Source organism: Hippocampus zosterae, unplaced genomic scaffold, assembly GCF_025434085.1.
Source record: "Hippocampus zosterae strain Florida unplaced genomic scaffold, ASM2543408v3 HiC_scaffold_40, whole genome shotgun sequence".
NCBI lineage: Eukaryota > Metazoa > Chordata > Actinopteri > Syngnathiformes > Syngnathidae > Hippocampus > Hippocampus zosterae.
This window is the reverse complement of record NW_026262932.1, coordinates 556,718-628,806: the sequence shown is the minus strand read 5'-3', so window position 1 is coordinate 628,806 and position 72,089 is coordinate 556,718. Positions and strand designations below refer to the sequence as shown.

At 42.3% G+C, this 72,089-nt stretch overlaps 1 protein-coding gene across 1 annotated transcript; it reads left to right on the top strand.

Moving 5' to 3' along the window:
* Positions 1 to 29,461: 29,461 nt before the first annotated feature.
* On the top strand, positions 29,462 to 34,505 carry LOC127595108 (mucolipin-1-like). Its single transcript, XM_052056801.1, has 4 exons — positions 29,462 to 29,607; positions 30,442 to 30,648; positions 31,858 to 31,988; positions 33,912 to 34,505. The coding sequence occupies exons 2-4, from the start codon at positions 30,457 to 30,459 to the stop codon at positions 33,946 to 33,948; spliced, it is 360 nt and encodes a 119-aa protein (XP_051912761.1). The 5' UTR covers positions 29,462 to 29,607; positions 30,442 to 30,456; the 3' UTR covers positions 33,949 to 34,505.
* The last annotated feature ends 37,584 nt before the right edge of the window (positions 34,506 to 72,089 follow it).

Below are 72,089 nucleotides of genomic sequence, written 5' to 3'. Positions count from 1 at the left end.
GAACATGTAATCCACAAAAGAACCCACTAGTTCACTATTAAGATCATTTTGAGGCTTACTAGTTGACATGTAAGCCGCAAAATGCCCACTAGCTCACTCGTAACATCATTTTGAGGCTTACTAGTTGACATGAAAGCCGCAAAACGCCCACTAGTTCACGATGAAGATCATTTTCACGCTTCCTAGTGAACATGTAAGGCCATAAACGTGCCCACTAGTTCACTGGTAAGATCATTTTGACGCTTACTAGTGAACATGTAAGGCCATAAATGTGCCCACTAGTTCACTAGTAAGATCATTTTGACTCTTAATAGTGAACATGTAAGGCCATAAATGTGCCCACTAGTTCACTAGTAAGATCATTTTGAGGCTTACTAGTTGACATATAAGCCGCAAAACGCCCCTTAGCTCACTCGTAAGATCATTTTACGCTTACTAGTGAACATGTAAGGCCATAAATGTGCCCACTAATTCACTAGTAAGATCATTTTGACTCTTAATAGTGAACATGTAAGGCCATAAATGTGCCCACTAGTTCACTAGTAAGATCATTTTGAGGCTTGCTAGTTGACATGTAAGCCGCAAAGCGCTCACTAGTTCACTAGTAAGGTCATTTTGACGCTTACCCGTGAACATGTAAGCCACAAATTGTCACTAGTTCACTAGTAAGGTCATTTTGACGCTTACTAGTTAACATGTAAGCCACAAAACGCCCACTAGTTCACTAGTAAGATCATTTTGAGGCTTACTTGTTGACATGTAAGCCGCAAAAAAACCCACTAGTTCACTCGTAAGATCATTTTGAGGCTTACTAGTTGACATGCAAGCCGCAAAACGCCCACTAGTTCACTAGTAAGATCATTTTGACGCTTACTAGTGAACATGTAAGGCCATAAATGTGCCCACTAGTTCACTAGTAAGATCATTTTGAGGCTTACTCGTTGACATGTAAGCCACAAAACGCTCACTAATTCACTAGTAAGGTCATTTTGACGCTTACTACTGAACATGTAAGCCACAAATTGTCACTAGTTCACTAGTAAGGTCATTTTGACGCTTACTAGTTAACATGTAAGCCACAAAACGCCCACTAGTTCACTAGTAAGATCATTTTGAGGCTTACTTGTTGACATGTAAGCCGCAAAACACCCACTAGTTCACTCGTAAGATCATTTTGAGGCTTACTAGTTGACATGCAAGCCGCAAAACGCCCACTAGTTCACTAGTAAGATCATTTTGACGCTTACTAGTGAACATGTAAGGCCATAAATGTGCCCACTAGTTCACTAGTAAGATCATTTTGAGGCTTACTCGTTGACATGTAAGCCACAAAACGCTCACTAATTCACTAGTAAGGTCATTTTGACGCTTACTAGTGAACATGTAAGCCACAAAACGCCCACTAGTTTATTAGTAAGATCATTTTGAGGCTTACTTGGTGACATGTAAGCCGCAAAACGGCCACCAGTTCACTAGTAAGATCATTTTGACGCTTACACGTCAACATGTAAGCCACAAAACGCCCACTAGTTCACTGGTAAGATCATTTTGAGGCTTACTGGTGAACATGTAAGGCCATAAATGTGCCCACTAGTTCACTGGTAAGATCATTTTGAGGCTTACTAGTTGACATGTAAGCCACAAAATGCCCACTAGTTCACGAGTAAGATCATTTTGAGGCTTACTAGTTGACATGTAAGCCGCAAAACGCCCACTAGTTCACTAGTAAGATCATTTTGACGCTTACTAGTGAACATGTAAGGCCATAAATGTGCCCATTAGTTCACTAGTAAGATCATTTTGAGGCTTACTAGTTGACATGTAAGCCACAAAATTCCCACTAGTTCTCTAGTAAGATCATTTTGAGGCTTACTAGTGAAGATGTAAGCCGCAAAACGCCCACTAGTTCACTAGTAAGATCATTTTGACGCTTACTAGTGAACATGTAAGGCCATAAATGTGCCCATTAGTTCACTAGTAAGATCATTTTGAGGCTTACTAGTTGACATGTAAGCCACAAAATTCCCACTAGTTCTCTAGTAAGATCATTTTGACGCTTACTAGTGAACATGTAAGGCCATAAATGTGCCCATTAGTTCACTAGTAAGATCATTTTGAGGCTTACTAGTTGACATGTAAGCCACAAAATTCCCACTAGTTCTCTAGTAAGATCATTTTGACGCTTACTAGTGAACATGTAAGGCCATAAATGTGCCCACTAGTACACTAGTAAGATCATTTTGACTCTTAATAGTGAACATGTAAGGCCATAAATGTGCCCACTAGTTCACTAGTAAGATCATTTTGAGGCTTACTAGGTGACATATAAGCCGCAATACGCCCCTTAGCTCACTCGTAAGATCATTTTGAGGCTTGCTAGTTGACATGTAAGCCGCAAAACGCTCACTAGTTCACTAGTAAGGTCATTTTGACGCTTACTCGTGAACTTTTAAGCCACAAATTGTCACTAGTTCACTAGTAAGGTAATTTTGACGCTTACTAGTTAACATGTAAGCCGCAAAACGCCCACTAGTTCACTAGTAAGATCATTTTGAGGCTTACTTGTTGACATGTAAGCCGCAAAACACCCACTAGTTCACTCGTAAGATCATTTTGAGGCTTACTAGTTGACATGCAAGCCGCAAAACGCCCACTAGTTCACTAGTAAGATCATTTTGAGGCTTACTCGTTGACATGTAAGCCACAAAACACTCACTAATTCACTAGTAAGGTCATTTTGACCCTTACTAGTGAACATGTAAGCCACAAAACGCCCACTAGTTCATTAGTAAGATCATTTTGAGGCTTACTTGTTGACATGTAAGCCGCAAAACGGCCACTAGTTCACTAGTAAGATCATTTTGACGCTTACTCGTGAACATGTAAGCCACAAAACGCCCACTAGTTCACTGGTAAGATCATTTTGAGGCTTACTAGTGAACATGTAAGGCCATAAATGTGCCCACTAGTTCACTAGTAAGATCATTTTGACGCTTACTAGTTGACATGTAAGCCACAAAATCCCCACTAGTTCACTAGTAAGATCATTTTGAGGCTTACTAGTTGAAATATAAGCCGCAAAACCCCCACTAGTTCACTGGTAAGATCATTTTGAGGCTTACTAGTGAACATGTAAGCCACAAAACGCCCACTAGTTCACTGGTAAGATCATTTTGAGGCTTACTAGTGAACATGTAAGGCCATAAATGTGCCCACTAGTTCACTAGTAAGATCATTTTGACGCTTACTAGTTGACATATAAGCCACAAAATCCCCACTAGTTCACTAGTAAGATCATTTTGAGGCTTACTAGTTGACATATAAGCCGCAAAACCCCCACTAGTTCACTGGTAAGATCGTTTTGAGGCTTACTAGTGAACATGTAAGCCACAAAACGCCCACTAGTTCACTAGTAAGATCATTTTGAGGCTAACGAGTGAAGATGTAAGCCACAAAACGCCCACTAGTTCACTAGTAAGATCATTTTGAGGCTTACTAGTGAACATGTAAGCCACAAAACGCCCACGAGTTCACTAGTAAGATCATTTTGAGGCTTACTAGTTGACATGTAAGCCACAAAACGCTCACTAATTCACTAGTAAGGTCATTTTGACGCTTACTAGTGAACATGTAAGCCACAAAACGCCCACTAGTTCACTAGTAAGATCATTTTGAGGCTTACTAGTGAACATGTAAGGCCATAAATGTGCCCACTAGTTCACTAGTAAGATCATTTTGACTCTTAATAGTGAACATGTAAGGCCATAAATGTGCCCACTAGTTCACTAGTAAGATCATTTTGAGGCTTACTAGTGAACATGTAAGCCACAAAACACCCACGAGTTCACTAGTAAGATTATTTTGAGGCTTACTAGTGAACATGTAAGCCACAAAACGCCCACTAGTTCACTGGTAAGATCATTTTGAGGCTTACTAGTGAACATGTAAGCCACAAAGCACTCACTAGTTCACCAGTAAGGTCATTTTGACGCTTACTAGTGAACATGTAAGGCCATAAATGTGCCCACTAGTTTACTAGTAAGATCATTTTGACGCTTACTAGTGAACATGTAAGGCCATAAATGTGCCCACTAGTTCACTAGTAAGATCATTTTGAGGCTTACTGGTTGACATGTAAGCCACAAAATGCCCACTAGTTCACTAGTAAGATCATTTTGAGGCTTACTAGTTGACATGTAAGCCGCAAAACGCCCACGAGTTCACTGGTAAGATCATTTTGATGCTTACTAGTGAAGATGTAAGCCACAAAACGCTCACTAGTTCACTAGTAAGGTCATTTTGACGCTTACTAGTGAACATGTAAGCCACAAAACACTCACTAGTTAACTAGTAAGGTCATTTTGAGGCTTACTAGTGAACATGTAAGGCCATAAATGTGCCCACTAGTTCACTAGTAAGATCATTTTGAGGCTTACTCGTTGACATGTAAGCCACAAAATGCCCACTAGTTCACTAGTAAGATCATTTTGACGCTTACTAGTGAACATGTAAGGCCATAAATGTGCCCACTAGTTCACTAGTAAGATCATTTTGAGGCTTACTAGTGAACTTATAAGCCACAAAACAACCACTAGTTCACTAATAAGATCATTTTGACGCTTACTTGTGAACATGTAAGCCACAAAACGCCCACTAGTTCACTAGTAAGATCATTTTGAGGCTTACAAGTGAACATGTAAGGCCATAAATGTGCCCACTAGTTCACTAGTAAGATCATTTTGAGGCTTACGAGTTGACATGTAAGCCACAAAATGCCCACTAGTTCACTAGTAAGATCATTTTGAGGCTTACTAGTGAACATGTAAAGGCCATAAATGTGCCCACTAGTTCACTAGTAAGATCATTTTGAGGCTTACTAGTGAACATGTAAGGCCATAAATGTGCCCACTAGTTCACTAGTAAGATCATTTTGAGGCTTACTAGTGAACATGTAAGCCACAAAACGCTCACTAGTTCACTAGTAAGATCATTTTGACGCCTACTAGTGAACATGTAAGCCACAAAACACTCACTAGTTAACTAGTAAGGTCATTTTGACACTTACGAGTGAACATGTAAGCCACAAAACGCCCACTAGTTCACTAGTAAGATCATTTTGAGGCTTACTAGTTTACATGTAAGCCACAAAACGCCCCTTAGCTCACTCGTAAGATCATTTTGAGGCTTACTAGTGAACATGTAAGCCACAAAACGCCCACGAGTTCACTAGTAAGATCATTTTGAGGCTTACTAGTGAACATGTAAGGCCATAAATGTGCCCACTAGTTCACTAGTAAGATCATTTTGAGGCTTACTAGTTGATATGTAAGCCACAAAATGCCCACTAGTTCACTAGTAAGGTCATTTTGACGCTTACTAGTGAACATGTAAGGCCATAAATGTGCCCACTAGTTTACTAGTAAGATCATTTTGACGCTTACTAGTGAACATGTAAGGCCATAAATGTGCCCACTAGTTCACTAGTAAGATCATTTTGAGGCTTACTAGTTGATATGTAAGCCACAAAATGCCCACTAGTTCACTAGTAAGATCATTTTGAGGCTTACTAGTTGATATGTAAGCCACAAAATGCCCACTAGTTCACTAGTAAGATCATTTTGACGCTTACTAGTGAACATGTAAGGCCATAAATGTGCCCACTAGTTTACTAGTAAGATCATTTTGACGCTTACTAGTGAACATGTAAGGCCATAAATGTGCCCACTAGTTCACTAGTAAGATCATTTTGAGGCTTACTGGTTGACATGTAAGCCACAAAACGCTCACTAATTCACTAGTAAGGTCATTTTGACGCTTACTAGTGAACATGTAAGCCGCAAAACGCCCACTAGTTCACTCGTAAGATCATTTTGAGGCTTACTAGTTGACATGCAAGCCGCAAAACGCCCACTAGTTCACTAGTAAGATCATTTTGACGCTTACTCGTGAACATGTAAGTCACAAAACGCCCACTAGTTCACTAGTAAGATCATTTTGAGGCTTACTAGTGAACATGTAAGGCCATAAATGTGCCCACTAGTTCACTAGTAAGATCATTTTGAGGCTTACTATTGAACATGTAAGCCACAAAACGCTCACTAGTTCACTAGTAATATCATTTTGACGCCTACTAGTGAACATGTAAGCCACAAAACACTCACTAGTTAACTAGTAAGGTCATTTTGACACTTACTAGTGAACATGTAAGCCACAAAACGCCCACTAGTTCACTAGTAAGATCATTTTGAGGCTTACTAGTTGACATGTAAGCCACAAAACGCCCCTTAGCTCACTCGGAAGATAATTTTGAGGCTTACTAGTGAACATGTAAGCCACAAAACGCTCACTAGTTCACTAGTAAGGTTATTTTGATACTTATTCGTGAACATGTAAGCCACAAATTGTCACTAGTTCACTAGTAAGGTCATTTTCACGCTTACTAGTGAACATGTAAGGCCATAAACTTGCCCACTAGTTTACTAGTAAGATCATTTTGACGCTTACTAGTGAACATGTAAGGCCATAAATGTGCCCACTAGTTCACTAGTAAGATCATTTTGAGGCTTACTCGTTGACATGTAAGCCGCAAAACGCCCCTTAGCTTACTCGTAAGATCATTTTGAGGCTTACAAGTGAACATGTAAGGCCATAAATGTGCCCACTAGTTCACTAGTAAGATAATTTTGAGGCTTAGTAGTTGACATGTAAGCCACAAAATGCCCACTAGTTCACTAGTAAGATCATTGTGAGGCTTAGTAGTTGACATGTAAGCCGCAAAACGCCCACTAGTTCACTCGTAAGGTCATTTTGACGCTTACTAGTGAACATGTAAGGCCATAAATGTGCCCACTAGTTTACTAGTAAGATCATTTTGACGCTTACTAGTGAACATGTAAGGCCATAAATGTGACCACTAGTTCACTAGTAAGATCATTTTGAGGCTTACTGGTTGACATGTAAGCCACAAAATGCCCACTAGTTCACTAGTAAGATCATTTTGAGGCTTACTAGTTGACATGTAAGCCGCAAAACGCCCACGAGTTCACTGGTAAGATCATTTTGATGCTTACTAGTGAACATGTACGCCACAAAACGCTCACTAGTTCACTAGTAAGGTCATTTTGACGCTTACTAGTGAACATGTAAGCCACAAAACACTCACTAGTTAACTAGTAAGGTCATTTTGACACTTACTAGTGAACATGTAAGCCACAAAACGCCCACTAGTTCACTAGTAAGATCATTTTGAGGCTTACTTGTTGACATGCAAGCCGCAAAACGCACACTAGTTCACTAGTAAGATCATTTTGACGCTTACTCGTGAACATGTAAGCCACAAAACGCCCACTAGTTCACTAGTAATCATTTTGAGGCTTACTAGTTGACATGTAAGCCACAAAACGCCCACTAGTTCACTAGTAAGATCATTTTGAGGCTTACTAGTTGACATGCAAGCCGCAAAACGCCCACTAGTTCACTAGTAAGATCATTTTGACGCTTACTCGTGAACATGTAAGTCACAAAACGCCCACTAGTTCACTAGTAAGATCATTTTGAGGCTTACTAGTTAACATATAAGGCCATAAATGTGCCCACTAGTTCACTAGTAAGATCATTTTGAGGCTTACTAGTTGACATGTAAGCCACAAAATACCCACTAGTTCACTAGTAAGATCATTTTGAGGCTTACTAGTTGACATGTAAGACGCAAAACGCCCACTAGTTCACTGGTAAGATCATTTTGAGGCTTACTAGTGAACATGTAAGGCCATAAATGTGCCCACTAGTTCACTCGTAAGATCATTTTGAGGCTTACTAGTTGACATGCAAGCCGCAAAACGCCCACTAGTTCACTAGTAAGATCATTTTGACGCTTACTCGTGAACATGTAAGTCACAAAACGCCCACTAGTTCACTAGTAAGATCATTTTGAGGCTTACTAGTGAACATGTAAGGCCATAAATGTGCCCACTAGTTCACTAGTAAGATCATTTTGAGGCTTACTATTGAACATGTAAGCCACAAAACGCTCACTAGTTCACTAGTAATATCATTTTGACGCCTACTAGTGAACATGTAAGCCACAAAACACTCACTAGTTAACTAGTAAGGTCATTTTGACACTTACTAGTGAACATGTAAGCCACAAAACGCCCACTAGTTCACTAGTAAGATCATTTTGAGGCTTACTAGTTGACATGTAAGCCACAAAACGCCCCTTAGCTCACTCGGAAGATAATTTTGAGGCTTACTAGTGAACATGTAAGCCACAAAACGCTCACTAGTTCACTAGTAAGGTTATTTTGATACTTATTCGTGAACATGTAAGCCACAAATTGTCACTAGTTCACTAGTAAGGTCATTTTCACGCTTACTAGTGAACATGTAAGGCCATAAACTTGCCCACTAGTTTACTAGTAAGATCATTTTGACGCTTACTAGTGAACATGTAAGGCCATAAATGTGCCCACTAGTTCACTAGTAAGATCATTTTGAGGCTTACTCGTTGACATGTAAGCCGCAAAACGCCCCTTAGCTTACTCGTAAGATCATTTTGAGGCTTACAAGTGAACATGTAAGGCCATAAATGTGCCCACTAGTTCACTAGTAAGATAATTTTGAGGCTTAGTAGTTGACATGTAAGCCACAAAATGCCCACTAGTTCACTAGTAAGATCATTGTGAGGCTTAGTAGTTGACATGTAAGCCGCAAAACGCCCACTAGTTCACTCGTAAGGTCATTTTGACGCTTACTAGTGAACATGTAAGGCCATAAATGTGCCCACTAGTTTACTAGTAAGATCATTTTGACGCTTACTAGTGAACATGTAAGGCCATAAATGTGACCACTAGTTCACTAGTAAGATCATTTTGAGGCTTACTGGTTGACATGTAAGCCACAAAATGCCCACTAGTTCACTAGTAAGATCATTTTGAGGCTTACTAGTTGACATGTAAGCCGCAAAACGCCCACGAGTTCACTGGTAAGATCATTTTGATGCTTACTAGTGAACATGTACGCCACAAAACGCTCACTAGTTCACTAGTAAGGTCATTTTGACGCTTACTAGTGAACATGTAAGCCACAAAACACTCACTAGTTAACTAGTAAGGTCATTTTGACACTTACTAGTGAACATGTAAGCCACAAAACGCCCACTAGTTCACTAGTAAGATCATTTTGAGGCTTACTTGTTGACATGCAAGCCGCAAAACGCACACTAGTTCACTAGTAAGATCATTTTGACGCTTACTCGTGAACATGTAAGCCACAAAACGCCCACTAGTTCACTAGTAATCATTTTGAGGCTTACTAGTTGACATGTAAGCCACAAAACGCCCACTAGTTCACTAGTAAGATCATTTTGAGGCTTACTAGTTGACATGCAAGCCGCAAAACGCCCACTAGTTCACTAGTAAGATCATTTTGACGCTTACTCGTGAACATGTAAGTCACAAAACGCCCACTAGTTCACTAGTAAGATCATTTTGAGGCTTACTAGTTAACATATAAGGCCATAAATGTGCCCACTAGTTCACTAGTAAGATCATTTTGAGGCTTACTAGTTGACATGTAAGCCACAAAATACCCACTAGTTCACTAGTAAGATCATTTTGAGGCTTACTAGTTGACATGTAAGACGCAAAACGCCCACTAGTTCACTGGTAAGATCATTTTGAGGCTTACTAGTGAACATGTAAGGCCATAAATGTGCCCACTAGTTCACTAGTAAGATCATTTTGAGGCTTACTATTGAACATGTAAGCCACAAAACGCTCACTAGTTCACTAGTAAGATCATTTTGACGCCTACTAGTGAACATGTAAGCCACAAAACACTCACTAGTTAACTAGTAAGGTCATTTTGACACTTACTAGTGAACATGTAAGCCACAAAACGCCCACTAGTTCACTAGTAAGATAATTTTGAGGCTTACTAGTTGACATGTAAGCCACAAAACGCCCCTTAGCTCACTCGCAAGATAATTTTGAGGCTTACTAGTGAACATGTAAGCCACAAAACGCTCACTAGTTCACTAGTAAGGTCATTTTGATACTTACTCGTGAACATGTAAGCCACAAATTGTCACTAGTTCACCAGTAAGGTCATTTTCATGCTTACTAGTGAACATGTAAGGCCATAAACTTGCCCACTAGTTTACTAGTAAGATCATTTTGACGCTTACTAGTGAACATGTAAGGCCATAAATGTGCCCACTAGTTCACTAGTAAGATCATTTTGAGGCTTACTCGTTGACATGTAAGCCGCAAAACGCCCCTTAGGTTACTCGTAAGATCATTTTGAGGCTTACAAGTGAACATGTAAGGCCATAAATGTGCCCACTAGTTCACTAGTAAGATCATTTTGAGGCTTAGTAGTTGACATGTAAGCCACAAAATGCCCACTAGTTCACTAGTAAGATCATTGTGAGGCTTAGTAGTTGACATGTACGCCGCAAAACGCCCAATAGCTCACTCGTAAGATCATTTTGAGGCTTACGAGTTGACATGTAAGCCACAAAACGCCCACTAGTTCACTAGTAAGGTCATTTTGACGCTTACTAGTGAACATGTAAGGCCATAAATGTGCCCACTAGTTTACTAGTAAGATCATTTTGACGCTTACTAGTGAACATGTAAGGCCATAAATGTGACCACTAGTTCACTAGTAAGATCATTTTGAGGCTTACTAGTTGACATGTAAGCCGCAAAACGCCCACGAGTTCACTGGTAAGATCATTTTGATGCTTACTAGTGAACATGTAAGCCACAAAACACTCACTAGTTAACTAATAAGGTCATTTTGACACTTACTAGTGAACATGTAAGCCACAAAACGCCCACTAGTTCACTAGTAAGATCATTTTGAGGCTTACTTGTTGACATGCAAGCCGCAAAATGCACAAGAGTTCACTAGTAAGATCATTTTGACGCTTACTAGTGAACATGTAAGGCCATAAATGTGCCCACTAGTTCACTAGTAAGATCATTTTGAGGCTTACTAGTGAACATGTAAGCCACAAAACGCCCACTAGTTCACTAGTAAGATCATTTTGAGGCTTACTAGTTGACATGTAAGCCACAAAACGCTCACTAGTTCACTAGTAAGGTTATTTTGATACTTATTCGTGAACATGTAAGCCACAAATTGTCACTAGTTCACTAGTAAGGTCATTTTCACGCTTACTAGTGAACATGTAAGGCCATAAACTTGCCCACTAGTTTACTAGTAAGATCATTTTGACGCTTACTAGTGAACATGTAAGGCCATAAATGTGCCCACTAGTTCACTAGTAAGATCATTTTGAGGCTTACTCGTTGACATGTAAGCCGCAAAACGCCCCTTAGCTTACTCGTAAGATCATTTTGAGGCTTACAAGTGAACATGTAAGGCCATAAATGTGCCCACTAGTTCACTAGTAAGATAATTTTGAGGCTTAGTAGTTGACATGTAAGCCACAAAATGCCCACTAGTTCACTAGTAAGATCATTGTGAGGCTTAGTAGTTGACATGTAAGCCGCAAAACGCCCACTAGTTCACTCGTAAGGTCATTTTGACGCTTACTAGTGAACATGTAAGGCCATAAATGTGCCCACTAGTTTACTAGTAAGATCATTTTGACGCTTACTAGTGAACATGTAAGGCCATAAATGTGACCACTAGTTCACTAGTAAGATCATTTTGAGGCTTACTGGTTGACATGTAAGCCACAAAATGCCCACTAGTTCACTAGTAAGATCATTTTGAGGCTTACTAGTTGACATGTAAGCCGCAAAACGCCCACGAGTTCACTGGTAAGATCATTTTGATGCTTACTAGTGAACATGTACGCCACAAAACGCTCACTAGTTCACTAGTAAGGTCATTTTGACGCTTACTAGTGAACATGTAAGCCACAAAACACTCACTAGTTAACTAGTAAGGTCATTTTGACACTTACTAGTGAACATGTAAGCCACAAAACGCCCACTAGTTCACTAGTAAGATCATTTTGAGGCTTACTTGTTGACATGCAAGCCGCAAAACGCACACTAGTTCACTAGTAAGATCATTTTGACGCTTACTCGTGAACATGTAAGCCACAAAACGCCCACTAGTTCACTAGTAATCATTTTGAGGCTTACTAGTTGACATGTAAGCCACAAAACGCCCACTAGTTCACTAGTAAGATCATTTTGAGGCTTACTAGTTGACATGCAAGCCGCAAAACGCCCACTAGTTCACTAGTAAGATCATTTTGACGCTTACTCGTGAACATGTAAGTCACAAAACGCCCACTAGTTCACTAGTAAGATCATTTTGAGGCTTACTAGTTAACATATAAGGCCATAAATGTGCCCACTAGTTCACTAGTAAGATCATTTTGAGGCTTACTAGTTGACATGTAAGCCACAAAATACCCACTAGTTCACTAGTAAGATCATTTTGAGGCTTACTAGTTGACATGTAAGACGCAAAACGCCCACTAGTTCACTGGTAAGATCATTTTGAGGCTTACTAGTGAACATGTAAGGCCATAAATGTGCCCACTAGTTCACTAGTAAGATCATTTTGAGGCTTACTATTGAACATGTAAGCCACAAAACGCTCACTAGTTCACTAGTAAGATCATTTTGACGCCTACTAGTGAACATGTAAGCCACAAAACACTCACTAGTTAACTAGTAAGGTCATTTTGACACTTACTAGTGAACATGTAAGCCACAAAACGCCCACTAGTTCACTAGTAAGATAATTTTGAGGCTTACTAGTTGACATGTAAGCCACAAAACGCCCCTTAGCTCACTCGCAAGATCATTTTGAGGCTTACTAGTGAACATGTAAGCCACAAAACGCTCACTAGTTCACTAGTAAGGTCATTTTGACGCTTACTCGTGACCATGTAAGCCACAAATTGTCACTAGTTCACTAGTAAGGTCATTTTCACGCTTACTAGTGAACATGTAAGGCCATAAACTTGCCCACTAGTTTACTAGTAAGATCATTTTGACGCTTACTAGTGAACATGTAAGGCCATAAATGTGCCCACTAGTTCACTAGTAAGATCATTTTGAGGCTTACTCGTTGACATGTAAGCCGCAAAACGCCCCTTAGCTTACTCGTAAGATCATTTTGAGGCTTACAAGTGAACATGTAAGGCCATAAATGTGCCCACTAGTTCACTAGTAAGATCATTTTGAGGCTTAGTAGTTGACATGTCAGCCACAAAATGCCCACTAGTTCACTAGTAAGATCATTGTGAGGCTTAGTAGTTGACATGTAAGCCGCAAAACGCCCACTAGCTCACTCGTAAGATCATTTTGAGGCTTACGAGTTGACATGTAAGCCACAAAACGCCCACTAGTTCACTAGTAAGGTCATTTTGACGCTTACTAGTGAACATGTAAGGCCATAAATGTGCCCACTAGTTTACTAGTAAGATCATTTTGACGCTTACTAGTGAACATGTAAGGCCATAAATGTGCCCACTAGTTCACTAGTAAGATCATTTTGAGGCTTACTGGTTGACATGTAAGCCACAAAATGCCCACTAGTTCACTAGTAAGATCATTTTGAGGCTTACTAGTTGACATGTAAGCCGCAAAACGCCCACGAGTTCACTGGTAAGATCATTTTGATGCTTACTAGTGAACATGTAAGCCACAAAACGCTCACTAGTTCACTAGTAAGGTCCTTTTGACGCTTACTAGTGAACATGTAAGCCACAAAACACCCACTAGTTCACTAGTAAGATCATTTTGAGGCTTACTTGTTGACATGCAAGCCGCAAAACGCCCACAAGTTCACTAGTAAGATCATTTTGACACTTACTCGTGAACATGTAAGCCACAAAACGCCCACTAGTTCACTAGTAATCATTTTGAGGCTTACTAGTTGACATGTAAGCCGCAAAACGCCCACGAGTTCACTGGTAAGATCATTTTGATGCTTACTAGTGAACATGTAAGCCACAAAACGCTCACTAGTTCACTAGTAAGGTCATTTTGACGCTTACTAGTGAACATGTAAGCCACAAAACACTCACTAGTTAACTAGTAAGGTCATTTTGACACTTACTAGTGAACATGTAAGCCACAAAACGCCCACTAGTTCACTAGTAAGATCATTTTGAGGCTTACTTGTTGACATGCAAGCCGCAAAATGCACAAGAGTTCACTAGTAAGATCATTTTGACGCTTACTAGTGAACATGTAAGCCACAAAACGCTCATTAGTTAACTAGTAAGGTCATTTTGACACTTACTAGTGAACATGTACGCCACAGAACGCCCACTAGTTCACTAGTACGATCATTTTGAGGCTTACTTGTTGACATGCAAGCCGCAAAACGCCCACTAGTTCACTAGTAAGATCATTTTGACGCTTACTCATGAACATGTAAGCCACAAAACGCCCACTAGTTCACTAGTAATCATTTTGAGGCTTACTAGTTGACATGTAAGCCGCAAAACGCCCACGAGTTCACTGGTAAGATCATTTTGATGCTTACTAGTGAACATGTAAGCCACAAAACGCTCACTAGTTCACTAGTAAGGTCATTTTGACGCTTACTAGTGAACATGTAAGCCACAAAACACTCACTAGTTAACTAATAAGGTCATTTTGACACTTACTAGTGAACATGTAAGCCACAAAACGCCCACTAGTTCACTAGTAAGATCATTTTGAGGCTTACTTGTTGACATGCAAGCCGCAAAATGCACAAGAGTTCACTAGTAAGATCATTTTGACGCTTACTAGTGAACATGTAAGGCCATAAATGTGCCCACTAGTTTACTAGTAAGATCATTTTGAGGCTTACTAGTGAACATGTAAGCCACAAAACGCCCACTAGTTCACTAGTAAGATCATTTTGAGGATTACTAGTTGACATGTAAGCCACAAAACGCCCCTTAGCTCACTCGGAAGATCATTTTGAGGCTTACTAGTGAACATGTAAGCCACAAAACGCTCACTAGTTCACTAGTAAGGTCATTTTGACGCTTACGGGTGAACATGTAAGCCACAAATTGTCACTAGTTCACTAGTAAGGTCATTTTCACGCTTACTAGTGAACATGTAAGGCCATAAACTTGCCCACTAGTTTACTAGTAAGATCATTTTGACGCTTACTAGTGAACATGTAAGGCCATAAATGTGCCCACTAGTTCACTAGTAAGATCATTTTGAGGCTTACTCGTTGACATTTAAGCCGCAAAACGCCCCTTAGCTTACTCGTAAGATCATTTTGAGGCTTACAAGTGAACATGTAAGGCCATAAATGTGCCCACTAGTTCACTAGTAAGATCATTTTGAGGCTTAGTAGTTGACATGTCAGCCACAAAATGCCCACTAGTTCACTAGTAAGATCATTGTGAGGCTTCGTAGTTGACATGTAAGCCGCAAAACGCCCACTAGCTCACTCGTAAGATCATTTTGAGGCTTACGAGTTGACATGTAAGCCACAAAACGCCCACTAGTTCACTAGTAAGGTCATTTTGATGCTTACTAGTGAACATGTAAGGCCATAAATGTGCCCACTAGTTTACTAGTAAGATCATTTTGACGCTTACTAGTGAACATGTAAGGCCATAAATGTGCCCACTAGTTCACTAGTAAGATCATTTTGAGGCTTACTGGTTGACATGTAAGCCACAAAATGCCCACTAGTTCACTAGTAAGATCATTTTGAGGCTTACTAGTTGACATGTAAGCCGCAAAACGCCCACGAGTTCACTGGTAAGATCATTTTGATGCTTACTAGTGAACATGTAAGCCACAAAACACTCACTAGTTAACTAGTAAGGTCATTTTGACACTTACTAGTGAACATGTACGCCACAAAACGCCCACTAGTTCACTAGTAAGGTCATTTTGACGCTTACTAGTGAACATGTAAGCCACAAAACACCCACTAGTTCACTAGTAAGATCATTTTGAGGCTTACTTGTTGACATGCAAGCCGCAAAATGCACAAGAGTTCACTAGTAAGATCATTTTGACGCTTACTAGTGAACATGTAAGCCACAAAACGCTCATTAGTTAACTAGTAAGGTCATTTTGACACTTACTAGTGAACATGTACGCCACAGAACGCCCACTAGTTCACTAGTACGATCATTTTGAGGCTTACTTGTTGACATGCAAGCCGCAAAACGCCCACTAGTTCACTAGTAAGATCATTTTGACGCTTACTCATGAACATGTAAGCCACAAAACGCCCACTAGTTCACTAGTAATCATTTTGAGGCTTACTAGTTGACATGTAAGCCGCAAAACGCCCACGAGTTCACTGGTAAGATCATTTTGATGCTTACTAGTGAACATGTAAGCCACAAAACGCTCACTAGTTCACTAGTAAGGTCATTTTGACGCTTACTAGTGAACATGTAAGCCACAAAACACTCACTAGTTAACTAATAAGGTCATTTTGACACTTACTAGTGAACATGTAAGCCACAAAACGCCCACTAGTTCACTAGTAAGATCATTTTGAGGCTTACTTGTTGACATGCAAGCCGCAAAATGCACAAGAGTTCACTAGTAAGATCATTTTGACGCTTACTAGTGAACATGTAAGGCCATAAATGTGCCCACTAGTTCACTAGTAAGATCATTTTGAGGCTTACTAGTGAACATGTAAGCCACAAAACGCCCACTAGTTCACTAGTAAGATCATTTTGAGGATTACTAGTTGACATGTAAGCCACAAAACGCCCCTTAGCTCACTCGGAAGATCATTTTGAGGCTTACTAGTGAACATGTAAGCCACAAAACGCTCACTAGTTCACTAGTAAGGTCATTTTGACGCTTACGGGTGAACATGTAAGCCACAAATTGTCACTAGTTCACTAGTAAGGTCATTTTCACGCTTACTAGTGAACATGTAAGGCCATAAACTTGCCCACTAGTTTACTAGTAAGATCATTTTGACGCTTACTAGTGAACATGTAAGGCCATAAATGTGCCCACTAGTTCACTAGTAAGATCATTTTGAGGCTTACTCGTTGACATTTAAGCCGCAAAACGCCCCTTAGCTTACTCGTAAGATCATTTTGAGGCTTACAAGTGAAGATGTAAGGCCATAAATGTGCCCACTAGTTCACTAGTAAGATCATTTTGAGGCTTAGTAGTTGACATGTCAGCCACAAAATGCCCACTAGTTCACTAGTAAGATCATTGTGAGGCTTCGTAGTTGACATGTAAGCCGCAAAACGCCCACTAGCTCACTCGTAAGATCATTTTGAGGCTTACGAGTTGACATGTAAGCCACAAAACGCCCACTAGTTCACTAGTAAGGTCATTTTGATGCTTACTAGTGAACATGTAAGGCCATAAATGTGCCCACTAGTTTACTAGTAAGATCATTTTGACGCTTACTAGTGAACATGTAAGGCCATAAATGTGCCCACTAGTTCACTAGTAAGATCATTTTGAGGCTTACTGGTTGACATGTAAGCCACAAAATGCCCACTAGTTCACTAGTAAGATCATTTTGAGGCTTACTAGTTGACATGTAAGCCGCAAAACGCCCACGAGTTCACTGGTAAGATCATTTTGATGCTTACTAGTGAACATGTAAGCCACAAAACACTCACTAGTTAACTAGTAAGGTCATTTTGACACTTACTAGTGAACATGTACGCCACAAAACGCCCACTAGTTCACTAGTAAGATCATTTTGAGGCTTACTTGTTGGCATGCAAGCCGCAAAACGCCCACTAGTTCACTAGTAAGATCATTTTGACGCTTACTCGTGAACATGTAAGCCACAAAACGCCCACTAGTTCACTTGTAATCATTTTGAGGCTTACTAGTTGACATGTAAGCCGCAAAACGCCCACGAGTTCACTGGTAAGATCATTTTGATGCTTACTAGTGAACATGTAAGCCACAAAACGCTCACTAGTTCACTAGTAAGGTCATTTTGACGCTTACTAGTGAACATGTAAGCCACAAAACGCCCACTAGTTCACTAGTAAGGTCATTTTGACGCTTACGGGTGAACATGTAAGCCACAAATTGTCACTAGTTCACTAGTAAGGTCATTTTCACGCTTACTAGTGAACATGTAAGGCCATAAACTTGCCCACTAGTTTACTAGTAAGATCATTTTGACGCTTACTAGTGAACATGTAAGGCCATAAATGTGCCCACTAGTTCACTAGTAATCATTTTGAGGCTTACTTGTTGACATGCAAGCCACAAAACGCCCCTTAGCTCACTCGGAAGATCATTTTGAGGCTTACTAGTGAACATGTAAGCCACAAAACGCCCACTAGTTCACTAGTAAGATCATTTTGAGGCTTACTAGTTGACATGTAAGCCACAAAACGCTCACTAATTCACTAGTAAGGTCATTTTGACACTTACTAGTGAACATGTAAGGCCATAAATGTGCCCACTAGTTCACTAGTAAGATCATTTTGACGCTTACTAGTGAACATGTAAGGCCATAAATGTGCCCACTAGTTCACAAGTAAGATCATTTTGACGCATACTAGTGAACATGTAAGGCCATAAATGTGCCCACTAGTTCACTAGTAAGATCATTTTGAGGCTTACTAGTTGAGATGTAAGCCACAAAACGCTCACCAATTCACTAGTAAGGTCATTTTGACGCTTACTATTGAACATGTAAGCCAAAAAACGCCCACTAGTTCATTAGTAAGATCATTTTGAGGCTTACTTGTTGACATGTAAGCCGCAAAACGCCCACTAGTTCACTCGTAAGATCATTTTGAGGCTTACGAGTTGACATGTAAGCCACAAAACGCTCAACAATTCACTAGTAAGGTCATTTTGACGCTTACTAGTGAACATGTAAGCCACAAAACACCCACTAGTTCATTAGTAAGATCATTTTGAGGCTTACTAGTGAACATGTAAGGCAATAAATGTGCCCACTAGTTCACTAGTAAGATCATTTTGAGGCTTACTAGTTGACATGTAAGCCACAAAATGCCCACTAGCTCACTAGTAAGATCATTTTGACGCTTATTAGTGAACATGTAAGGCCATAAATGTGCCCACTAGTTCACTAGTAAGATCATTTTGAGGCTTACTAGTGAACATGTAAGCCACAAAACGCCCACTAATTCACTAGTAAGATCATTTTGAGGCTTACTAGTTGACATGTAAGCCACAAAACGCTCACTAATTCACTATTAAGGTCATTTTGACGCTTACTAGTGAACATGTAAGCCACAAAACACCCACTAGTTCATTAGTAAGATCATTTTGAGGCTTACTTGTTGACATGTAAGCCGCAAAACGCCCACTAGTTCACTCGTAAGATCATTTTGAGGCTTACTAGTTGACATGCAAGCCGCAAAACGCCCACTAGTTCACTAGTAAGATCATTTTGACGCTTACTCGTGAACATGTAAGCCACAAAACGCCCACTAGTTCACAAGTAAGATCATTTTGAGGCTTACTAGTGAACATATAAGGCCATAAATTTGCCCACTAGTTCACTAGTAAGATCATTTTGAGGCTTACTAGTTGACATGTAAGCCACAAAATCCACACTAGTTCACTAGTAAGATCATTTTGAGGCTTACTAGTTGACATGTAAGCCGCAAAACGCCCACTAGTTCACTGGTAAGATCATTTTGAGGCTTACTAGTGAACATGTAAGGCCATAAATGTGCCCACTAGTTCACTAGTAAGATCATTTTGACGCTTACTAGTGAACATGTAAGGCCATAAATGTGCCCACTAGTTCACTAGTAAGATCATTTTGAGGCTTACTATTTGATATGTAAGCCACAAAACGCCCACTAGTTCACTAGTAAGATCATTTGAGGCTTACTAATGAACATGTAAGCCACAAAACGCCCACTAGTTCACTAGTAAGATAATTTTACGCTTACTAGTGAACATGTAAGCCACAAAACGCTCACTAGTTCACAAGTAAGGTCATTGTGATGCTTACTAGTGAACATGTAAGCCACAAAAGAACCCACTAGTTCACTAGTAAGATCATTTTGAGGATTACTAGTGAACATGTAAGGCCATAAATGTGCCCACTAGTTTACTAGTAAGATCATTTTGACACTTACTAGTGAACATGTAAGGCCATAAATGTGCCCACTAGTTCACTAGTAAGATCATTTTGAGGCTTACTGGTTGACATGTAAGCCACAAAATGCCCACTAGTTCATTAGTAAGATCATTTTGAGGCTTACTAGTTGACATGTAAGCCGCAAAACGCCCACCAGTTCACTGGTAAGATCATTTTGACGCTTACTAGTGAACATGTAAGCCACAAAACGCTCACTAGTTCACTAGTAAGGTAATTTTGACGCTTACTAGTGAAAATGTAAGCCACAAAACGCCCACTAGTTCATTAGTAAGATCATTTTGAGGCTTACTTGTTGACATGCAAGCCGCAAAATGCCCACTAGTTCACTAGTAAGATCATTTTGACGCTTACTAGTGAATATGTAAGGCCATAAATGTGCCCACTAGTTCACTAGTAAGATCATTTTGAGGCTTACTAGTTGACATGTCAGCCACAAAACGCTCACTAGTTCACTAGTAAGATCATTTTGACGCCTACTAGTGAACATGTAAGCCACAAAACACACACTAGTTAACTAGGAAGGTCATTTTGACGCTTACTAGTGAACATGTAAGCCACAAAACACCCACTAGTTCATTAGTAAGATCATTTTGAGGCTTACTAGTGAACATGTAAGGCAATAAATGTGCCCACTAGTTCACTAGTAAGATCATTTTGAGGCTTACTAGTTGACATGTAAGCCACAAAATGCCCACTAGCTCACTAGTAAGATCATTTTGACGCTTATTAGTGAACATGTAAGGCCATAAATGTGCCCACTAGTTCACTAGTAAGATCATTTTGAGGCTTACTAGTGAACATGTAAGCCACAAAACGCCCACTACTTCACTAGTAAGATCATTTTGAGGCTTACTAGTTGACATGTAAGCCACAAAACGCTCACTAATTCACTATTAAGGTCATTTTGACGCTTACTAGTGAACATGTAAGCCACAAAACACCCACTAGTTCATTAGTAAGATCATTTTGAGGCTTACTTGTTGACATGTAAGCCGCAAAACGCCCACTAGTTCACTCGTAAGATCATTTTGAGGCTTACTAGTTGACATGCAAGCCGCAAAACGCCCACTAGTTCACTAGTAAGATCATTTTGACGCTTACTCGTGAACATGTAAGCCACAAAACGCCTACTAGTTCACAAGTAAGATCATTTTGAGGCTTACTAGTGAACATATAAGGCCATAAATGTGCCCACTAGTTCACTAGTAAGATCATTTTGAGGCTTACTAGTTGACATGTAAGCCACAAAATCCCCACTAGTTCACTAGTAAGATCATTTTGAGGCTTACTAGTTGACATGTAAGCCACAAAACGCCCACTAGTTCACTGGTAAGATCATTTTGAGGCTTACTAGTGAACATGTAAGGCCATAAATGTGCCCACTAGTTCACTAGTAAGATCATTTTGACGCTTACTAGTGAACATGTAAGGCCATAAATGTGCCCACTAGTTCACTAGTAAGATCATTTTGAGGCTTACTATTTGATATGTAAGCCACAAAACGCCCACTAGTTCACTAGTAAGATAATTTTACGCTTACTAGTGAACATGTAAGCCACAAAACGCTCACTAGTTCACAAGTAAGGTCATTGTGATGCTTACTAGTGAACATGTAAGCCACAAAAGAACCCACTAGTTCACTAGTAAGATCATTTTGAGGCTTACTAGTGAACATGTAAGGCCATAAATGTGCCCACTAGTTTACTAGTAAGATCATTTTGACGCTTACTAGTGAACATTTAAGGCCATAAATGTGCCCACTAGTTCACTAGTAAGATCATTTTGAGGCTTACTGGTTGACATGTCAGCCACAAAATGCCCACTAGTTCATTAGTAAGATCATTTTGAGGCTTACTAGTTGACAGGTAAGCCGCAAAACGCCCACCAGTTCACTGGTAAGATCATTTTGACGCTTACTAGTGAACATGTAAGCCACAAAACGCTCACTAGTTCACTAGTAAGGTAATTTTGACGCTTACTAGTGAAAATGTAAGCCACAAAACGCCCACTAGTTCATTAGTAAGATCATTTTGAGGCTTACTTGTTGACATGCAAGCCGCAAAATGCCCACTAGTTCACTAGTAAGATCATTTTGACGCTTACTAGTGAATATGTAAGGCCATAAATGTGCCCACTAGTTCACTAGTAAGATCATTTTGAGGCTTACTAGTTGACATGTCAGCCACAAAACGCTCACTAGTTCACTAGTAAGATCATTTTGACGCCTACTAGTGAACATGTAAGCCACAAAACACACACTAGTTAACTAGGAAGGTCATTTTGACACTTACTAGTGAACATGTAATCCACAAAACGCCCACTAGTTCACTAGTAAGATCATTTTGAGGCTTACTAGTTGACATGTAAGCCACAAAACGCCCCTTAGCTCACTCGTAAGATCATTTTGAGGCTTACTAGTGAACATGTAAGCCACAAAACGCTCACTAGTTCACTAGTAAGGTCATTTTGACGCTTACTCGTGAACATGTAAGCCACAAATTGTCACTAGTTCACTAGTAAGGTCATTTTCACGCTTACTAGTGAACATGTAAGGCCATAAACTTGCCCACTAGTTTACTAGTAAGATCATTTTGACGCTTACTAGTGAACATGTAAGGCCATAAATGTGCCCACTAGTTCACTAGTAAGATCATTTTGAGGCTTGCTAGTTGACATGTAAGCCGCAAAACGCCCACTAGTTCACTAGTAAGTTCATTTGGAGGCATACTAGTGAAGATGTAAGCCACAAAACGCCCACTAGTTCACTAGTAAGATCATTTTGAGGCTTACTAGTTGACATGTAAGCCACAAAACGCCCCTTAGCTCACTCCTAAGATCATTTTGAGGCTTACTAGTGAACATGTAAGCCACAAAACGCTCACTAGTTCACTAGTAAGGTCAGTTTGACGCTTACTAGTTAACATGTAAGCCACAAAACGCCCACTAGTTCACGAGTAAGATCATTTTGAGGCTTATTTGTTGACATGTAAGCCGCAAAACGCCCACTAGTTAACTCGTAAGATCATTTTGAGGCTTACTAGTTGACATGCAAGCCGCAAAACGCCCACTAGTTCACTAGTAAGATCATTTTGACGCTTACTAGTGAACATGTAAGGCCATAAATGTGCCCACTAGTTCACTAGTAAGATCATTTTGAGGCTTACTAGTGAACATGTAAGCCACAAAACGCCCACTAGTTCACTAGTAAGATCATTTTGAGGCTTACTAGTTGAGATGTAAGCCACAAAACGCTCACTAATTCACTAGTAATGTCATTTTGACACTTAGTAGTGAACATGTAAGCCACAAAACCCCCACTAGTTCATTAGTAAGATCATTTTGAGACTTACTTGTTGACATGCAAGCCGCAAAACGCCCACTAGTTCACTAGTAAGATCATTTTGACGCTTACTAGTGAACATGTAAGGCCATAAATGTGCCCACTAATTCACTAGTAATGTCATTTTGACACTTAGTAGTGAACATGTAAGTCACAAAACCCCCACTAGTTCATTAGTAAGATCATTTTGAGGCTTACTTGTTGACATGTAAGCCGCAAAACGCCCACTAGTTCACTCGTAAGATCATTTTGAGGCTTACTAGTTGACATGTAAGCCACAAAACGCTCAACAATTCACTAGTAAGGTCATTTTGACGCTTACTAGTGAACATGTAAGCCACAAAACGCCCACTAGTTCATTAGTAAGATCATTTTGACACTTACTCGTGAACATGTAATCCACAAAACGCCCACTAGTTCACTAGTAAGATCATTTTGAGGCTTACTAGTGAACATGTAAGGCCATAAATGTGCCCACTACTTCACTAGTAAGATCATTTTGAGGCTTACTAGTTGACATGTAAGCCACAAAATCCCCACTAGTTCACTAGTAAGATCATTTTGACGCTTACTCGTGAACATGTAAGCCAAAAAACGCCCACTACTTCATTAGTAAGATCCTTTTGAGGCTTACTTGTTGACATGTAAGCCACAAAACGCCCAATAGTTCACTAGTAAGATCATTTTGACGCTTATTTATGAACATGTCAGCCACAAAACGCTCACTCGTTCACTAGTAAGATCATTTTGACGCTTACTAGTGAACATGTAAGCCACAAAACGCCCACTAGTTCACTAGTAAGGTCATTTTGACGCTTACTAGTGAACATGTAAGCCACAAAACGCCCACTAGTTCACTAGTAAGATCATTTTGACGCTTACTAGTGAACATGTAAGGCCATAAATGTGCCCACTAGTTCACTAGTAAGTTCATTTTGAGGCTTACTAGTTGACATGTAAGCCACACATCGCCTACTAGTTCACTAGTAAGATCATTTTGAGGCTTACTAGTGAACATGTAAGCCACAAAACGCCCAGAGTGGTGGTGGTTTTGTCTGCGTTGAGTGTGAGTTGGTTCTGTTTTGTCCAGTTGTATATGTCGTGGAGATATTTTTGTACTTGTTGTTGTGCCTGTTGTGGTTTGACATGTGTGGATAGAATGGTGATGTCGTCTGCATATGTAACTGTGTGTACATTTGGAGGTGGTTGTGGTAAGTCTGCCATGTATATGTTGAATAGTGTTGGTGAAAGTACTCCCCCCTGTGGTACCCCCGTTTTCGTGTTTCTGTGTTCTGATGTTTCCCCCCGGTATTGAGTGTATTGTCTGCGTCCCCTTATGTAGTTGAAGATGTATTTGATGATGATGTTTGGGGTGTTAGTGTTGTTGAGTTTGTTTGTGAGTGTGTGTAGGTTTACCGTGTCAAAGGCTTTGGACATGTCTAGGGCTATGGCAACTGTTCGTTGTGGTGGTTTTTGTTGATTGAAACCTGTGGCTATGATGTTGTGTATGTGGTGTAGTGCTGTGGTTGTGGAGTGTTGTTTTCGGAAGCCGTGTTGGTGAGAGGGTAGTTGAGTGTTGTTGGTAATGAAGGGTAGTATTACCTTTTCCATTGTTTTGGCTATTGGGCTGAGTAGTGCTATTGGTCTGTAAGATGGGCCGAGTGCGTGGTTTTTGTTGGGTTTTGGTATTGGGATTATTTTTGCAGTCTTCCATATTGCGGGGATGGTGTTGGTGTTGAGTGATGTGTTGTAAGTGTGTGTGAGTAGTGTTATTGCTTTGGGGCCTAGGTGTTTCAGATGTCTGATGTTTATGTTGTCTGGGCCTGTGGAGTTGTTGCTTTTGGAGCATTGTAGTGCTTGTATGACTTGTTGTTCTGTGATGGTTATGGGCGTGGTGTTGAGTTTTCGTATTTTGCATTGTAGTTGTCTGTATGTTCTGTTGGTTTTGTGTTGTATTATGTTGGTGAATTGTTTGTTGAAAGCTCGTGCTTTCTGTTTGTTGGATATTGCCGTGTGTTGTCCGAACTGTATTGTGGTGTTTTCTGGTGCTTTTTGTTCTTTGTTAGATAGTCTTGTTACTGTGTTCCAGAGTATGTATTGTTTGTGTCTGTGGTTCCATGCATCCGTTAAGTGTTCTTTCCATAGCTCTTGTTTGTGTTTTTGGATTTGTTTGTCTATTTCTTTGTTTAGGTCTGTGATGCGTGGGTCTTGGTGGTTTTGTTGTCTGATGTCGTTTCTTTGGCTGATGAGTGTTCTGATGTGTTGTGGTAGGAGAAGTGATTTGCTTTTTATTTTTCCGTGGGGTATGTGGTGTTTGTCTGCTGTAAGTATGAGGTTTGTGAGCATGGTGTTGGCTGTGTGGATGTTGTCAGGTATGGTTATGTTCTCCAGTGCTGATTCTATTTCAGAGGTGTATCCTTCCCAGTCTGCTTTCCTGTAATTTGTGTAAGTTTGAAGGTGTTGTTGTAGGCGGAAAGGAGCACGCGTGTTGTGTGTGATTTTGATAGGAAGGTGGTCTGAACTGAGTGCGTGTATTGTGGTCCATGTTGTTCTGTTTGTGATGCTGTTGCTGGCTGTTGTGATGTCCGGTGATGTTGGTTGTTGGTTGATGTTTGTAGGTTTTCTGGTAGGTGTGTTTGCGTTTAGAGTGATTTGTTGGGAGTTCTGTAGTATGTCTGCAATGAGGGTGCCTCTGTGGTCGTCGTAGGGAGAGTGCCATTGTGTTGAGTGAGCGTTGATGTCTGCGGTTAGAATGGTGTTGTTCAGCGAGTTTATGTATTGGAAGGTGTTGGTGATGTCTGTGTCTTCTGTGGCGTGGTCTGGTCGGGTGGTATCTCTGGGGGGTATATACATGTTGCATATGTGTAGTCTTTTGTGGTTGGTTATGTGAATCTTTACGGTTTGAATTTCTGTAGTGTTGGTGTTAATGTTGTTGGGGATGTTCATGGGAGTGAATGTGACTGATTTGTGAATGTATGTGAGCAGTCCTCCTCCTCCCTTGTGTTCTCTGTCTTTCCTAATGCTGGTGTAGTTGGTGAGACGAGGTGTGTTGTGTTGTTTTTCTAGTTTGGTTTCTTGTATGGTGATGATGTCTGCGTGCTGTTGTGAGGCGAGTTCTTCTAGTTCTGTTTTCTTGTTTTGGATGCCGTTGATGTTTATTTGTAGTATGGTCAGTGTGTGTTTGTTGTTTTTGTTGGTGGGTGTTGTTCTTTGTGGGTTGTTCGGGGGTTGTGGTGTTGGGGTGTTTGTTGTTTGCGTGTGTGTTCTGCATGTCCACGTGTTTGTGTATTGGCGGGTGGTGATGCGGGAGCAATGTCTGTGTATCCAGTGTGTGTGTGTTGAGTTGCATCTGAGTGAGGTTTGTCTGCGTGTGATGATTCTATTGCAGCTATTGCAGGTCCAGGTTTGGGGGGGTGGTCTTGTGTTTGTTGTATCTCTGTTGGAGTTGTCTGTCCGTGTTGCGTTTGAGGGTAGTGTTGGTGAGGCGAGTGTGTTGTTTTGGTCTGTTTGTGCTCTGCTGCCTGTTGGTGTCCTACGAGGTGTTGTTGTTCGTGGTGGTGTTTTGGGATGTAGTCTGCATTTCCATGTTATGTTGTATTGTCTAGTGTTTATGTTTGTGCAATGTTTGTGTACCCAGTGTGGTGTGTGGTGGTTGCATCTGAAGGATGTCTGTCTTCTTGTAATCTGTTGTGTGCAAATGTCGCATGTCCAGGTAGTTTGTTGTGTGTGTGTTTGTTGCGTGCGTGAGAGTGTCTGTGTGGGCCCCGGATTTGTCTCTATGTCCCCCGCCTGGAGCAAAAGGTCCGCCCGCCACCCTGCCAGGTTCAGGGGGCGGTTAGCCGAAAAAAAAAAAAACGGCCGTAAGGGCACCCCGTTCGGGGTGCAGGGATTGGTTCCTTGATTTGTCCCCCCGTTCGGGGGGAACCCTCCAACTGCGAGTAAGCCAAGGAGTTTGGAGGTACAGCAGGTTGACAGCAGTGTGATCGAGCAGATTAGATAGAGTAGAATTTGAATGGGGCTTCACTGATTTATTTCATACAATTCATATCTAAAACACAGTTGAAAAATATTTGATTGTTAAAATATTTAAATACAAGAACTATATCAAGAAATTAACAAAACATAGTTTTTTTAGTTAGGAGAAAAGTCTAAAAACATATCACAAATGACAAACGTTGTGCCTCTCCTCCTCCTGTTCTTCAATGAAGCTGATCACCCTCCAGCTCCCATTAGAAACATCGTGCTGCTGAAGGTGTGCCGGCAGAATGGTTGTGATACAGGAGGTGCTGTGGACTCTCCCAGAAACGAGGACCTAGTTTAGTTGTAGATCCAGTAAAACATAGTGCAAATGTGACATTATTTATAATGCACAGCTACAGTCTTGTGAATATTAAAAAATGTACTTCATGTAATGCAGGAAGCGAATATTTCAAACGAACTAAGGCAGCAAACAGTAAGAGCAAAATCGTGTTCCAAACATTAACTCTTTTTTTAAATGTCAATTAGCTTGTGAGTAATAAGACAAAATGTGACTGTCAGACAGAGAACTGTCAGAGCAAACGGCAGATTTTAGAAAGTCCTGCCGAAATAAATCTGCACCCGACTGCGACTGTCAGCGTTGAACTGCCGCCATTGCTGTCAAAGTCAGACACATCTCCAAAATTGTTGGAGCAAATTTTTAAGCAGGCTTCATCTTGATAAATTGACCACGTATTTGACATTTACACCATAACGTTACCGCCTAAAATAATCGTAAAACAAAATTTTGTGTAACAACAAGAGTAATATGTACCCCAAAAGCTTTCAAAGCGTCTGAAAGTTTTCTCCTCCGTTTTTGTTGGGGCTTGGCTCGAAATGCATCATGATTGGCCGCCCGAAGTCCACGTGTCTGTCGGACGTGCTCTCATTGGTCTACAATACCATCACGGATGAATAAATACTCAAAGGGCTTGCCAGGCAAGCCCTTTGAACCCTTTAAATACTCAATGGGCTTGCCTGGCAAGCCCTTTGAGTATTTATTCCATATTGCCCACTAGTTCACTAGTAAGGTCATTTTGACGCTTACTAGTGAACATGTAAGGCCATAAATGTGCCCACTAGTTCACTAGTAAGATCATTTTGAGGCTTACTAGTTGACATGTAAGCCACAAAACGCCCGCTAGTTCACTAGTAAGATAATTTTGAGGCTTCTAGTGAACATGTAAGCCACAGAACGCCCACTAGTTCACTAGTAAGATCATTTTGACGCTTACTAGTGAACATGTAAGCCACAAAACGCTCACTAGTTCACTAGTAAGGTCATTTTGACGCTTACTAGTGAACATGTAAGCCACAAAACGCTCACTGGTTCACTAGTAAGGTAATTTTGACGCTTACTAGTGAACATGTAAGCCACAAAACGCCCACTAGTTCCCTAGTAAGATCATTTTGACGCTTATTTATGAACATGTCAGCCACAAAACGCTCACTCGTTCACTAGTAAGATCATTTTGACGCTAACTAGTGAACATGTAAGCCACAAAACGCCCACTAGTTCACTAGTAAGGTCATTTTGACGCTTACTAGTGAACATGTAAGCAACAAAACGCCCACTAGTTCACTAGTAAGATAATTTTGACGCTTACTAGTGAACATGTAAGGCCATAAATGTGCCCACTAGTTCACTAGTAAGTTCATTTTGAGGCTTACTAGTTGACCTGTAAGCCACACATCGCCTACTAGTTCACTAGTAAGATCATTTTGAGGCTTACTAGTGAACATGTAAGCCACAAAACGCCCAATAGTTCACTAGTAAGATCATTTTGACGCTTACTAGTGAACATGTAAGCCACAAAACGCTCACTAGTTTACTAGTAAGGTCATTTTGACGCTTACTAGTTGACATGTAAGCCGATAAACGCCCACTAGTTCACTCGTAAGATCATTTTGAGGCTTACTCATTGACATGTAAGCCGCAAAACGCCCACTAGTTCACTAGTAAGGTCATTTTGAGGCACATGTTAGTAATTCAACTTTGTTGTTTGATTTGCACCGAGTTAAGAAAATGTGGTATTCCTCTCCATGATATCATCGTTTAGATCCTGATCGTAACTCTTCGAGCAGCCTTCCCCAACGTGATCCGCTTCTGCTGCTGTGTGGCCGTCATATATTTGGGCTACTGCTTCTGCGGCTGGATTGTGCTGGGACCGTACCATGTGAAGGTACCGCATCGATAAGTCAACCTTACTTTTAAGTACTGTCGAGCCTCAATTTAATGGACTACATCGAAGTGCTTTTTTTGTAGCTTTGAAACACCCAGTAGAGAACAAGCATTGTTTTGGACTTCTTTTGGAGCCTAAAAATCCCCAGTACACGACAACTTTACTTATGTAAAGTTTTTTTTTTTTTTTTTTTTAAAGAAGAAAAAAAAAAGTTTGAAACTGATTTTTTAAAGTTCATTCAAACTTGCTGAGGGGGCGGATAATGCTTCCTGCGCCTTGATACGGGCAATTCCACAGCAAAAATACGTGCAATTCCACTCTTTTATGAATGCACTTCTTTTATGAATCGATGACATTGATAAGGGTTGTGAAAAAAAAAACTGAGCTGCAACAAAAATATTTTCAAAAGGACTACTAGTGCCTGATTTAAAAAGAAAAAAGCTATTAGTAGAGAGAACATGCGCCTGTTGAGCTGCATGCTTACAGCACTGCTAAGCTATTGTTTCTGCTTTGATGAGACAGTCGGCCCAGCCAACATGGCCGCCACATTGACTCGCATTTTAGCCTGCTCTAGTCTACTGTAACCCAACAACAAAATGAAGCTACGCTCTGAGTCGCCGAACGGTCTGAGTGCACCAGCGCCCGCTCGGAGTACTTGGGCCTACTACGCAACTATTTTTAATGTTGGTCATTTTGGTGCCACTTGGAGAGCTAAGTATTTTTCTTAAGTGTGGCACTTGGTGTAAAATGTTTGCCAACCTCAGGTGTGAAGAGATTTACTGTTTTCAGATCATGTTAAGAAGTGTTTTATTAGACTGTATCCTTGTGCTACAGTTCCGCTCCCTATCCATGGTGTCGGAATGCCTCTTCTCCCTCATCAATGGCGACGACATGTTCGTGACCTTCTCAGGAATGCAGGAGAGCAGCACTCTGGTGTGGCTCTTCAGCCAAGTGTACCTGTACACCTTCATCTCGCTCTTCATCTACATGGTGCTGTCGCTCTTCATCGCGCTCATCACCGGAGCCTACGAGGCCATCAAGGTAGGCCAGCAAACCCGACCTTTTTTTGTCTTAAAGCAGGTGTGCCCATTAGGTAGATCCTTATCTACCGGTAGATCTAAGACGGGTCCCAAGTAGATCCGAGGAGTGTCGAGAAGAAAAAAAACAAACAACCATTTGTTTGTCTTTGTACATGTTAGTAATATATTTTTGTGTTAATATACACTGCACACTAATCATCTTATCAGTCTCATTTTCACAAAAAAAATATATTTAAAAAATAAAATAAAGCAGGTAAATCTTAAATTCGCGCGTGTGTGTGTGCGCGCGTGCGCACGCCGGTAAGGGTAGATCCCGTGAGGTTAGTTGATCGAAAAGTAGATCTTCGATCCAAAATGTAGGTTTTCTAGCCTCTATTCCAGGGTTGTCAAACATACGGTACACGGGCCGGAACCGGCCCCCAAGGCAGTTCGATCAGGCCCGCAGGATCATTTAAAAGTGGAAAAATCCATAAAATGAATGAATATTTTTTTACAAGGTGCAATTCGTGGAGTATCCGCTGGCGGATACACTGTTTGATCAGAGTACAAGTCAACATTGTTTTGATCAGAGAAGAAGACAATAGCAGTCTCAGTCTGTCACTGAGACAGACCCAACACAGCAGACGCTATCAAGGACGTGTGAATACTTTATTCTTTACACATTTAATAGCACTCTCCTCAGTTTGTAAGGTGTAGGCAGGGATTCTATTTAGATTTTATATGCGCATGTGTAAATTGTTTAAAAACAAAAATTCTTTATGAACCCAGTTTAATCTGAAAATGCATTATGATATTTTTCAATACCAATTACGTTTTGTGCCTTTGTACAATCAGTTGGATCATATATGTGAATGATAAAAGTAAATTGCACATTTGTTTAAGGAAATCTAAGGTGCTTCATGAAATGTTTTGTAAAAGATACGTTTATTACATTTCCCTAATGTTCTTGTGCTTCTTTGACCAAAACAAAGAAAAGACATTATTTTGGTTATTTATCGCGGAGTATGGTACAATTTTATTGGTCCGGCCCAGTTGACATCTACAGAGACCGTATGTGGCCCACAATGTGAAATGAGTTTGAAACCCCTGCTCTATTCTGTTTTAACTACTTTCAGATGATTTAGGTTTGGGCATCGATCACGGAGAATTGAGTGGCATCCGGCTCTGGAAACCGAATGTAAATGTCAAACTTTTATATGTTGTCGTACAGCATCAGACCCAGGAGCCCATTCACATCACAGACCTGCATGCTTTCATAGCTGAGTGCACCGATGCGCCAATCTCCGGCAAGTTCAGGGGCCTGGAGACATCGCCGTGCTCCTTTTTCTGCTGCTGTGACAGGTAATGCAATACTTTTTCTGTTTGTTTGGGGGGGGGGGGGGGGGGTTGTAGTGAGTCCTATAAAATCAGAAATGCAACTGTGATATAAATAAGTAGTAGTGGCTTCGCTGTTGTGGTTGCTCAGTACACAATGGCTAAAGTGACAATTGAAATGAATAACAAAATAGAACATGAAGTAACTTCCTGCATGAGGTTGCGGGCAAGCCCTGCCGCAAATTGCGAATATTTGCAAATTACTGTCACACTCTCCTTACAAAAGGGTGTGTAACCGTTTATATTGTAAATGCCACAAAATGGCGGCATCTTAAGTACTCTGAATGTGAATCTCAAAATAGACACACTGATTACATAAAGCAGGGGTCCCCAAACTTTTTCCTGTGAGGGCCACATAACTTTTCCCTTCTCTGATGGGGGGCCGGTGCCAGTTTATAAAAAAGTGTGACGATCGTAGGGGAGCTAAAATTTTTTTATTGTTTTCCAGAAAAGCCACACATAACCAAATAACCCTTTCCAGGTTCTTTACAGAAAAAAGTCAGGAAACAAATAATAACACTAACACAAAAACAGGAAATACATAATAACTAAATAACTCTCTCTGGGTTCTTCATAGAAAAAAAGCCATGGAACATTGTCACGTTGTACCTGAAGAGACAGAGTAATCGCTTCGTGTATAACCAAATAACTGAAAGTCGATCCCCGAAATAGCAGACACAGAAAGAGGTTTGTCAGAGAACAAAAGGAGTCTTTAATACAAACACAAAATTACCCGACCGGGAGAATAACAAAAAGTGCTGGTCAAAATAAGGACCAGGGATAAAATAAAGAGAACAACCGAAAACGCTTGCGGAAAAAATAGCAAGGAGGGTCTGATTAGACAATACTATAAATTTCACTCGAAAGAGGAATAACGACGCGCAATAATAGCCACAAGGCTAAGAGGCAATGAATAATACGAATAGGAATTGGGCGAGAGAATTTTGGCACGGCGTGGAATACTCCGGCAGTGAGTCAACTGCCAGAGCGCCCAAATAAAGCCCGTGTAATCAATCACAAATCGGTGGCAGGTGTGCAGAAAGCAAGCAAGAAGCCTGCCCCCTGCTGGCAAACACGGGACTTGACAAACATTAACTTTCTTAACCGATAAAAGTTCAGCTCAGTTGTCAGAGCAGAATCTCTCTGACACATGAGCAGTCTCTTAAAGTTCTTGTGTTCCTTCCTTATAATCCTTTTGTAGGTTCCAGTAGGCTTGTAGACACCGCTGTTTGCAGTTTTTTGGGGGCGTTTTTAACAGAGTGACGGGTCATTTTGACCCGAGGACAACAGGAGGGTTAGAGGGCCGGGCCAAATGTACGGGGCCGTAGTTTGGGGACCCCTGACATAAAGCATCAAGCCCACGCATCTAGCATGTAAACAATCGTGAAACCCATGTTCCATAAACAACTGAACTCAGTGGGTGAGTGTAATCAACACAGCCAAAATGCCTTCACATGAGGCTCATCGATACTATTAGCTAGCCTAATGGCCTATTTAACATTTTAACCACAAAGTGATGTGACATCACACACGAACAAACAGAATGATAACATTTTAGGTCATTCAGGAAAATTCTAACTGGCAAATAGAGCGCAAGAGCTGTGAGCAGTTGCATCAGTGAAGAAGCAAAACACTGATCTGCTGTGTTTCCCGTTGACCAGTCCTCAGGGTGCATTCAAATTCCACCAACAAAACAAGATATCTCAAACATCGATGTAAAAACACCACGAATGAACTAAATCAAACAACTACAGTAAGATTCCACCAGGTGGTACCAAAGTATGACTGGTGATACAAAAAGGGGACTTTGGGCTTTCCCCCCTGTCAGAGTCACATCAAACAGCTCTGGATACAATCTGAATACAAACCACCGTCTTGTATTTCCGTCAGGATGACAACATATGAGGACGTCCTGCTGGTGAACTGAGGAAGAATTCGGTTCAACTTACAAGAAGTCCCCTCTGGAACAAGCCTTTTTTTTCCTGGCACTTGACTGAAGGAGGAGGCGTCAATCAGTTGGACCAGGATTTTCCAATGAGGAATGCACGTCATGGATTCATCAGGAACAAGGTGCCTTGTGGGAAGGTGAAAGCACACATATTTATTTAATGGGCCTTGTGTCAGGCCAGCTCAGTGTTTTTTAGATTTTTCATCTTTTTAAAATTTACATTCACAAGAAAATATGTTTCAACCTGCTAGTTTATTAGCAGATTTCAAGCCGATCACTACGCACGAAACTTTGAGGCTGATCCAGTTTGACTGCGGCCTCGGAGGAAATGGCCTCTACACGGTATGCCTGTTAAGTGTTCTCACGTTTGAACCAGAACCATCACTTGAGACTTTTTTTCCCCTACTTTTTGGATTTCAAATTTATACTAAGGAAGAAGGATTACCTCGCTGGACCATAACTCGCTATTTGAAACATTTAATCATCGAAATACTTAAGATAGAGGCATAAACAAGAGAGCAATGGAGAGTATAGCTTATGAAGGGTGCATCCAAATATATAAGGATGTTATGGAAAATGTCATTTATTTCAATGGTTCACTTCAAACCTAATATGCGGTGGATTCACTACAGATAAAGTAGAATTTACTATGATTTTTTTTTTCTCTGACTTTGATGGTTACAGTTTAGAACAAACACACTCGGAAGACATTTTATTTTTGATGTAAAATGGATTCGTTTCATCACTCTGTATCATTTGAGTTTTTAACTTTTTAAATTAAACTCCTGAAATAAATTTGAGATGCACCCGCATTATAAAAAATTTAAAGCCCCAAATTGGGTGTCATTTTTTTTTTTATCTATTTTTTTACTTTCTTGTTGAGAATCTCAGGTTGCACTTAGAATAGGCTGCAATAGCATCATATTTTCATTATGGTTGCTCTCATAGATTTTGCATGATGTACTCACAAATTCATAAAGCACTTGCTGTTCGATCATTCTTACTCAACAAAGAAACTGCTCTTTATTTTGACATGAGATTTCTACAGGAAACAATTTGGCACATTTTGGAAGGCAAACTTGAAGCAACCAACAGATTAACTAATGTATAGCAATTCGCTGTACACTATGTGGTCCTCCTGCACCCCCCTCCCCCACCCCCAGCTCCCACCCCTAAGTATGCTCTTGTCCACATTATGGCTGTTTTTCTATTACGTTTTGTATTTCATGAAACGCACAATCGTCAAAAGATTACTTTCGTTCGGATGACCTTCATTCATTTGTATTCAACAATCACTTCAGTGAAATGTTGAGAAACGTGTGAAATTTAGCCCTAAAGGATATATTATACATACCTGTATGTCTATAATATATCATACTGTAGAAGATATTAGGCACGTGCCTTTACACTGTCATGTTTTTTTTTTAAATACGGTACCCATATTCTACACTTGATCACTACTTGGCAAAATGTAAACGAGTAGAAACATGATATCTTGTACACATGTTGCTGATTAAAGTGTCCTGGATCACCTTTGACGTTCATCATGTTTAGTCCTGGATCACCTTTGACATTGTACCATCATGCTTCAAACTTGTTCAAAAGAGGGTGTCAGTGAGTTATCTTTCGAAGGCTGCTTATGAGAAATTTGGACCATTCAAATGGTGACTTACGTTCCAAATGACGTGGTGTAAATCAAAGCGCTGTGTTGCAGTGTTCGAGCGTGTGTTGGATTCAGGTAGCTGTTCGGTGGAGTGACATTATATACTTTATTATTATAATTTTATGAATTTTTTTTAATTTAATTTTCTAACTTTATTTATAGTGAAGAGTTAAAAAGGAACGAGCCACGCTTTACTCCAACTAAGGAGGAACATTTAATTCTGTCATCAAACGCGATGACGTCATCCCCGCCTATTGATCATGAGGCGGATGTTTGCCTTCCCACCACTCAAAATCGTCATGCATTATGGAAAGCTCTGAAGATGCCTTCCCGCTACCTGCTTGGCCAGCAAGGTCATATGTGCTTTATCGAAGGAATGGGTCATAGCTTTCATTGTCTGTGATGCACAATGGAAGGTCTATGGATGTTTGTTGATGGTGCTTTGAACTCAGCATGGCTCACTCCGTGTGCTCTGTGATTTGGGTGGGACATTCTAAATTTTTAATTATGTCATTACTTTATTTTTTTAATAAACTATATTATAGACTATTGTCCTTACATGTTTTTAGGCATGGACGGCTGAAACAGATTGATGGCATGTCCATTCATTTCAATTCTGTTTTGAGTTTGAGCATGGTCACAGAACAAATTCAACATGTATCTCAAAGCACCATTTTAGCGATTAATGTGCGCGGATCCTTGCAGACATGTTTTTGCTCATCAACATTTTGAACCTCACTAGTCACCTAGTAAGGTTTAGAAGATCCAACTAGTGTAACTAGTGGACATAATATGCCTTACTAGTGAGCTAGTGATCAATTTTTAAACTGACAAGTTCACTGCTAAGGCCAGAACACCTTAACTAGTGTACCCAGTGGACATTTGGCCCTTACAAGTGAGCATGTCAACTGTAACATGCGATCATTCATGTCTCAGTTGCGACTCGAACACCGACATGTTCACAAGTGGGCTGCATGCAAATGAAGCAGGCGGGACAAGAATTTTGATTGGTCAATATTCAGAGAATGAATATTCAGTCTTAAAGCTTTAACCCTTACGCATCCGGCTCATAATAACTGAAGAAGAATGTACAGAAGTGATTTTATAAAAACAATTCATACTTTTGATTAATCTTTCTCTCTCTCTCTCTCTCTCTCTCTCTCTCTCTCTCTCTTTCTCTCTCTCTCTCTCTCTCTCTCTCTCTCTCTCTCTCTCTCTCTCTCTCTCTCTCTCACTCTATATATATATATATATATATATATAATACATGTATGTATATATACTGTATATATACAGGTATATATACTGTATATATAATGTTACAATAGAACAAATCTGAATGAAATATCTAATCAATTGCATTTTTAATACATTTTTGAAATGGTAAAGAGACTTTATGGACACCCTATATATATATATATATATATATATATATACACACACACACACAGTGGAGGGCAAAAGTAAAATAGAAAACACACACAATACTAATTGCGTATTAATTATCCATCCATCCATTTTGTGATCCGCTTTAACCTCACAAGGGTCGCCGGTTAGGGGGTGCTGGAGTCTATCCCAGCAGTCTTCGGGCAGTTGGCGGGGGACACCCTGAACTGGTTGCAAGCCAATTTCAAGGCACAGAGGGACGAACAACCATCCGCACTCACACCCAGGGACAATTTAGAGTGTTTAATCAATCTGCCATTCATGTTTTTGGAATGTGGGAGGAAACCGGAGTACTTGGAGATTTTGCACTTGTAAAATTGGATTGATTAACACTGTATGGATACTATACAGCATAGGTGTCAAAGTTAAGGGCCCAGATCTGACCTGCCACATTATTTTATGTGGCCCATGAAAGCAAATCAAACATGGCAACATCCATGACGATTGCTAAAATATATACCAACATTTAAAATTCTCATATGTAATAAATAAAAGAGACACTGAAAGCATTTTGTTGTGATTTTTCATTTGCAATTTCCCTTGCTGTTTGCAAGAACTTTTTGTTACCCTCATTCTTATCCTGGTAATTTTGTTACCAGCGTTTTATGTTGTACTTTATTGGCCGTGTGACCTTATTTTGTAACTAAAGCATTTTTATAATACAATTTCTTTTGGTATACGTATGAGGGATCCGCTCCTATTCCGGATTAGTCAGGCACCCAAATTGGCTGAAAGTAGACGTCTCATACGCAGCGAAGTTGAATTCCCATCAATGCCAGCATGTGTCACAAACCCCCACCTGTGAAACAAAGTCGTCAGTAAAACCCGTGTGTAGTTCGAATAAAAATACATACAAAAAAGCAACGACAAAAAATGGTAGTATCAGCGCTAAACTGGTCACTAACTCTTCTTAAATTAGCAATTGAAATGTTTATCGCGCGTGCTTCACTTTCACCGGCAGACCCTTGACGACAGGCACTCTCTATTGCCCTGCACCTTCGCCGAATACGTCTCAGGACGCTGTCCGCCATTGTTGTTCTAAAAAACTAAGTGGGCACAGAATTTCCAAAATCATTAGCCCTGACTGGTGGGATGATACTATTTTGAAACGTACAGCCAATAGGATACCGTTACATGTTTTCGTAATCATCCTTATTTGCATGTAATGCAAGTACAATGTAATGTCACTAGCACTACAAGTGGGCACATTTTTGGCCTTACATGTTCACTAGTAAGCGTCAAAATGATCTTACCAGTGAACTAGTGGGCACATTTATGGCCTTACATGTTCACTAGTAAGCGTCAAAATAATCTTATTAGTGAACTAGTGGGCGTTTTGCGGCTTACATGTCAACTAGTAAGCCTCAAAATGATCTTACTAGTGAACTAGTGGGCACATTTATGGCCTTACATGTTCACTAGTAAGCGTCAAAATGATCTTACTAGTGAACTAGTATTTATTTTTATTTTTTTTTAGCATTACTACTATGCATACAGTGCATCATCCTATGTATGTTTGCACAAATGCCTGCTCTAATTCCTGATAGCCAAGCAGAGCTGCTCCTGTTCCCATTATGTGTGCTTAATATTTTGTAATGCATATTCTACTTGGCAGTATTTTTCTTTATTTTCAAGTTCAACATTAGATGTTTTATTTTTACATCACATGTTAAACTTACCCCGAGCATTGTAAAAAGTGGTTTCATTTAATTTAGTTAATTACCGTACGTTTTTCAGTCTAAAATTCAATTGAAAATGTTTCGATATAATAATATCCTCATCAAACACACCAGTCTTTTTTGTCTCTTATCTGCGACAAGCATTCACATACACTCATCCTGGGATTTGCTCTTTTTTATTAAATCTTGTTAATTACTTTGCACTTTATGAATGTTTTGAAGATTACATTTTTTTCCAAAAATTGTCTCACAAATGTATTCAACCTCTTTCACAACTCTGACTTTTACCAGATAACCAGCACAAACTAAAACCAACCAGCAAACATACATGCTCACCTTGGTGAGTTTTACCAGGTCACCATACTAGTACATACTGCCACTAAATGGATAGCGGAAAACAAAAAAAAGGTTCATTTATCACTACACTATAAATGAGCTATAGTGTTGACGGTGAGTCTTTGTAAATGGTTGTCTGTCTCTGAGTCCTAAAACAGTGTATGCTTTATGAAATAAATATATTTTTTCCCAATTGCAAAGCAGAGACAATCTTTTTTTTTTTTACAACTGAGACTGTTACGGCTTTGTAATACACATTTTCCTTTGTCTACGGGGAGTCACTAGTTTTCATGTCATCAAAAGGATTAAGGCCTACTCCAATAATTTATAGTCATTCAAAATTGCATCATAAACTGAACTTTCTTGCTGTGGAAAAAAAATACCACAAACCACAGGTAGCATTGTGACTTTCCTAATTTTCTTTTCATAAAACGACAACTAGTCAAACTAAAACAATGCCCTAAGTAATTGGAATGCCATTGTCATTAAACCAAAAGATAAAAAATTGAACCCACATTCTGAATGAATTAAACACCATTGTGAATGAAATCACTGTCGAGGATTTTAATTTTGGGCGGCCCTATGATTGACTGGTTAGCGCATGGCATCACAGTGGAGAGGTGCAGAGTTCGATTCTGGCATGATTGATTTATTGGAAAGGCCCATCACAGTCATTCTCATGCTTCTATGTAGAATTATCAACAGGCCAGTGTTTCTCTCTGTTGTCACGGTAAAAATAGTAATGTATTAAAAAGTTAAAAAGATAATACTCGGCCACAAAAAGGAAAAAAATATATTATCTGCCGTCATCAGCGGATCAGTCTTGCTCATCCATCTTAACTGCTTTTATAGGTTATTTGGTCATATGCAGTCAGTGCAGTCTAAGCATTCTTGTAGAGCTAGCTTTGCTTCATCTGTCCATTTTTTCACAGTTTTAACAACCGGTTTAACACATTTGAGTTTCTGTCTGTATGTAGGTATTAAGTGGATTAAATTGTGGTCAGAAAGACCCAATGCTGCACGGGCGACTGATCGGTATGCATTTTTGATTGTTGAATAGCTGTGGTCTAGAATGTTGCCTTCTCTGGTGAAACAGTCGATGTGCTGCTTATATCTGGGAATTTCACGGTTAAGGTGTGCTCTATTAAAATCGCCCAAAATGATCAGGGGTGACTCTGGGTATTTTAGTTCGAGTTTGTTTACTTGTTCGGCTAGCGTTTTGTATCGCCGTGTTAGCGTTAGCTTGTGGCGCAATGTAAACACTGACTAGTAAAAAGGAGGTGAACTCACGTGGCGAGTAGAATGGCTTGCAGTTTAAAGACAGCGACTCCAGGTCCGGGCTGCAGTGTGCGTCGAGCTTCGTGACATCAGTGCACCATTCTTCGTTGATATAGAAGCAAATCCCACCACCTTTCGATTTCCCTGATAGCTCCGTGTCGCGGTCGGCTCGGAGAAGGCGGAAGCCGGTAGATGTAGCGCGGAATCCGGGTGGCGGTCACTGAGCCAGGTTTCAGTGAAGCAGAGCGCAGCAGAACGTGCAAAGGTTTTGTTGGTCTTTGTGAGAAGAAGTTCATCCATCTTAGTTGGCAGAGATCGTAGATTAGCAAGATGGATCGATGGGATGGTGAAAAAAGGCCGAGCGTAGCCTCCCCAATGCGCAGCAACTTTTCCCTCGTGTAAGTAAGCCGCTCAGGGTCGGCAAAAATAAACGAAAATGACAAAAACAGGGATAATACTAGGGAGCGTGTGACTGAGGCTGCCATACCTGTCGGCGCCTGATGGCGTTTATTATCCGTTGTATTCTTTGCGTTCACTAACAGATGTAATGCAGAGGACCGCAGCAGCGCGACTTTGTGTGTATAAACACGGACACCCTGATTAGGAAAGGACAGTTTCCTACTCAGGAAACTGAGGTCTTTTGGGGTTCAGGGGTCACTCCTTAAGATGTTCTATCCACTCGGTGGTGGCCTCGGCCATCCATTATGGCATTGTCTGCTGGTCAGGCAGCATCTCAGCCCGGGACAGAAAGAGACTGGAGCGACTGGTCAGGAAGGCCAGTTCTGTCCTGGGTTGCTCCCTTGACACTCTGGAGGAGGTGGGCAACAGAAGGATGCTAACTAAGCTAAAAGCTATGATGGCCAGTCCCTCCCACCCCCTCCAGCCCGCCCTGACAGCACTTGGTAGCTCCATCAGCCAGAGACTGTTACACCCGCGCTGCAAGAAGGAGAGATACCGACGCTGGTTCCTACCGACTGCTGTCAGGCTGATGAATAAAAAATAACAATCATAATAATAATTAAATGATGTGAAGGAAAATTGTAAATAGTACTGCGATTTATCCATTTTGTGTTCATATTGCATTTAATTGAAAGATGTTTGTTGTTTTTTTTCTCTTTCTTCTTTCTACATACATTCTTGCTGCTGGAGGCTGTAAATTTCCGTAGTGTGGGACGAAAAAAGGATATCTTATCTTATCTTAATGTTTGACTAACCGGAGACCCTGTCTGAGGAGGGCATGTGGCGATAACGATGCGCTGATTGGCTCATTTGAATTTAAGGTGTGCCATACCTTAGCGTCAGCATATACGATGCGCTGATTGGCCCATTTGAATTTAAGGTGTGCCCATACCTAAGCGTCAGCATATACGATACGCTGATTGGCTCATTTGAATTTAAGGTGTGCCCATACTTAACCGTCAGCACGCGTCTCTCCCAATACACACGCATTCAAAATGCCTCGGACGGCGGTCGGAACCGGTCAGCGGCGAAGGGCGCGCATCGGACGATACCCGCCGTCGAACCCGAGCGTCGCGGGGGGCAAAAACGAGACGGCCGAACACCCGCATAGTGCGCAGGATTTTACAGCAGGTAACATAACGCGACGCTCGGGTTCGACGGCGGGTATCGTCCGAGGCGCGCCCTTCGGGTCGCCGCGCGCGGCGGGTCGACGGCCGCGCCATCTTGCAACACACTGTCAGACGAGGGCTCGGAACGCCCCAGTGCGCATGCAAATTAGCCATGTGCGCGAAAGCCGCGCGCGGGTTTCGAAATGTACCACCTTGTCTTGTCGTCCGAAATGAAAAATAAAATAATTTGCCCGCCCGCCGCCCCCTCTCTCTTAAAACTACTCGTCCGAGGCATTTTGAATGCGTGTGCATTGGGATAGACGCGTGCTGACAGCTGACGGTTATGTATGGGAACACCTTAAATTCAAATGAGCCAATCAGCGTATCGTATATGCTGACGCTGTGTGCAGTTCTGGCGTCGCGCATGCGACAGTTTATTTTCCCAATAAACTGCACGCCATTCTACTCGCCACGTGAGTTCACCTCCTTTTTACTAGTCGGTGTTTACATTGCGCCACAAGCTAACGCTAACACGGCGATTCAAAATGGAGGATTGTGTCAGGAAACAGACGCATGCGCAACGCCACAGTGTGCTCACAGCTTCAGCCCAGGAGAGCCGCTCACAGACAATTGGACAAAACGAATCGCGAGAGGTTTCGATTGTGTGCAGTTCTGCTCCCGTCTACCCGGGGTTCTTTGCAGCTGTTTAACAGCATAACACCGCAAGCTAAATGAACGTCACAATGGCGTCCTCAAATAATATTTGCATGCCTCAGACATTGCATTCACTTTCCACTAAAATCCTCGTGGCGGCCCGAAGGGTGCGCCTCGGACGATACCCGCCGTCGAACCCGAGAGTCGCGGGGGGCAAAAACGAGACGGCCGAACACCCGCATAGTGCGCAGGATTTTTCCACTGTCTTCCCGGGGTCCTTTGCAGCTATTTAACAGCAGGACACCGCAAGGTAAATGAGCGTCACAATGGCGTCCTCAAATAATATTTGCATGCCTCAGACATTGCATTCACTTATAGTGGAAGAACAGCACTGCACAGTCCTGTGCTCCTTGTGTCAGTATTTAAAATGGTTCTTAACTCCTCTTCTGATATATTTTTACGTGATTTCAGAGGGGATTTGAAAAGGGGAATTGTACACATGAAAAGGATATTTTTGTTTTCATGTTTAGTATTATTTTGGTAAAATTAGTGCTTTGTTTTTTGTTAAAGTAAGGGAAAAAAGACAACTACTGTTTAACAAAGTTAAAGTAAAAATGTCTTATTTCCCTAAAAGGGCTATTTGTATTATTAAGCAGGCACAACTTAACAAAATAAGAGTTCCTGTGCCTCAACACAATACCTCTCATTATTTGCTGTGTACTGGCAAAGTGAATAATTGTTATTTTCATGCACCCCATTATTGATTGGTTGTGAGGAGTGTTGATTTGTATAAGCTTGGCTTTACCATACTAAATGGGCATATAGCCCTGCTACCCATGATTCCCGAGCATGGAATTGGACCTTGGTCTTATTAAAAAAAACAAAAGTGGACCTACAGCATTTCTAGTTGAGGACCACTGGCCTAAAGTAACCATTACATCTTGCTGCAACAGCGGATAGAGGTAACCTTAAAAATAAAAAAAATAAAAAACGTGAGTAACTTTTTAATGCCTTTGAAAATTATACATTTTTTAAAAAGTATTTACAGTATGTGAACTGAATAAAAAAGTTACTCATTAAGGTGAAAGTAAAATTATATATAATATGTTGTGGTCACTTAACAGTCCTGAGGCCGGTTGTTAGAATCCGAGCTTGGGCCTCCAGAAGTTTGCATGCACTCTCCATGTTTGTTGGGATTTTATGCCTGTACTCTGGCTTCCTCCTGCATTCCAAAACCACACTTTTTGGGTTAATTGAAAACTAAGAACAAATCCTTAGGTGTGAATTGATGTTTGTCGATAAGTGCCCTGCAATAGAGAGGTGACCAGTCCAGGGTTTATCATGCCTATCATCGGGATTGAGCTGGGATAGGATCCGGGTCACCTGTGACTCTCATGAGCAATATAGAAAATAGATGAACGAATGTTACAGTTGTTTCCTTCAATTTACACACCTTAGGCAAGTTATAAAATCATTTCCAGAACGTTTAAAAAAAAAAAGTTTTTACGGTGTTTTAACACATTTTTTAAATGATCAAACACGGTTAAAATGTATCATACAGTATATTAAGATAGAAATATCAACAAATAAAAATATTTGTACTCATAACGACTCGCGACGGCGATGATGAAGCAGCCATAACACAGTACAGTCCTGTTACAAGCCTGAAATAAAGGTGTTTTCTTGGTAAAAAAAAGTATGACCAACCTGGTGTTGAAATTGACCATTGAAAATGTCATGTATACATGAGCATATAGTACGTCTGCATATAAACATAGTCTCCGTGCTTTTGCATCAGTGACTTTTTTGTTGTTTGTATTTCTCACAAACATCTTTTTGGGCAGGTGTTGGCTGCTTGTGTTTTTTTTTTCTGTTGCAAACCCGGGTGGCTCCGCCATTGTTGTTTTGGAACTGCAGTGTGGAGGTGACTGATCGAGCGTGTGAGTGTGGTTGCTTTGTATGTGGTGAGTATAGTTTCTTTGGATTTTCCCCAGTGAGTGGTTGTTAAGGCTTTAAGTATTTTGTTTGATTGCTTGGCGCGGGTTAGAGTGTGTTGTGTGTGTTTTGAGAAGGTGAGTTTGGGGTCCCATGTTAATCCCAGTATTTTGGGTTCGCGGACTGTGGGTAGGGTGGTGTTATCTATTTGTAAAGTGAGCCTGTTGCTGTATTCTGCCGGATCCGGTGTGAACAGAGTGGTGGTGGTTTTGTCTGCGTTGAGTGTGAGTTGGTTCTGTTTTGTCCAGTTGTATATGTCGTGGAGATATTTTTGTACTTGTTGTTGTGCCTGTTGTGGTTTGACATGTGTGGATAGAATGGTGATGTCGTCTGCATATGTAACTGTGTGTACATTTGGAGGTGGTTGTGGTAAGTCTGCCATGTATATGTTGAATAGTGTTGGTGAAAGTACTCCCCCCTGTGGTACCCCCGTTTTCGTGTTTCTATGTTCTGATGTTTCCCCCCGGTATTGAGTGTATTGTCTGCGTCCCCTTATGTAGTTGAAGATGTATTTGATGATGATGTTTGGGGTGTTAGTGTTGTTGAGTTTGTTTGTGAGTGTGTGTAGGTTTACCGTGTCAAAGGCTTTGGACATGTCTAGGGCTATGGCAACTGTTCGTTGTGGTGGTTTTTGTTGATTGAAACCTGTGGCTATGATGTTGTGTATGTGGTGTAGTGCTGTGGTTGTGGAGTGTTGTTTTCGGAAGCCGTGTTGGTGAGAGGGTAGTTGAGTGTTGTTGGTAATGAAGGGTAGTATTACCTTTTCCATTGTTTTGGCTATTGGGCTGTGTAGTGCTATTGGTCTGTAAGATGGGCCGAGTGCGTGGTTTTTGTTGGGTTTTGGTATTGGGATTATTTTTGCAGTCTTCCATATTGCGGGGATGGTGTTGGTGTTGAGTGATGTGTTGTAAGTGTGTGTGAGTAGTGTTATTGCTTTGGGGCCTAGGTGTTTCAGATGTCTGATGTTTATGTTGTCTGGGCCTGTGGAGTTGTTGCTTTTGGAGCGTTGTAGTGCTTGTTTGACTTGTTGTTCTGTGATGGTTATGGGCGTGGTGTTGAGTTTTCGTATTTTGCGTTGTAGTTGTCTGTATGTTCTGTTGGTTTTGTGTTGTATTATGTTGGTGAATTGTTTGTTGAATGCTCGTGCTTTCTGTTTGTTGGATATTGCCGTGTGTTGTCCGAACTGTATTGTGGTGTTTTCTGGTGCTTTTTGTTCTTTGTTTGATAGTCTTGTTACTGTGTTCCAGAGTATGTATTGTTTGTGTCTGTGGTTCCATGCATCCGTTAAGTGTTCTTTCCATAGCTCTTGTTTGTGTTTTTGGATTTGTTTGTCTATTTCTTTGTTTAGGTCTGTGATGCGTGGGTCTTGGTGGTTTTGTTGTCTGATGTCGTTTCTTTGGCTGATGAGTGTTCTGATGTGTTGTGGTAGGAGAAGTGATTTGCTTTTTATTTTTCCGTGGGGTATGTGGTGTTTGTCTGCTGTAAGTATGAGGTTTGTGAGCATGGTGTTGGCTGTGTGGATGTTGTCAGGTATGGTTAAGTTCTCCAGTGCTGATTCTATTTCAGAGGTGTATCCTTCCCAGTCTGCTTTCCTGTAATTTGTGTAAGTTTGAAGGTGTTGTTGTAGGCGGAAAGGAGCACGCGTGTTGTGTGTGATTTTGATAGGAAGGTGGTCTGAACTGAGTGCGTGTATTGTGGTCCATGTTGTTCTGTTTGTGATGCTGTTGCTGGCTGTTGTGATGTCCGGTGATGTTGGTTGTTGGTTGATGTTTGTAGGTTTTCTGGTAGGTGTGTTTGCGTTTAGAGTGATTTGTTGGGAGTTCTGTAGTATGTCTGCAATGAGGGTGCCTCTGTGGTCGTCGTAGGGAGAGTGCCATTGTGTTGAGTGAGCGTTGATGTCTGCGGTTAGAATGGTGTTGTTCAGCGAGTTTATGTATTGGAAGGTGTTGGTGATGTCTGTGTCTTCTGTGGCGTGGTCTGGTCGGGTGGTATCTCTGGGGGGTATATACATGTTGCATATGTGTAGTCTTTTGTGGTTGGTTATGTGAATCTTTACGGTTTGAATTTCTGTAGTGTTGGTGTTAATGTTGTTGGGGATGTTCATGGGAGTGAATGTGACTGATTTGTGAATGTATGTGAGCAGTCCTCCTCCTCCCTTGTGTTCTCTGTCTTTCCTAATGCTGGTGTAGTTGGTGAGACGAGGTGTGTTGTTTTTCTAGTTTGGTTTCTTGTATGGTGATGATGTCTGCGTGCTGTTGTGAGGCGAGTTCTTCTAGTTCTGTTTTCTTGTTTTGGATGCCGTTGATGTTTATTTGTAGTATGGTCAGTGTGTGTTTGTTGTTTTTGTTGGTGGGTGTTGTTCTTTGTGGGTTGTTCGGGGGTTGTGGTGTTGGGGTGTTTGTTGTTTGCGTGTGTGTTCTGCATGTCCACGTGTTTGTGTATTGGCGGGTGGTGATGCCGGAGCAATGTCTGTGTATCCAGTGTGGGTGTGTTGAGTTGCATCTGAGTGAGGTTTGTCTGCGTGTGATGATTCTATTGCAGCTATTGCAGGTCCAGGTTTGGGGGGGTGGTCTTGTGTTTGTTGTATCTCTGTTGGAGTTGTCTGTCCGTGTTGCCTTTGAGGGTAGTGTTGGTGAGGCGAGTGTGTTGTTTTGGTCTGTTTGTGCTCTGCTGCCTGTTGGTGTCCTACGAGGTGTTGTTGTTCGTGGTGGTGTTTTGGGATGTAGTCTGCATTTCCATGTTATGTTGTATTGTCTAGTGTTTATGTTTGTGCAATGTTTGTGCAATGTTTGTGTACCCAGTGTGGTGTGTGGTGGTTGCATCTGAAGGATGTCTGTCTTCTTGTAATCTGTTGTGTGCAAATGTCGCATGTCCAGGTAGTTTGTTGTGTGTGTGTTTGTTGCGTGCGTGAGAGTGTCTGTGTGGGCCCCGGATTTGTCTCTATGTCCCCCGCCTGGAGCAAAAGGTCCGCCCGCCACCCTGCCAGGTTCAGGGGGCGGTTAGCCGAAAAAAAAAAAAACGGCCGTAAGGGCACCCCGTTCGGGGTGCAGGGATTGGTTCCTTGATTTGTCCCCCCGTTCGGGGGGAACCCTCCAACTGCGAGTAAGCCAAGGCGTTTGGAGGTACAGCAGGTTGACAGCAGTGTGATCGAGCAGATTAGATAGAGTAGAATTTGAATGGGGCTTCACTGATTTATTTCATACAATTCATATCTAAAACACAGTTGAAAAATATTTGATTGTTAAAATATTTAAATACAAGAACTATATCAAGAAATTAACAAAACATAGTTTTTTTAGTTAGGAGAAAAGTCTAAAAACATATCACAAATGACAAACGTTGTGCCTCTCCTCCTCCTGTTCTTCAATGAAGCTGATCACCCTCCAGCTCCCGTTAGAAACATCGTGCTGCTGAAGGTGTGCCGGCAGAATGGTTGTGATACAGGAGGTGCTGTGGACTCTCCCAGAAACGAGGACCTAGTTTAGTTGTAGATCCAGTAAAACATAGTGCAAATGTGACATTATTTATAATGCACAGTTACAGTCTTGTGAATATTAAAAAATGTACTTCATGTAATGCAGGAAGCGAATATTTCAAACGAACTAAGGCAGCAAACAGTAAGAGCAAAATCGTGTTCCAAACATTAACTCTTTTTTTAAATGTCAATTAGCTTGTGAGTAATAAGACAAAATGTGACTGTCAGACAGAGAACTGTCAGAGCAAACGGCAGATTTTAGAAAGTCCTGCCGAAATAAATCTGCACCCGACTGCGACTGTCAGCGTTGAACTGCCGCCATTGCTGTCAAAGTCAGACACATCTCCAAAATTGTTGGAGCAAATTTTTAAGCAGGCTTCATCTTGATAAATTGACCACGTATTTGACATTTACACCATAACGTTACCGCCTAAAATAATCGTAAAACAAAATTTTGTGTAACAACAAGAGTAATATGTACCCCAAAAGCTTTCAAAGCGTCTGAAAGTTTTCTCCTCCGTTTTTGTTGGGGCTTGGCTCGAAATGCATCATGATTGGCCGCCCGAAGTCCACGTGTCTGTCGGACGTGCTCTCATTGGTCTACAATACCATCACGGATGAATAAATACTCAAAGGGCTTGCCAGGCAAGCCCTTTGAACCCTTTAAATACTCAATGGGCTTGCCTGGCAAGCCCTTTGAGTATTTATTCCATATTGCCCACTAGTTCACTAGTAAGGTCATTTTGACGCTTACTAGTGAACATGTAAGGCCATAAATGTGCCCACTAGTTCACTAGTAAGATCATTTTGAGGCTTACTAGTTGACATGTAAGCCACAAAACGCCCGCTAGTTCACTAGTAAGATAATTTTGAGGCTTCTAATGAACATGTAAGCCACAGAACGCCCACTAGTTCACTAGTAAGATCATTTTGACGCTTACTAGTGAACATGTAAGCCACAAAACGCTCACTAGTTCACTAGTAAGGTCATTTTGACGCTTACTAGTGAACATGTAAGCCACAAAACGCTCACTGGTTCACTAGTAAGGTAATTTTGACGCTTACTAGTGAACATGTAAGCCACAAAACGCCCACTAGTTCCCTAGTAAGATCATTTTGACGCTTATTTATGAACATGTCAGCCACAAAACGCTCACTCGTTCACTAGTAAGATCATTTTGACGCTTACTAGTGAACATGTAAGCCACAAAACGCCCACTAGTTCACTAGTAAGGTCATTTTGACGCTTACTAGTGAACATGTAAGCCACAAAACGCCCAGTAGTTCACTAGTAAGATCATTTTGACGCTTACTAGTGAACATGTAAGGCCATAAATGTGCCCACTAGTTCACTAGTAAGTTCATTTTGAGGCTTACTAGTTGACATGTAAGCCACACATCGCCTACTAGTTCACTAGTAAGATCATTTTGAGGCTTACTAGTGAACATGTAAGCCACAAAACGCCCAATAGTTCACTAGTAAGATCATTTTGACGCTTACTAGTGAACATGTAAGCCACAAAACGCTCACTAGTTTACTAGTAAGGTCATTTTGACGCTTACTAGTGAACATGTAAGCCACAAAACGCTCACTAGTTCACTAGTAAGGTCATTTTGACGCTTACTAGTGAACATGTAAGCCGCAAAACGCCCACTAGTTCACTAATAAGATTATTTTGACGCTTACTACTGAACATTTAAGGCCATAAATGTGCCCACTAGTTCACTGGTAAGATGATTTTGACGCTTACTAGTGAACATGTAAGGCCATAAATGTGCCCACTTGTAGTGCTAGTGACATTACACTGTACTTGCATTAAATGCAAATAAGGATGATTACGAAAACATGTAACGGTATCCTATTGGCTGTACGTTTCAAAATGGTGTCATCCCACCAGTCAGGGCTCATGATTTTGGAAATTCTGTGCCCACTTAGTTTTTTAAAACAACAATGGCGGACAGTGTCCTGAGACGTATTCGGCGAAGGTGCAGGGCAATAGAGAGTGCCTGTCATCAAGGGTCTGCCGGTGAAAGTGAAGCACGCGCGATAAACATTTCAATTGCTAATTTAAGAAGAGTTAGTGACCAGTTTAGCGCTGATACTATTCAAAGTTTGATTCAAAGTCCAATAGATCTCCGATCTGTCATCATTGCGGGACCCACTCCTAATGGTGGACGTGTTTGTTCCCATGTGGCACATCGTTTGCACACAGGTAAAATGGCTACCATTTTTTGTCATTGGTTTTTCGTATGTATTTTTATTCGAACTACACACGGGTTTTACTGACGACTTGCTGTGACTTACCCTGTCAAACGTCGTTTTATACCAGTGGTTTTCCTGCAAATCAGTAGACTATTAAGTAACGCGATGGCTGTACACTTTTAAGCAATAACTAGTGATCTTTTAGTTATTCAATTATAAGTTTCAATTATTTTTTTCTTGAGTAAAATGGTTAGAGAAAATAGCTGCTCGTGGTTTTGAAGCTGCATATACTTTTATGTACATCTGTGTCTATATGCCTGTACTGTATACAGTATATAAAAAACACGTAGTGATTCGTTTGCTTGAATTCCTTAATCCTTTTATTTCCATACTTTAGGTAGACGAGGAAGACCAGCACTTGACATTACAAGTGATCAAATTGAACTGCTCCCCACTCAGGGCTTTACAGTGAGAGCCATCACTGAGATGTTGTGTTGTTCCTCTTCATACCTGCATAAAAAAATGAAGTTTTTTCAGATTTCAGCCAGAAATAGATTTACTCCCATTCATGATGTTGACCTGGAAGAGCATGTCAGAAGATTGCACAGCCAATTTCCCAGATCAGGCTCGGAAGCAAGTGTTCTGCTACATACTCTTGTCCCTTCATGTATATATCATTATATTCATTGTGAAAGTGTACTTTCTTTATTGTGTTGTTTTATGAACCTGTTGCAGATGATGAGGGCATACCTGCGTGCTGATGGTATTGTAGTACAAAGAAAAAGAGTTCGAGAAATCCTCAACCGTATTGAGCCAGCTGCTGCAGCCCAGAGATGGAGCCAGACTGTGGCTAGAAGAACATACTATGTGCCATTCCCCAATAGTTTATGGCACATAGATGGGCATATGCGTCTCATTCGGTAATAAGGGATCATCTTATATTTGTACTCGTGGGAGCATTAGAAAGCCATATTGTATGGACAGCACAGATTAAATTGAATTTTATCATTTGTATATCCAAGTTACACAAACTCCAAATTGCCTCCATGTAGTCTTAAGTGCACAGCAATACCTTCTCTACCGAGATGATATTTCAAACAAGATATGAAACTTGATTGTTTTCTTGTATTTAATCATTATTCTTTTCATGTTTGTTTTACAGGTGGGTGTTTGTGACACATGCCGGCATTGATGGGAATTCCAGGCTAATAACGTACCTTCAACTGGAGCACAGACAACACAGCTTTGACAGTGTTGAAATATTTTGTCCAAGCCACCTGCCTGTATGGGTTACCCTCCAGAGTAAGATCCGACCATGGTGGTGAAAACACTGGTTGCTCTTTTAATGAACCTACTGCAGGGACAAGACACCAAAATTATTTCTACCTCCAGCCAACACCCCCTCACAATTTACTCACACCTCCCATGGCCTGATTATCCACCAACAGGGGCCCTTTTTGGATTATCATTTTGGCATAGGAACTTTCCTTTCCTATCCTAACCGAGTGAGATGAGCCGGTAGCACCTGGAGCAAAGATCGTCTAAATTTTAATAATGCTTAGGAAAGGTTCTGACCATCCTTTACGAAAGGAAAGGAGATATATTATGCAGCAGGAATATTTAAAGGGGAAGTCTTTTTTTATGTTGTTGTTGTTGTTGTTGTCGACCCCACCCGTGCCCCGACATTGGGGGACCGGGCCCTCACTCCGTCTCCCGGATCCCCAGACCCCCCTCCGCCGCCCAGCGGGCGAGCAGGGCCGCCACTCCGCTTGGGTTTCGCCAGAGGTCCTCCGGAGTCAGTGTGGTGGGTATGTTTGTGCAGGTGAACAGGTGTTGTGTGTCGTGCACTTGCGTGCCGCATAGCGCACAGAGTGGTGTTGGGTGTGTGTCCGGTGTAATGTTGTGTAGGTAGGAGTGGAGGGCTGGTGATTTGTTGGTTCGGAGTTGTGCTAGGAGTTGTCTGGTTCTGTGTGGTAGGTCTTGCTCTGATGGGTCTATTTCTGGTGCTGGTGCATGTATTACTTTGTTGTGTTGTCTGGTGTCCAAGTGTGTTTGTACAAAGTGGGTGTGTATGTCTTTCATGTTCTGTTTTATGGTGTCGTTGTTGGTGTCCTGTGGTGCTGTGTCTTTGTTGTGTGTGTAGTTGTTGTTGTGGAAGATTGTTTGTTTCTTTTGTCTGGGTGGTGGTGGTTGTTGAGTGAGTGGGTGTATTGGGTGGGTTGGGTGTTGGGCTTTTTGTCTGATTTGCGATGCGTGTAGTTTTAGATGGGTGTTCAGTGGGAGAGTTTTTGTTTCCTCATGCAAGTGTTGTATGTTTGTGTCTTGTGTGCATCCTGTTGCTATTCTGAGTGCTGTGTTCTGTGTGGTCTGGAGTTTTGTCTTGTTTGTGTCCGATAGTGTTGGTGACCATATAGTGTTTGCGTATTCGAGGCGTGTGAGTGTGGTTGCTTTGTATGTGGTGAGTATAGTTTCTTTGGATTTTCCCCAGTGAGTGGTTGTTAAGGCTTTAAGTATTTTGTTTGATTGCTTGGCGCGGGTTAGATTGTGTTGTGTGTGTTTTGAGAAGGTGAGTTTGGGGTCCCATGTTAATCCCAGTATTTTGGGTTCGCGGACTGTGGGTAGGGTGGTGTTATCTATTTGTAAAGTGAGCCTGTTGCTGTATTCTGCCGGATCCGGTGTGAACAGAGTGGTGGTGGTTTTGTCTGCGTTGAGTGTGAGTTGGTTCTGTTTTGTCCAGTTGTATATGTCGTGGAGATATTTTTGTACTTGTTGTTGTGCCTGTTGTGGTTTGACATGTGTGGATAGAATGGTGATGTCGTCTGCATATGTAACTGTGTACATTTGGAGGTGGTTGTGGTAAGTCTGCCATGTATATGTTGAATAGTGTTGGTGAAAGTACTCCCCCCTGTGGTACCCCCGTTTTCGTGTTTCTATGTTCTGATGTTTCCCCCCGGTATTGAGTGTATTGTCTGCGTCCCCTTATGTAGTTGAAGATGTATTTGATGATGATGTTTGGGGTGTTAGTGTTGTTGAGTTTGTTTGTGAGTGTGTGTAGGTTTACCGTGTCAAAGGCTTTGGACATGTCTAGGGCTATGGCAACTGTTCGTTGTGGTGGTTTTTGTTGATTGAAACCTGTGGCTATGATGTTGTGTATGTGGTGTAGTGCTGTGGTTGTGGAGTGTTGTTTTCGGAAGCAGTGTTGGTGAGAGGGTAGTTGAGTGTTGTTGGTAATGAAGGGTAGTATTACCTTTTCCATTGTTTTGGCTATTGGGCTGAGTAGTGCTATTGGTCTGTAAGATGGGCCGAGTGCGTGGTTTTTGTTGGGTTTTGGTATTGGGATTATTTTTGCAGTCTTCCATATTGCGGGGATGGTGTTGGTGTTGAGTGATGTGTTGTAAGTGTGTGTGAGTAGTGTTATTGCTTTGGGGCCTAGGTGTTTCAGATGTCTGATGTTTATGTTGTCTGGGCCTGTGGAGTTGTTGCTTTTGGAGCGTTGTAGTGCTTGTTTGACTTGTTGTTCTGTGATGGTTATGGGCGTGGTGTTGAGTTTTCGTATTTTGCGTTGTAGTTGTCTGTATGTTCTGTTGGTTTTGTGTTGTATTATGTTGGTGAATTGTTTGTTGAATGCTCGTGCTTTCTGTTTGTTGGATATTGCCGTGTGTTGTCCGAACTGTATTGTGGTGTTTTCTGGTGCTTTTTGTTCTTTGTTTGATAGTCTTGTTACTGTGTTCCAGAGTATGTGTTGTTTGTGTCTGTGGTTCCATGCATCCGTTAAGTGTTCTTTCCATAGCTCTTGTTTGTGTTTTTGGATTTGTGTGTCTATTTCTTTGTTTAGGTCTGTGATGCGTGGGTCTTGGTGGTTTTGTTGTCTGATGTCGTTTCTTTGGCTGATGAGTGTTCTGATGTGTTGTGGTAGGAGAAGTGATTTGCTTTTTATTTTTCCGTGGGGTATGTGGTGTTTGTCTGCTGTAAGTATGAGGTTTGTGAGCATGGTGTTGGCTGTGTGGATGTTGTCAGGTAAGGTTATGTTCTCCAGTGCTGATTCTATTTCAGAGGTGTATCCTTCCCAGTCTGCTTTCCTGTAATTTGTGTAAGTTTGAAGGTGTTGTTGTAGGCGGAAAGGAGCACGCGTGTTGTGTGTGATTTTGATAGGAAGGTGGTCTGAACTGAGTGCGTGTATTGTGGTCCATGTTGTTCTGTTTGTGATGCTGTTGCTGGCTGTTGTGATGTCCGGTGATGTTGGTTGTTGGTTGATGTTTGTAGGTTTTCTGGTGGGTGTGTTTGCGTTTAGAGTGATTTGTTGGGAGTTTTGTAGTATGTCTGCAATGTGGGTGCCTCTGTGGTCGTCGTAGGGAGAGTGCCATTGTGTTGAGTGAGCGTTGATGTCTGCGGTTAGAATGGTGTTGTTCAGCGAGTTTATGTATTGGAAGGTGTTGGTGATGTCTGTGTCTTCTGTGGCGTGGTCTGGTCGGGTGGTATCTCTGGGGGGTATATACATGTTGCATATGTGTAGTCTTTTGTGGTTGGTTATGTGAATCTTTACGGTTTGAATTTCTGTAGTGTTGGTGTTAATGTTGTTGGGGATGTTCATGGGAGTGAATGTGTATCTACTGTATATCTATAAAAAAAATCCTCGTCTCACCCCTCAGGTGGTGTCCATCCCTCATTCAGCTGGGGTCCTCTACCAGAGGCCAGGAAGCTTGAGGGTTCTGCGCAGTATCCTTGCCGTTCCCAGCACTGCACATTTCTGGACTGAGATGTCCGATGTTGTTCTCGGGATCTGTTGCAACCACTCATCATCTAGTTTGGGGGTCACTGCCCCGAGTGCTCCGACCACCACAGGCACGACTGTCCCCTTTACCTTCCAGGCTCTCTCCAGCTCCTCTCTGAGCCCTTGAGATTTCTCGAGTTTCTCGTGTTCCTTCTTTCTGATGTTTCCAGCACTTGGGACCGCTACATCCACTACAACGGCTTTCCTCTGCCCTTTATCTATCATCAGGATATCTGGTTGGTTCGCCATTACCATCTTGTCAGTCTGGATCTGGAAGTGCCATAGGATCTTCGCTCTGTCATTCTCCACCACCTTCGGAGGTGTTTCCCATTTTGACCTTGGGGTTTCCAGTCCGTACTCCGCACAGATGTTTCGGTAGACTATGCCAGCCACCTGGTTATGGCGTTCCATATAGGCTTTCCCTGCCAGCACCTTACACCCTGCAGTTATGTGTTAGATCGTCTCAGGTGCCTCTTTGCACAACCTACACCTTGGGTCTTGTCTGGTGTGGTATATCTGGGCCTCAATGGCTCTAGTGCTCAGGGCCTGCTCCTGAGCAGCCAGGATGAGTGCCTCTGTACTGTCCTTCAGGCCAGCCCTCTCTAGCCACTGATGGGAATTCTTGAGATCGGCCACTTCAGTTATGGTCCGGTGGTACTTCCCGTGTAGGGGCTTGTCCTCCGATGATGGTCCCTCTTCCAGCGCCTCATCCTCTGTTGCCCATTGTCTGAGACATTCTCTGAGTACGTCATCCGTTGGAGCCTTCTCCTTGATGTATTCATGGAGCTTGGATGTTTCATCCTGGACAGTGACTCTCACACTCACTAGTCCCCAGCCGCTTTCCTTGTTGCCAGTTCAAGGTTGCCATTGGCTTGTGGTACACCGAGGTACTTGTAGCTGTCCTCAATGTCTGCTATTGTTCCTTCGGGGAGTGAGACCCCTTCAGTCCGGACTACCGTTCCTCTCTTAGTCACCATCCGACTATCACATCCCGATGTCGCTGCTGTAGATCCTGGTTGTGTGGATCAGGGAGTCTATGTCCCTTTCACTCTTAGCATACAGCTTTATGTCATCCATGTAGAGGAGGTGACTGATCGTAGCTTCATTTCTGAGGCTGTATCCATAGCCTGTCTTGGTGATTACTTGGCTTAGGGAGTTCAGTCCTATGCAGAACAGCAATGGGGAGAGTGCATCACCTTGGTATATGCCACATTTGATGGACACTTGGGTAAGTGGCTTGCCATTGGCTTCAAGTGTGGTTTTCCACATCCTTATCAAGTTCGCAACGAAGGCTCTTAGGGTCCTGTTCACCTTATACACATCCAAGCATTCAGTGATCCATGTATGTGGCATCGAGTCATAGGCTTTCTTTTAATCAATCCAGGCTGTGCACAGGTTGGTACATCGGGACCTGCAGTCTTGTGCGACTTTTCTGTCAACCAGGAGCTGATGTTTGGCTCCCCTGGTATCTCTACCAATGCCCTTCCGTGCTTCGCTCATGTATTGATCCATGTGTGCACTTATCTTAGCCGCAACATGAGCTTCCAAAATTGTGGAGGGACAGGTTATTGGCCGATAGTTGGATGCGACTGCACCCTTTGAGGGATCTTTCATGATAAGGATCGTTCGCCCTTCGGTTAGCCATCCTGGGTGAGTCCCATCCCTAGGCAGCTGGTTCATTTGTGCTGCTGGGCGCTCATGGAGTGCTGTGAGTCTCTTTAGCCAGTAAGTGTGGACCATGTCCGGGCCTGGTGCTGTCCAGTTCTTCATATTTGAGACTATTTCCTTTATGTCTGCCACTGTTATGGTAATTGGGTTCTGTTCAGGGAGGTGTCTGTGCTCCTCTCTTTGGGTGACCAGCCATTGTGCACTGCTGTTATGTGCAACCTCCTTCTCCCATCTGCCTCTCCAGTACCTTTCAGTTTCCAGTCTTGGTGGATCAGCTCTGTTGTTAGGACCCTGCCACTGAGCGTACACTTTCGCAGGTTGTGTTGCAAACAGCCTGTTTATTCGTCTGGCCTCATTCTCTTTCGTGTACCGCTTTAGGCGGCTGGACAAGGCTTGGAGCCTTTGTTTCGAGTGCTTCATATATGGTCATCTGGATGTACCTCTCAGGATCGGCCTTTTCATCACACCTCTCTGGACCTCAGTCAATTGACTCACATCTTTCCGAGCCGCCTTGATCTTAGCCTCGAACCGTCTTTTCCATGGTCGGTAATGTATCTCATGGCTTCCATGGTTGCTCTTATAGCCAAGCATCTCAAGGATCACTGATGCTGAAGCGTATATCAGTTCATTTCCGTGATCGTTACGGTAAGGATCGCCCTCAGTGCTGAATTCACACTTTCCAAGAGACTTTCAGGTGGTACTTCACATAGCCGTTGTGATCGGATTCTAGGTTTCCCAGCTTTCATTCTTGCCATGATCTTAGCTTTCAGGTCAGTTGCTGCCTCGCTCAGCATTTCATTCATTGGGGCTGGCCTCCCAATCTCATCATCTGCATTCACTCTGGTATGAACTCCTCCTCTGATCTGGCAGCCTGGGGCCCCTCACCATGGAACCTGCGTTGTACCTCATCAATCTCAAGTTGTGACAGCAGTTGCCGTTTGTGGATGTTGGAACACTGAGTTACGAGTTGTTTCGTGGCCACCCGTGACTGTGGGTTTCGAAGTAACCATTTAGCCCACATTCTCTCCATGTAACCTCTCTGACTAGGCTTGCTTGAGTAGTAGCATTCCAACAGAGCCATGTTATTGCATCTTGCCCATCTCTGCTCCATTTTTCATCAAGGTGCTCTGGTTCCCCAGCACCTGACGCAGACCTTGTTTGGCCGGGCGACGTCTGAGCTGGCATGTCATTCATTTTATTGTCTCTCATCATTGTATGAGGTACGCATTAGCGTGAAGGCTCTTGCCCAAGGACCCACACTGGATGGTGTTATGTGCTCATTTTTTGCCCCAAGTGGGGAGCGGAGGGACGGGCGCTGGGGGGGGGACCATCGTGGTGGGGCGGGCCCCTACGCGGGATGTGCCACCGGACCGTGGCTGAGGTGGCTGATCTCAAGAAGTCCTATCGGTGGCTGGAGGGGACTGGCCTGGGGGACAGCGCAGGGGCGCTCATCCTGGCTGCTCAGGAGCGGGCCTTGGGCGCCGGAGCCGTCGAGGCCCGGATGTGCCGCGCCGGACAGGACCCGGGGTGTGGGTTGTGCGGGGAGGCGCCTGGGACGATCCGGCACGTGGCTGCGGGGTGTGGGATGCTGGCAGGGGGGGCCTGCGTGGAGCGCCATGGCCAGGTGGCTGGCGTGGTCTGCCGAGGCATCTGTGCGGAGTGTGGACTGGGGGCCCCGGGGTCGGAGTGGGGGGCACCTCCGAGGGTGGTGGAGGGTGGCGGAGCGGGGATCCTGTGGGACTTCCGGATCCAGACTGGCGTGATGGTGGTGGCGAGCCAGCCAGATGTCGTGGTCGTGGATGGGGGGCGGAGGAGGGCCGTTGTGGTGGATGTGGCGGTCCCAGGTGGTGGAGGCATCGGGAGGGGGGAGCATGGGGGGCTCGGGGGGTACCAGGGGCTCGGGGAGGGGCTGGGGAGGGCCTGGGGGGTGGGGGTGGCGGTCGTGCCTGTGGTGGTCGGGGCGCTCGGGGCAGTGACCCCCGGACTGGATGGGTGGTTGCGACAGATCCCGGGACCAGCGTCGGACATCTCGGTCCGGAGGTGTGCGGTGCTGGGAGCGGCGGGGGTACTGCGCGGGGCCCTCGGGCTTCCTGGCCTCTGGTGGAGGACCCGAGCTGAATGAGGGACGGACACCACCCGAGGACACCTCCTATTGGCTCCATGATAAGAGCTCCACCCAGCAAAGAATTAACCCTTTAAAACCTGATTCTGAGCTTTCACAATTATTTACCGCCATTTGCGTAATATCTACAGTATACAGAAGGAATCAAGCAATTTTTACCAATGTATCTGTAGGTGATGTTTATTTATTATGTACACAGAGATAAAGAGTAATGGCACAGCTCTGCAGTATCTTTCCACTTTTATATATGTATGCTATACTAAATAAAATGAATAGGGCACCATATAATGCAACAGTTATGCAACTCCCTAAATAATGATGTGAATTTTCAGTTGTTGCTAAATCAGTTAGGATGTTATAATTTGTGGTGTAGATGCGAATTTAGGAGAGCAGGACAATATATCGCATTGCAATTGGAGCAGCAGCTTGGTTGATGATGTCCCCAAACCGGCTCATCTATTATATTTGTCGTGCAATACAATGAAAATGAGCACAATTGCAAAACATAGGCTTCTTATATTTTAAAATAAAATAATCACATGTTTACCGTTCTGGGGTTTCTACAATCATGAATGGAGGCATTATTTACAGCAGGTTGATGTTGTTGTTGTTGTTGTCGACCCCACCCGTGCCCCGACATTGGGGGACCGGGCCCTCACTCCGTCTCCCGGATCCCCAGACCCCCCTCCGCCGCACAGCGGGCGAGCAGGGCCGCCACTCCGCTTGGGTTTCGCCAGAGGTCCTCCGGAGTCAGTGTGGTGGGTATGTTTGTGCAGGTGAACAGGTGTTGTGTGTCGTGCACTTGCGTGCCGCATAGCGCACAGAGTGGTGTTGGGTGTGTGTCCGGTGTAATGTTGTGTAGGTAGGAGTGGAGGGCTGGTGATTTGTTGGTTCGGAGTTGTGCTAGGAGTTGTCTGGTTCTGTGTGGTAGGTCTTGCTCTGATGGGTCTATTTCTGGTGCTGGTGCATGTATTACTTTGTTGTGTTGTCTGGTGTCCAAGTGTGTTTGTACAAAGTGGGTGTGTATGTCTTTCATGTTCTGTTTTATGGTGTCGTTGTTGGTGTCCTGTGGTGCTGTGTCTTTGTTGTGTGTGTAGTTGTTGTTGTGGAAGATTGTTTGTTTCTTTTGTCTGGGTGGTGGTGGTTGTTGAGTGAGTGGGTGTAGTGGGTGGGTTGGGTGTTGGGCTTTTTGTCTGATTTGCGATGCGTGTAGTTTTAGATGGGTGTTCAGTGGGAGAGTTTTTGTTTCCTCATGCAAGTGTTGTATGTTTGTGTCTTGTGTGCATCCTGTTGCTATTCTGAGTGCGGTGTTCTGTGTGGTCTGGAGTTTTGTCTTGTTTGTGTCCGATAGTGTTGGTGACCATATAGTGTTTGCGTATTCGAGGCGTGTGAGTGTGGTTGCTTTGTATGTGGTGAGTATAGTTTCTTTGGATTTTCCCCAGTGAGTGGTTGTTAAGGCTTTAAGTATTTTGTTTGATTGCTTGGCGCGGGTTAGAGTGTGTTGTGTGTGTTTTGAGAAGGTGAGTTTGGGGTCCCATGTTAATCCCAGTATTTTGCGTTCGCGGACTGTGGGTAGGGTGGTGTTATCTATTTGTAAAGTGAGTCTGTTGCTGTATATTGCCGGATCCGGTGTGAACAGAGTGGTGGTGGTTTTGTCTGCGTTGAGTGTGAGTTGGTTCTGTTTTGTCCAGTTGTATATGTCGTGGAGATATTTTTGTACTTGTTGTTGTGCCTGTTGTGGTTTGACATGTGTGGATAGAATGGTGATGTCGTCTGCATATGTAACTGTGTGTACATTTGGAGGTGGTTGTGGTAAGTCTGCCATGTATATGTTGAATAGTGTTGGTGAAAGTACTCCCCCCTGTGGTACCCCCGTTTTCGTGTTTCTGTGTTCTGATGTTTCCCCCTGGTATTGAGTGTATTGTCTGCGTCCCCTTATGTAGTTGAAGATGTATTTGATGATGATGTTTGGGGTGTTAGTGTTGTTGAGTTTGTTTGTGAGTGTTTGTAGGTTTACCGTGTCAAAGGCTTTGGACATGTCTAGGGCTATGGCAACTGTTCGTTGTGGTGGTTTTTGTTGATTGAAACCTGTGGCTATGATGTTGTGTATGTGGTGTAGTGCTGTGGTTGTGGAGTGTTGTTTTCGGAAGCCGTGTTGGTGAGAGGGTAGTTGAGTGTTGTTGGTAATGAAGGGTAGTATTACCTTTTCCATTGTTTTGGCTATTGGGCTGAGTAGTGCTATTGGTCTGTAGGATGGGCCGAGTGCGTGGTTTTTGTTGGGTTTTGGTATTGGGATTATTTTTGCAGTCTTCCATATTGTGGGGATGGTGTTGGTGTTGAGTGATGTGTTGTAAGTGTGTGTGAGTAGTGTTATTGCTTTGGGGCCTAGGTGTTTCAGATGTCTGATGTTTATGTTGTCTGGGCCTGTGGAGTTGTTGCTTTTGGAGCGTTGTAGTGCTTGTTTGACTTGTTGTTCTGTGATGGTTATGGGCGTGGTGTTGAGTTTTCGTATTTTGCGTTGTAGTTGTCTGTATGTTCTGTTGGTTTTGTGTTGTATTATGTTGGTGAATTGTTTGTTGAATGCTCGTGCTTTCTGTTTGTTGGATATTGCCGTGTGTTGTCCAAACTGTATTGTGGTGTTTTCTGGTGCTTTTTGTTCTTTGTTAGATAGTCTTGTTACTGTGTTCCAGAGTATGTATTGTTTGTGTCTGTGGTTCCATGCATCCGTTAAGTGTTCTTTCCATAGCTCTTGTTTGTGTTTTTGGATTTGTTTGTCTATTTCTTTGTTTAGGTCTGTGATGCGTGGGTCTTGGTGGTTTTGTTGTCTGATGTCGTTTCTTTGGCTGATGAGTGTTCTGATGTGTTGTGGTAGGAGAAGTGATTTGCTTTTTATTTTTCCGTGGGGTATGTGGTGTTTGTCTGCTGTAAGTATGAGGTTTGTGAGCATGGTGTTGGCTGTGTGGATGTTGTCAGGTATGGTTAAGTTCTCCAGTGCTGATTCTATTTCAGAGGTGTATCCTTCCCAGTCTGCTTTCCTGTAATTTGTGTAAGTTTGAAGGTGTTGTTGTAGGCGGAAAGGAGCACGCGTGTTGTGTGTGATTTTGATAGGAAGGTGGTCTGAACTGAGTGCGTGTATTGTGGTCCATGTTGTTCTGTTTGTGATGCTGTTGCTGGCTGTTGTGATGTCCGGTGATGTTGGTTGTTGGTTGATGTTTGTAGGTTTTCTGGTAGGTGTGTTTGCGTTTAGAGTGATTTGTTGGGAGTTCTGTAGTATGTCTGCAATGAGGGTGCCTCTGTGGTCGTCGTAGGGAGAGTGCCATTGTGTTGAGTGAGCGTTGATGTCTGCGGTTAGAATGGTGTTGTTCAGCGAGTTTATGTATTGGAAGGTGTTGGTGATGTCTGTGTCTTCTGTGGCGTGGTCTGGTCGGGTGGTATCTCTGGGGGGTATATACATGTTGCATATGTGTAGTCTTTTGTGGTTGGTTATGTGAATCTTTACGGTTTGAATTTCTGTAGTGTTGGTGTTAATGTTGTTGGGGATGTTCATGGGAGTGAATGTGACTGATTTGTGAATGTATGTGAGCAGTCCTCCTCCTCCCTTGTGTTCTCTGTCTTTCCTAATGCTGGTGTAGTTGGTGAGACGAGGTGTGTTGTGTTGTTTTTCTAGTTTGGTTTCTTGTATGGTGATGATGTCTGCGTGCTGTTGTGAGGCGAGTTCTTCTAGTTCTGTTTTCTTGTTTTGGATGCCGTTGATGTTTATTTGTAGTATGGTCAGTGTGTGTTTGTTGTTTTTGTTGGTGGGTGTTGTTCTTTGTGGGTTGTTCGGGGGTTGTGGTGTTGGGGTGTTTGTTGTTTGCGTGTGTGTTCTGCATGTCCACGTGTTTGTGTATTGGCGGGTGGTGATGCCGGAGCAATGTCTGTGTATCCAGTGTGGGTGTGTTGAGTTGCATCTGAGTGAGGTTTGTCTGCGTGTGATGATTCTATTGCAGCTATTGCAGGTCCAGGTTTGGGGGGGTGGTCTTGTGTTTGTTGTATCTCTGTTGGAGTTGTCTGTCCGTGTTGCCTTTGAGGGTAGTGTTGGTGAGGCGAGTGTGTTGTTTTGGTCTGTTTGTGCTCTGCTGCCTGTTAGTGTCCTACGAGGTGTTGTTGTTCGTGGTGGTGTTTTGGGATGTAGTCTGCATTTCCATGTTATGTTGTATTGTCTAGTGTTTATGTTTGTGTACCCAGTGTGGTGTGTGGTGGTTGCATCTGAAGGATGTCTGTCTTCTTGTAATCTGTTGTGTGCAAATGTCGCATGTCCAGGTAGTTTGTTGTGTGTGTGTTTGTTGCGTGCGTGAGAGTGTCTGTGTGGGCCCCGGATTTGTCTCTATGTCCCCCGCCTGGAGCAAAAGGTCCGCCCGCCACCCTGCCAGGTCCAGGGGGCGGTTAGCCGAAAAAAAAAAAAAAACGGCCGTAAGGGCACCCCGTTCGGGGTGCAGGGATTGGTTCCTTGATTTGTCCCCCCGTTCGGGGGGAACCCTCCAACTGCGAGTAAGCCAAGGAGTTTGGAGGTACAGCAGGTTGACAGCAGTGTGATCGAGCAGATTATATAGAGTAGAATTTGAATGGGGCTTCACTGATTTATTTCATACAATTCATATCTAAAACACAGTTGAAAAATATTTGATTGTTAAAATATTTAAATACAAGAACTATATCAAGAAATTAACAAAACATAGTTTTTTTAGTTAGGAGAAAAGTCTAAAAACATATCACAAATGACAAACGTTGTGCCTCTCCTCCTCCTGTTCTTCAATGAAGCTGATCACCCTGCAGCTCCCGTTAGAAACATCGTGCTGCTGAAGGTGTGCCGGCAGAATGGTTGTGATACAGGAGGTGCTGTGGACTCTCCCAGAAACGAGGACCTAGTTTAGTTGTAGATCCAGTAAAACATAGTGCAAATGTGACATTATTTATAATGCACAGTTACAGTCTTGTGAATATTAAAAAATGTACTTCATGTAATGCAGGAAGCGAATATTTCAAACGAACTAAGGCAGCAAACAGTAAGAGCAAAATCGTGTTCCAAACATTAACTCTTTTTTTAAATGTCAATTAGCTTGTGAGTAATAAGACAAAATGTGACTGTCAGACAGAGAACTGTCAGAGCAAACGGTAGATTTTAGAAAGTCCTGCCGAAATAAATCTGCACCCGACTGCGACTGTCAGCGTTGAACTGCCGCCATTGCTGTCAAAGTCAGACACATCTCCAAAATTGTTGGAGCAAATTTTTAAGCAGGCTTCATCTTGATAAATTGACCACGTATTTGACATTTACACCATAACGTTACCGCCTAAAATAATCGTAAAACAAAATTTTGTGTAACAACAAGAGTAATATGTACCCCAAAAGCTTTCAAAGCGTCTGAAAGTTTTCTCCTCCGTTTTTGTTGGGGCTTGGCTCGAAATGCATCATGATTGGCCGCCCGAAGTCCACGTGTCTGTCGGACGTGCTCTCATTGGTCTACAATACCATCACGGATGAATAAATACTCAAAGGGCTTGCCAGGCAAGCCCTTTGAACCCTTTAAATACTCAATGGGCTTGCCTGGCAAGCCCTTTGAGTATTTATTCCATATTGCCCACTAGTTCACTAGTAAGGTCATTTTGACGCTTACTAGTGAACATGTAAGGCCATAAATGTGCCCACTAGTTCACTAGTAAGATCATTTTGAGGCTTACTAGTTGACATGTAAGCCACAAAACGCCCGCTAGTTCACTAGTAAGATAATTTTGAGGCTTCTAGTGAACATGTAAGCCACAGAACGCCCACTAGTTCACTAGTAAGATCATTTTGACGCTTACTAGTGAACATGTAAGCCACAAAACGCTCACTAGTTCACTAGTAAGGTCATTTTGACGCTTACTAGTGAACATGTAAGCCACAAAACGCTCACTGGTTCACTAGTAAGGTAATTTTGACGCTTACTAGTGAACATGTAAGCCACAAAACGCCCACTAGTTCCGTAGTAAGATCATTTTGACACTTATTTATGAACATGTCAGCCACAAAACGCTCACTCGTTCACTAGTAAGATCATTTTGACGCTTACTAGTGAACATGTAAGCCACAAAACGCCCACTAGTTCACTAGTAAGGTCATTTTGACGCTTACTAGTGAACATGTAAGCAACAAAACGCCCACTAGTTCACTAGTAAGATCATTTTGACGCTTACTAGTGAACATGTAAGGCCATAAATGTGCCCACTAGTTCACTAGTAAGTTCATTTTGAGGCTTACTAGTTGACATGTAAGCCACACATCGCCTACTAGTTCACTAGTAAGATCATTTTGAGGCTTACTAGTGAACATGTAAGCCACAAAACGCCCAATAGTTCACTAGTAAGATCATTTTGACGCTTACTAGTGAACATGTAAGCCACAAAACGCTCACTAGTTTACTAGTAAGGTCATTTTGACGCTTACTAGTGAACATGTAAGCCACAAAACGCTCACTAGTTCACTAGTAAGGTCATTTTGACGCTTACTAGTGAACATGTAAGCCGCAAAACGCCCACTAGTTCACTAATAAGATTATTTTGACGCTTACTACTGAACATTTAAGGCCATAAATGTGCCCACTAGTTCACTGGTAAGATGATTTTGACGCTTACTAGTGAACATGTAAGGCCATAAATGTGCCCACTTGTAGTGCTAGTGACATTACACTGTACTTGCATTAAATGCAAATAAGGATGATTACGAAAACATGTAACGGTATCCTATTGGCTGTACGTTTCAAAATAGTGTCATCCCACCAGTCAGGGCTCATGATTTTGGAAATTCTGTGCCCACTTAGTTTTTTAAAACAACAATGGCGGACAGTGTCCTGAGACGTATTCGGCGAAGGTGCAGGGCAATAGAGTGCCTGTCATCAAGGGTCTGCCGGTGAAAGTGAAGCACGCGCGATAAACATTTCAATTGCTAATTTAAGAAGAGTTAGTGACCAGTTTAGCGCTGATACTATTCAAAGTTTGATTCAAAGTCCAATAGATCTCCGATCTGTCATCATTGCGGGACCCACTCCTAATGGTGGACGTGTTTGTTCCCATGTGGCACATCGTTTGCACACAGGTAAAATGGCTACCATTTTTTGTCATTGGTTTTTCGTATGTATTTTTATTCGAACTACACACGGGTTTTACTGACGACTTGCTGTGACTTACCTTCTATCACCCTGTCAAACGTCGTTTTATACCAGTGGTTTTCCTGCAAATCAGTAGACTATTAAGTAACGCGATGGCTGTACACTTTTAAGCAATAACTAGTGATCTTTTAGTTATTCAATTATAAGTTTGAATTATTTTTTTCTTGAGTAAAATGGTTAGAGAAAATAGCTGCTCGTGGTTTTGAAGCTGCATATACTTTTATGTACATCTGTGTCTATATGCCTGTACTGTATACAGTATATAAAAAACACGTAGTGATTCGTTTGCTTGAATTCCTTAATCCTTTTATTTCCATACTTTAGGTAGACGAGGAAGACCAGCACTTGACATTACAAGTGATCAAATTGAACTGCTCCCCACTCAGGGCTTTACAGTGAGAGCCATCACTGAGATGTTGTGTTGTTCCTCTTCATACCTGCATAAAAAAAATGAAGTTTTTTCAGATTTCAGCCAGAAATAGATTTACTCCCATTCATGATGTTGACCTGGAAGAGCATGTCAGAAGATTGCACAGCCAATTTCCCAGATCAGGCTCGGAAGCAAGTGTTCTGCTACATACTCTTGTCCCTTCATGTATATATCATTATATTCATTGTGAAAGTGTACTTTCTTTATTGTGTTGTTTTATGAACCTGTTGCAGATGATGAGGGCATACCTGCGTGCTGATGGTATTGTAGTACAAAGAAAAAGAGTTCGAGAAATCCTCAACCGTATTGAGCCAGCTGCTGCAGCCCAGAGATGGAGCCAGACTGTGGCTAGAAGAACATACTATGTGCCATTCCCCAATAGTTTATGGCACATAGATGGGCATATGCGTCTCATTCGGTAATAAGGGATCATCTTATATTTGTACTCGTGGGAGCATTAGAAAGCCATATTGTATGGACAGCACAGATTAAATTGAATTTTATCATTTGTATATCCAAGTTACACAAACTCCAAATTGCCTCCATGTAGTCTTAAGTGCACAGCAATACCTTCTCTACCGAGATGATATTTCAAACAAGATATGAAACTTGATTGTTTTCTTGTATTTAATCATTATTCTTTTCATGTTTGTTTTACAGGTGGGTGTTTGTGACACATGCCGGCATTGATGGGAATTCCAGGCTAATAACGTACCTTCAACTGGAGCACAGACAACACAGCTTTGACAGTGTTGAAATATTTTGTCCAAGCCACCTGCCTGTATGGGTTACCCTCCAGAGTAAGATCCGACCATGGTGGTGAAAACACTGGTTGCTCTTTTAATGAACCTACTGCAGGGACAAGACACCAAAATTATTTCTAGCTCCAGCCAACACCCCCTCACAATTTACTCACACCTCCCATGGCCTGATTATCCACCAACAGGGGCCCTTTTTGGATTATCATTTTGGCATAGGAACTTTCCTTTCCTATCCTAACCGAGTGAGATGAGCCGGTAGCACCTGGAGCAAAGATCGTCTAAATTTTAATAATGCTTAGGAAAGGTTCTGACCATCCTTTACGAAAGGAAAGGAGATATATTATGCAGCAGGAATATTTAAAGGGGAAGTCTTTTTTTATGTTGTTGTTGTTGTCGACCCCACCCGTGCCCCGACATTGGGGGACCGGGCCCTCACTCCGTCTCCCGGATCCCCAGACCCCCCTCCGCCGCACAGCGGGCGAGCAGGGCCGCCACTCCGCTTGGGTTTCGCCAGAGGTCCTCCGGAGTCAGTGTGGTGGGTATGTTTGTGCAGGTGAACAGGTGTTGTGTGTCGTGCACTTGCGTGCCGCATAGCGCACAGAGTGGTGTTGGGTGTGTGTCCGGTGTAATGTTGTGTAGGTAGGAGTGGAGGGCTGGTGATTTGTTGGTTCGGAGTTGTGCTAGGAGTTGTCTGGTTCTGTGTGGTAGGTCTTGCTCTGATGGGTCTATTTCTGGTGCTGGTGCATGTATTACTTTGTTGTGTTGTCTGGTGTCCAAGTGTGTTTGTACAAAGTGGGTGTGTATGTCTTTCATGTTCTGTTTTATGGTGTCGTTGTTGGTGTCCTGTGGTGCTGTGTCTTTGTTGTGTGTGTAGTTGTTGTTGTGGAAGATTGTTTGTTTCTTTTGTCTGGGTGGTGGTGGTTGTTGAGTGAGTGGGTGTAGTGGGTGGGTTGGGTGTTGGGCTTTTTGTCTGATTTGCGATGCGTGTAGTTTTAGATGGGTGTTCAGTGGGAGAGTTTTTGTTTCCTCATGCAAGTGTTGTATGTTTGTGTCTTGTGTGCATCCTGTTGCTATTCTGAGTGCGGTGTTCTGTGTGGTCTGGAGTTTTGTCTTGTTTGTGTCCGATAGTGTTGGTGACCATATAGTGTTTGCGTATTCGAGGCGTGTGAGTGTGGTTGCTTTGTATGTGGTGAGTATAGTTTCTTTGGATTTTCCCCAGTGAGTGGTTGTTAAGGCTTTAAGTATTTTGTTTGATTGCTTGGCGCGGGTTAGAGTGTGTTGTGTGTGTTTTGAGAAGGTGAGTTTGGGGTCCCATGTTAATCCCAGTATTTTGCGTTCGCGGACTGTGGGTAGGGTGGTGTTATCTATTTGTAAAGTGAGTCTGTTGCTGTATATTGCCGGATCCGGTGTGAACAGAGTGGTGGTGGTTTTGTCTGCGTTGAGTGTGAGTTGGTTCTGTTTTGTCCAGTTGTATATGTCGTGGAGATATTTTTGTACTTGTTGTTGTGCCTGTTGTGGTTTGACATGTGTGGATAGAATGGTGATGTCGTCTGCATATGTAACTGTGTGTACATTTGGAGGTGGTTGTGGTAAGTCTGCCATGTATATGTTGAATAGTGTTGGTGAAAGTACTCCCCCCTGTGGTACCCCCGTTTTCGTGTTTCTGTGTTCTGATGTTTCCCCCTGGTATTGAGTGTATTGTCTGCGTCCCCTTATGTAGTTGAAGATGTATTTGATGATGATGTTTGGGGTGTTAGTGTTGTTGAGTTTGTTTGTGAGTGTTTTTGTAGATTTACCGTGTCAAAGGCTTTGGACATGTCTAGGGCTATGGCAACTGTTCGTTGTGGTGGTTTTTGTTGATTGAAACCTGTGGCTATGATGTTGTGTATGTGGTGTAGTGCTGTGGTTGTGGAGTGTTGTTTTCGGAAGCCGTGTTGGTGAGAGGGTAGTTGAGTGTTGTTGGTAATGAAGGGTAGTATTACCTTTTCCATTGTTTTGGCTATTGGGCTGAGTAGTGCTATTGGTCTGTAGGATGGGCCGAGTGCGTGGTTTTTGTTGGGTTTTGGTATTGGGATTATTTTTGCAGTCTTCCATATTGCGGGGATGGTGTTGGTGTTGAGTGATGTGTTGTAAGTGTGTGTGAGTAGTGTTATTGCTTTGGGGCCTAGGTGTTTCAGATGTCTGATGTTTATGTTGTCTGGGCCTGTGGAGTTGTTGCTTTTGGAGCGTTGTAGTGCTTGTTTGACTTGTTGTTCTGTGATGGTTATGGGCGTGGTGTTGAGTTTTCGTATTTTGCGTTGTAGTTGTCTGTATGTTCTGTTGGTTTTGTGTTGTATTATGTTGGTGAATTGTTTGTTGAATGCTCGTGCTTTCTGTTTGTTGGATATTGCCGTGTGTTGTCCAAACTGTATTGTGGTGTTTTCTGGTGCTTTTTGTTCTTTGTTAGATAGTCTTGTTACTGTGTTCCAGAGTATGTATTGTTTGTGTCTGTGGTTCCATGCATCCGTTAAGTGTTCTTTCCATAGCTCTTGTTTGTGTTTTTGGATTTGTTTGTCTATTTCTTTGTTTAGGTCTGTGATGCGTGGGTCTTGGTGGTTTTGTTGTCTGATGTCGTTTCTTTGGCTGATGAGTGTTCTGATGTGTTGTGGTAGGAGAAGTGATTTGCTTTTTATTTTTCCGTGGGGTATGTGGTGTTTGTCTGCTGTAAGTATGAGGTTTGTGAGCATGGTGTTGGCTGTGTGGATGTTGTCAGGTATGGTTAAGTTCTCCAGTGCTGATTCTATTTCAGAGGTGTATCCTTCCCAGTCTGCTTTCCTGTAATTTGTGTAAGTTTGAAGGTGTTGTTGTAGGCGGAAAGGAGCACGCGTGTTGTGTGTGATTTTGATAGGAAGGTGGTCTGAACTGAGTGCGTGTATTGTGGTCCATGTTGTTCTGTTTGTGATGCTGTTGCTGGCTGTTGTGATGTCCGGTGATGTTGGTTGTTGGTTGATGTTTGTAGGTTTTCTGGTAGGTGTGTTTGCGTTTAGAGTGATTTGTTGGGAGTTCTGTAGTATGTCTGCAATGAGGGTGCCTCTGTGGTCGTCGTAGGGAGAGTGCCATTGTGTTGAGTGAGCGTTGATGTCTGCGGTTAGAATGGTGTTGTTCAGCGAGTTTATGTATTGGAAGGTGTTGGTGATGTCTGTGTCTTCTGTGGCGTGGTCTGGTCGGGTGGTATCTCTGGGGGGTATATACATGTTGCATATGTGTAGTCTTTTGTGGTTGGTTATGTGAATCTTTACGGTTTGAATTTCTGTAGTGTTGGTGTTAATGTTGTTGGGGATGTTCATGGGAGTGAATGTGACTGATTTGTGAATGTATGTGAGCAGTCCTCCTCCTCCCTTGTGTTCTCTGTCTTTCCTAATGCTGGTGTAGTTGGTGAGACGAGGTGTGTTGTGTTGTTTTTCTAGTTTGGTTTCTTGTATGGTGATGATGTCTGCGTGCTGTTGTGAGGCGAGTTCTTCTAGTTCTGTTTTCTTGTTTTGGATGCCGTTGATGTTTATTTGTAGTATGGTCAGTGTGTGTTTGTTGTTTTTGTTGGTGGGTGTTGTTCTTTGTGGGTTGTTCGGGGGTTGTGGTGTTGGGGTGTTTGTTGTTTGCGTGTGTGTTCTGCATGTCCACGTGTTTGTGTATTGGCGGGTGGTGATGCCGGAGCAATGTCTGTGTATCCAGTGTGGGTGTGTTGAGTTGCATCTGAGTGAGGTTTGTCTGCGTGTGATGATTCTATTGCAGCTATTGCAGGTCCAGGTTTGGGGGGGTGGTCTTGTGTTTGTTGTATCTCTGTTGGAGTTGTCTGTCCGTGTTGCCTTTGAGGGTAGTGTTGGTGAGGCGAGTGTGTTGTTTTGGTCTGTTTGTGCTCTGCTGCCTGTTGGTGTCCTACGAGGTGTTGTTGTTCGTGGTGGTGTTTTGGGATGTAGTCTGCATTTCCATGTTATGTTGTATTGTCTAGTGTTTATGTTTGTGCAATGTTTGTGTACCCAGTGTGGTGTGTGGTGGTTGCATCTGAAGGATGTCTGTCTTCTTGTAATCTGTTGTGTGCAAATGTCGCATGTCCAGGTAGTTTGTTGTGTGTGTGTTTGTTGCGTGCGTGAGAGTGTCTGTGTGGGCCCCGGATTTGTCTCTATGTCCCCCGCCTGGAGCAAAAGGTCCGCCCGCCACCCTGCCAGGTCCAGGGGGCGGTTAGCCGAAAAAAAAAAAAAACGGCCGTAAGGGCACCCCGTTCGGGGTGCAGGGATTGGTTCCTTGATTTGTCCCCCCGTTCGGGGGGAACCCTCCAACTGCGAGTAAGCCAAGGAGTTTGGAGGTACAGCAGGTTGACAGCAGTGTGATCGAGCAGATTATATAGAGTAGAATTTGAATGGGGCTTCACTGATTTATTTCATACAATTCATATCTAAAACACAGTTGAAAAATATTTGATTGTTAAAATATTTAAATACAAGAACTATATCAAGAAATTAACAAAACATAGTTTTTTTAGTTAGGAGAAAAGTCTAAAAACATATCACAAATGACAAACGTTGTGCCTCTCCTCCTCCTGTTCTTCAATGAAGCTGATCACCCTGCAGCTCCCGTTAGAAACATCGTGCTGCTGAAGGTGTGCCGGCAGAATGGTTGTGATACAGGAGGTGCTGTGGACTCTCCCAGAAACGAGGACCTAGTTTAGTTGTAGATCCAGTAAAACATAGTGCAAATGTGACATTATTTATAATGCACAGTTACAGTCTTGTGAATATTAAAAAATGTACTTCATGTAATGCAGGAAGCGAATATTTCAAACGAACTAAGGCAGCAAACAGTAAGAGCAAAATCGTGTTCCAAACATTAACTCTTTTTTTAAATGTCAAT

Bases quoted from the DNA above. Each gene is read 5' to 3' on its own strand.
- LOC127595108 (XM_052056801.1), top strand. From the start codon at position 30,457: ATGGTGTCGGAATGCCTCTTCTCCCTCATCAATGGCGACGACATGTTC. The intron at 30,649-31,857 runs GTAGGCCAGCAA...GTTGTCGTACAG, and splicing joins GAGCCTACGAGGCCATCAAG to CATCAGACCCAGGAGCCCAT. The intron at 31,989-33,911 runs GTAATGCAATAC...TATTTCCGTCAG, and splicing joins TTTTTCTGCTGCTGTGACAG to GATGACAACATATGAGGACG.